General features: G+C 28.2%; 1 protein-coding gene and 1 long non-coding RNA gene across 13 annotated transcripts; one reads left to right on the top strand and one right to left on the bottom strand.

The window, feature by feature from the left end:
• Window positions 1-6483: 6483 nt before the first annotated feature.
• LOC127278997 (heterogeneous nuclear ribonucleoprotein R) lies at window positions 6484-40923 on the bottom strand. 12 transcript variants are annotated; one of them, XM_051301033.1, is made up of 13 exons: window positions 40367-40923; window positions 35246-35631; window positions 34155-34262; window positions 33863-34039; window positions 31070-31205; window positions 27351-27556; window positions 25991-26140; window positions 25645-25790; window positions 25147-25262; window positions 23388-23402; window positions 22317-22465; window positions 17708-17873; window positions 6484-11157 (listed from the first exon to the last, which is right to left on the bottom strand). In XM_051301033.1, exons 2-13 carry the CDS (start codon window positions 35627-35629, stop codon window positions 10958-10960), a joined length of 1953 nt encoding a protein of 650 aa, XP_051156990.1. In that variant the 5' UTR covers window positions 35630-35631; window positions 40367-40923; the 3' UTR covers window positions 6484-10957. The 12 variants fall into 12 exon arrangements, 11 of the variants coding, with proteins under 11 accessions (XP_051156990.1, XP_051156988.1, XP_051156991.1 ...); XM_051301031.1 differs by lacking the exons at window positions 31070-31205; window positions 40367-40923 and adding exons at window positions 30036-30171; window positions 39540-39703; XM_051301034.1 differs by lacking the exon at window positions 40367-40923 and adding an exon at window positions 39540-39703 and having other exon boundaries at window positions 17717-17873.
• LOC127278998 (uncharacterized) lies at window positions 38634-47136 on the top strand. Its single transcript, XR_007842579.1, has 3 exons — window positions 38634-38922; window positions 44458-44664; window positions 45591-47136. It is a non-coding gene; the product is annotated as an uncharacterized LOC127278998 (long non-coding RNA).
• The last annotated feature ends 13143 nt before the right edge of the window (window positions 47137-60279 follow it).

Genomic DNA, 60279 nt, shown 5'->3' on the forward strand with positions numbered 1-60279 from the left:
CTCACCTCTGTTTTGTCGCAGCTATATCCGTACAAATACATAATATTCTGTTAAGTATAAGTGCTTTTCTTGTATACTTACTAATTTCGTGAATCATTACACCAAATTTGTTTCAAATCAGGCAGACAAAACATCATTGGAGCTGAAAATCAATTTTTTCTCCGAATTATTGTTTTTCAAAGCTTTTTAGACAACACGTATTTTTTTGTTTGGCTGAAAATTTTTTTATTACAAACACTGCAAAAAGAAGTATCTTAATATAAGATGTTTTGGTAGTAACTTTTTAGTTATTTGAAATATCTTAGTTTAAGATGTTAATAGTATCTTCCCCAAAGTGCTTTACATATATTTGATGAAAAAAATTTTGAGGCTAACTATGGCCTCTTATGTAAGATGCTTAATGTATTTTATATTTTAGTAACTTCAAATTCTGACGTATCTTGAATTTACAAGCATCTTTTTTCTAAACATCTTATGACCCCACAAATATCTTAATTCAAGTTACTTATAGAAACTTACCGAAGTAACTTACAATTTAAGATGGAAGAAATATTTTCATTTTTGTTAAAACGCAAAAAGCATATTAAATATTAATAAGATACTTTACAAAATATCTTTTTTTAAGGTGGAAGATACTATTTTTCTATATTACATCTTATTGTAAGATACCAAATAAGTCACTTATTTTTGCAGTGAAGTTACAACGAATTTAATTTTTCAAGTCGGAATCTTAAAATTAAGAAAAAAATCTTTTAAGTGGTATAACTTTTTTTCTGATAGGGATATTTAATTTTTTCTTTTTTGGCCTGAAAGAGCTTTCACTCCTCTTTAAAAATCCAGTAGAAAAATTAGAAAATATTCAAAAATAACAAAATGTCGACCATTTTACTAAAAATCTTTTAATTCAAATTACTCAAAAACCCACCTTTTTTAGTTACAATTTTTTTTTGGTAATTGTCTTTATATTATAGTAAAAAATATTTTGCATAAGAATTTAATTTATAATTAAATATGAAACACGTGATTTTGTATGGATTTTTATATAGAAATCTATGTGGATCCTATAAGAATTTTCAATAGGGACGGACGGAAAAGACCTAAACGGGAGTAAGAGTTGAACCATTGGACAATCACATGATGGAAAGGGAAAACGTCTAACCCTATAAGGACCAATTTTTTTTTTAAATCACGATTTTTGATTTTTAAACAAGTTTTTCAGCGAAACTAATAATGCATTGGAAAATAAACTAACTAACTAACTTTTTAACTAAACTAAACTAAACTAATTTTTAATTGGAAATTTATTTGATTAAATGGAAAACATTACACTGAAAAAAATGTTTAGTCAGAGCAACCAAAATTTAGTTGGGCCAACAAAAAAATTTTGTTGGTATTTAAGGGGGGTGGGGGTATGGTATTTAATTTTTGTTTTGCATTTTTTCATTTTTTTAATTGAATGTATAATATTTCAAGAATATTGTGTGAAAATTTAAACCCGATCGAAGCAAAATTGACGAAGTTATGAGCATTTGAGCAGTCAAGTGTCGGTTGTTCCTCGGGCTGTGTTTTCGGATATTTTGAATTGAGTTTGTGTATGTATAAGTTTTGGGATCTCTGATTACGAATCTGAAGTCAGATTTCAAAAATTGTCAAAATTTAAAATTGCATTTTTCTTGAAATGACATTTTTGAAGTCCGTGTTCACGATATCTCAAAATCTAGTGAACCAATTGTTTTGAAATTTGGCTCAGTACTTCTTGACTTACTTTCACAGGTAACTACGAGAGCTTTTTTTTAATAATTATTAAGTATACAGTAAAAAATAAATCGATTTTTCAGCGAAAATCGGGTTTTTGAGTTTCAAGTGATGCGAAAAATAAAAAAAACACACTTTATATCACCGAAAAAAATTATTAAAAAAGTGCTTTTCTTACACCGAATTAACCATACCCCCCCCCCTTAAGCAACCAAACTATTTGTTTGAGTCTACCAAAAAATTTGGTTGAGTGATTTTTATTAGCATAACAAAAATGTTTGATTAGCTGAACAAAATTTTTTTGTTAGGTCAACTAAAATGTTTTGTTTATCAAACCAACAGTTTTTTTTGTAAAATTAAAAATTTTATTCCACCTTACCTATTTCTTTTCATTTTATCTTTTTTATTTATTATCAATTTAACGTTTAATTTATATTCATCCAATTAAAATATTTGTGAACATTGAAAAATTTCATCTCCGCCTGGGATCGAACCTCTGTTTTTAAACTGCGAATCGGGAGCTCTAACCACTGGACTTTGTGATAGACTTAAACTAATTGTTTTCTTAAGGTACGAGCTGAGAGCGAATTAAATTATTTGGTTATTGTAACCAACTTTTGGTTAGGTCAAACAAGGTGTCATCTTGTAATTTTATATATCAATTTTCCATTTCCACATAGAGAAAGAAAAATTTTCATTTTTTATTGAAAAAAGGCTGTTACAAATTAGTCAACCCACATAGCACGACTTCTTGCTGTGAGGTTCCTGTAAGGATATCTGTAGGGTTTGTAAGGTTACCGTGTAATCCTACAGTAAACTTGAGGTCAACTTAAAACTTTCGCCATTACAGTAAGCTTACACAGTAAGGTCGTGGTAAGTTTACATGGTAAGGTTGTTGTAAGCTTCCCGTAAGGTTACTGTAAACATAGATTGTTATTAATAAATAAATTTTATTAATATTTATGCGCAATAGTTTTCTATGGCACCTACAGCTGCGCAGTAAATTTTATTTGACGAACCTATTGGAGTTCATGAAGTACTTTACCAAATATATAATTTTTTATAAAAAAAAATTTATAATATAATATATATTATAATATAATTATTTTTAATATATTTTCATATTACTCTATGTTTACAGCAACCTTACGGGAAGCTTACAATAACCTTACCGTGTAAGCTTACCACAACCGTACCATGTAAACTTACCACGACCTTACTGTGTAAGCCTACCTTAGCTTTAATGTGTAAGCTTACTGTAATGGTGGAAGTTTTATAAGATGACCTTAAGTTTACTGTAGGCTTACACGGTAACCTTACAAACCCTACAGATATCCTTACAGTAACCTCACAGCAAGAAGTCGTGCTATGTGGGAATAATATTGCCTATATTTCACAACTTGATCATATTATTCTTAAAGATTTGAAAAATTAAATCATCAAACTTTCATCTCCAAATGAAAAAACGAAATTTCATTAATTTGTTTTCTTATGGTCAAGTATTCGAATGTAAACCTATGCTAAAAATCCGAAGTAATATACCCACACTTACCTAACATGGGTAATTCTTCAAAAATTGGTCATTTTTAAGGACGGAATTTTGTTTAAAAAAATAACTGGAAATTCGATTTTTTTTATGAATTTCTATTTATTGGCTACAAAATTATTTGAGAGGAAGACTTACTGATAAAGTACTTTCAGCTGTAAAAATAAAACGGGAAAGTAACCTCAATTAGTGATCCAGATATGTAATATCAAGGGCTACTGAAATATTTATCTTCTAATATATTTATTATATTAATTAAATTATTTGCTTTATCTTTATCGTCTTTTAAATTATATACATATATTGTAAAAAATTATTATTATGTATATATACCCAAACAGCACGTAAGCTTGCAGCAACTTTGCGACATGCTTGCCGCGCAATTTTGCCAACCTTGCACGGCAAACTTTCTGCAAGCTTCAAATGTCCCACCTGACCGAAAACTTGCATGGTAAGTTCACTGAAAAAATGCAGTGTAAGGTTACTGCAAGATTGCACAACACTCAGAAAAAAATTCGTTTGAAGCAACCAAATTTTGGTTAAATCAACAAAATAAATGCATTGATATACAGTTAACCAAACATTTGGTTGCATAAACCAAACTTTTATTTAGCTCAATCAAATTTTTTTTTGTTCAAAAAATTTATTAAAATAAACCAAACAGTTATTTAGATCAAATAAATATTTATTTGAATTAAACAAATTTTGTTTGAACTAACCAAAAAATTGGGTAAATATAAAAAAAAATGGTAAGATTTCTCAGTAAGCTTGCGGTAAGTTTGCCGTGCAAGGTTGGCAATATCTCGCGGCAAGCTTGCTGCAAGCTTACATGCTATCTAAGTATTAATTTAATTTAAAATTCCGACGATAAAAATTGTACATTTTGAGTGGAACTATAAGAATATTATTTGATTAACCCCTTGACAGTCGATGGCCCATATATGTCCAAAAAAAGTCGTGCCACACGGTGGGCTTGGACTAACTTTAATCCAAAAGTACTGGCCCATCTCGGCTCCCTTCAGATATTAATTCACCATTATTTTCTGAGTAATTTGAATCTAAGATGAAAAAAATCGGTAGAGGGATTTACGAATAAAGTTGATTTTTGTGTTTTTTTAACTTTGAAACAGTTGAATATTAATCAATTCGATTTCTAATCATGAATCAATTTTTTATGAAGTTGTCAAGTATTAAATTTAAAAGTGTCAAAAATAATACTCAATGTTTGTTAATAAAATTGTTTAATTTTATTACTGCATGCTCGCTCAAAAATGTCAAAAGCTAAAAGTCATGAAGAAAATCGTTACTGTGTTTGCCTTTCTTGTTTCGGAAAAACGTCTATAATGATTCCAATTAAAGGTGCAACAAATGATTTCTTATGACTAAATCATTTGTTGCACCTTTAATTAGAATTATTGTTGATGTTTTTCCAAAACAAAAAAGGCAAACACAGTACGGATTTTCTTCATGACTTCTAGCTTTTGATATTTTTGAGCGAGCAATAATGAATTTATGGGTAATTTTTCGCGTAGCGTTTAATTTAGTTATTGCTTTTATTCAAAATATATTTTTAAAATTTAACAAAAATTAAAACATAATATAAATCCCACTAAATAACATATGCGTTTTAATGAATAGAGCTACCCCATGACGCACAATTAATACTGACTTTTTAAACAATATATAAGCGATTTTCAGTCTGATTCGTATTCACGGCATTTATATGCAACTACACTATATTTAACAGAAAATATTGATAATTAGTGAATTTATTACATATGTGTGAGCTTTCCCATGAAGATTCTGTGATTCCCTATGTAAAATTGGAGCATTAAAGGTGTAAAAGCAAAAAATTTATTATGAAATTAGTTTCTACCATAATAAATCTACTTGGGGGAGTTAATTATTGCTTATGCAAAAGTATAACTAAATTTTGTTTTGATTTTTATGAAATAATTCAGTTTCATTAAAAAGCTTTCTCATGACGCACAAAACTGGGGACAAGAATTAACATCGAAAAAAAGATTAAAAAAATAATATTTTTTAACAACCAAGTTTTTCTGAATTTTGCAAACTTGGATTCATTACAATATGTACAATTTATTTCTTAAAAAACACAAGGAACATAGAATTGTACGCTTTGTGGAGAATCACTCTTATACAAGATTATTATAATGAACATGGAATTTTAATTTTGACACTTCTAAATTGAATAGTCGTCAACTTCATAAATTGATTCATGATAAGAAATCGGATTGATTAATATTTAACTGTTTCAAAGTAAAAAATATACTATATAAAGTTAAATATACACAAAAATCGACTTTATTCGTAAATCCCTTCACCGATTTTTTTCATCTAACGTTCAAATTACTCAGAAAATAATGTGGAATTAATATCTGAAGAGAGCCGAAATGGGCCAGTACATTTGGGTTAAAGTTAGTCAAAGCCCACTGTGGCCACCTTTGTGATTTTGGACAAGTATGTCCACATTAGAAAAAAAATACTAAACATAATTCGATTTGAGTGTCAATGGATATACTAAGATTTTCGGGGTCGCTGAATCCAAATTTGAGGTCAGATTTAAAAAATTTTAAATGACGGAAAAATTTAAAATTGATTCGATTCTTTAAAAATTCGGTACTCGGGGGTTTTTGAGGTAGCTGAATCCAAATTTGAGGTCAGATTTGGATTAAGCGACCCAAAAAACCCCTAAGTACCGAATTTTGAACGAATCGAATCAATTTTAAATTTTTTCCGCTATATTGGGTAGTCATATTGGGTCCGCTATTTGGAATTTTTTAAATCTGACATCAAATTTGGATTCAGCGACACCAAAAAACCCCGAGTGCCAAATTTTGAACAAATCGAATCAACTTTAAATTTTTTTTGACCGCCATCTTGGGTCCGCTATTTTGAATTTTTTAAATCTGATCTTAAATTTGGATTCAGCGACCCCAAAAACTTTTATTTTAATACGATGATATATTTTTTTGGACCGTTTTGGGCCCACAAACGATTTTTCTATTAGACTGCGAAGGAGTTAATTAATTATCAATTAATTAGTGATCATCGTTTTACTTCTAGACCGCGGCCATGATTTCTACAAATTTCTACACACGTCTTATCTAATTTGTTGACACAAGGAAGATTGGATATGGAATAAAAAACAATTACACTGATTAAGAAAGGTAATTCACATACAACTGTTTATTGAGACATGTAGAATACATCTGGTCATACACAAAAATCTTTGACACTTTAAATCAAGCTCCTAGCCCAAAAAAAAGGAACCATATTTGTAACATCATTTTTAATTCGAATTAAATCATTATCTTTAACTACGTCACACTAAAATTAGGGGCAACTTTTTAAATTGCGGGAAATTAAAAAAGCAAAGCAATCGGTAGCTGAATAGTAAGAATAATAAAGGAATTTTTTTTTCTTTTTTTTCATTAAACACAGTAATCGGGAAAAAATTTGAATATATGTATGTACGTGTGTGTGTGTGTTGGCGTGCAATAATAATAATAATAATAATCATAATAATTACTATATAATTAATAGTAATAATAATCGTAATCGTAATAAAAAAAATTTTTTTTTTTTTGATAATGGAGCTGATAGATGGAACGAAATCTTAATCCAAAGATACGTCTGCGTATTTTTGCTTTCTTTTTTTTCTTTTCTACTTTTTTTTATTTTTTCTTTTTGTGTAACTTGTCATCATGCCGTTTATTTTATTTTATGTTTTTTTTGTTGCTTTTCGTTTATACCGCGTGGCCGTAATTTTTTTTTTCTTTTTTTTTTTTAATTATTTCGTTTTCTCCCGCCTATCTCACTGCTAAATAACATCACGTCACAAAAAAATGCATATTCGCAGGAATATAATATATAATATATTTATATATAATTAAAAAACACGTTTTTGAGCCGTTATCAACGTGAATCATGTCGGCCCAAAAAATCACACAACATCCGCATGACACGGGTCAACCAAATATAAGAAGAGCCTATAGTTCTTTTTCCCGATAATAAAAGGATGTGTGCCGCGAAAAAGCGCGGGGCATTGACCGGGTAAAAGAGGGCGTATGGCTTATGGCGTCGCCAGCCACAGTGGTGCATTATCCTAAATGCAACCTAAAAACCCCCTCCCAAAAAAAAACCAGGCGTTCCAACTTGAATTTTTTTTTTTTTTTTTTTTTGAAAATATTCACCGTTTTTGTCGTAGAAAAAAAGTGTTACGGAAGATTATAGGTGATGGGTCATTCAAATTGGAACGCCCTTTTTAAAAACAGGGCGAGGGCCAAAATCGTAACGCTAGTACCTATAGATCAGTCTAAAGTCTCGTCACCGTGAACTGCCTTCGCCTTTGCCAGACATGCTCTTCCTTGCCCCCGCAAGCCGTACTCTTATATTATCTGCGCAATGTGTTTGTTATTTTACCATAATATATGTGTGTCGCGTGTATGTGGGTGTGTCCATTTGCTTTTTTTTCCTCTATATTCGGATTAACTGAACTTCGTCCGGCGATTCAAAGAGTTACAAAAGTCATTTCTTTTCATTTTAAAAGAAAAATTTTTTTCTTTTCAAAAAAATTAATCTTGTACTGTAGCGACAATAATTCCATTCATATTAAATAGAAAATTAGATTGTACAATTTTTTTTTTTAAAAACAGTATAAAATATTATTATTTTATATTATAGAAATTGTCAATATGTGTAAAAAAAGATACAGTTAAAAAGCTATAAAACAATTTGACTTTACTCTCACCATCGGACGAAGTTCGGTCTCATCCTCTTTAATAACCGATTACTCGGTTTGTTTTTTTTTTTTTAATTTTTTTTTTTTGCTTCTTCTACATGTATAACTTTTTTTTTAACCAATCCTCGCCGTTTATAATTATTACAATTTTTTTTTCGACAAAGACCAGAATTTTAATATGAAATATTATCATGTCACAAAAACCCACTCAGTATGATTAGCGATATTCATTCTTATCGTATTGTTAATATTAATTATTATATCCTCAATATTATGCTTTTATAAATAGAGTAGAGAGGGGGGGGGGGGGGGTACGTAGAATTAGAAGATAGGTATAAAGAGACAGATTCAATGACTAAATTAAAAGAATTTCGAGTAAATATTTTGATGAGAGGCTTTTCTCTGTGACGGTCCTGATTAATCACGAGTGGGCCTTATTGATACGAAAAAGTTTTTTTTTTTTTGTTTTTTTCTTTTTTTGCTTTTTTTTGTTTTTAGGATTAGGATTCAGATGGTTGTTTTTTTTGGAGTTTCAAGGGGGGGAGGAGGGTTTTGAGGGAGTAGGAATTTGGAGCTCAACATTATTACTAGGTGAAGAACATATTTTTTTTTTCATTTTTTTTTCTCATTTTGCAGCCAATACGGCGGCGATTTATAAAGAAGAAATCATTAGAATTACGTAAAACATGAATAAAGATTAACAAAATGCTCATAAATATAAAGAGGATTTGCGAGCAATTTATCTTCGTCCAGACTGATTCTGTTGCTTTCCCTTTATGATGTTTCTATTCTCTTTCGTTACTGGTGTCATATTACGCATATAATGAAAGCCTATAAGTGTTTTCGGATTCACGATTTGTTTTACCATTTTTTTTTCTTCTTTTAAATTCTTATTTATTTTAGTTTTTTTTTTTTATTTTTAATTTTCACAATTGCGGATCAATAATTGATTCGCAATTGAGAACAGTTTGTATGGCTCAATTGTTGAGGGGGAGTTAAATTTTCATGAAATTTTGAGAATCATTTGTGAAAATGAAAAAAATCTTCACGAATGATTTTTATAAATGAAAATTTAATACTTTCGAACAATTGATGCGATTCTTGGTCTTGAGCCGGATTTTTTTTTCAAATAAACGGAGGATCGGATATATGAGACTTCTTTATTTATGTGAAATCACATAAAAAAAGTCTTATATTTTCATTCCTGTTTATCGGTCTATATATATTTTTTTCAATCTTCGGGGGGTGCGTGTTTTACATCGAGTGGTGTCATTTTTCTTATACGTTTTTTTTTATTCTTTTTATTCCATTTTTCGTTAAAATAATCTCCAGAACAGGGGGTTGTCTGGGCTCCAGGGACAGGGACCAACTACAGCCCGCACTTACAACTCTTACTAATTAACTAACAGACTAACAATAACAATAAGTCAACACTCAAAAAAGTGTGTGCTGTATGTGTTATGAATGCATTTTGAATAAAAATTGCGCACTAGCGTTCTATTTCAATCTGTAAATTCTATCATTATCAATCCGGTAGCCAGTCATCGATTTTTCTTTGTTTTTTTTTTTCATTTTGTTTTTCATCATCTATTGCATGAATGTGTATGAGTGTGTACGTGTATATGAAGTGTATTTGTGTAAAAAGGATGTGTTTGACTTTTTAAAAAATTTTCCAATAATCGTGAAAAAAAATTTCGCGCTTTCTTTTTTCCAACTCTCTCGCGTTTTCCTATCCTTTTAAAGGTGGACAACATCAAACTTTTCTCAGTTCTCGTTTTTTTTTTTCAATGCGCTCCTATATAGCGAATAAATATATAGTTTACAATTTAGAAACGAGTGTTCTCGCTTAATATTTTTTTTTTGGGTTCTGAAAATTTACTGTACAAGTGGGTTTTTTCTCATTCATGAGCAATATTTCTTTCTTTTCGAACCAATCGGTCGTTCGTCTCACTCCTTCTCCCGCTCTCTGTTCTTCTGACGATTGGACAAACCATGGGAGACACAATCGCATCGCAGAAACTTTCACACAAGTTGCGGCTAGCAAATTTTCTTACTCTCCATTTTTTCTTTTATCTCGTTAAAACTTTCCTGACTCTTAATAATAATAATAGTTTCACTGACTGTACACATTATAGACCAACAATAGAAGGTCTAATCGCGCTTGGCGCGCTTCACGCACACATACACACACAGACACTCCACTTGGCATTTATTTCTTTCATTCATACATTTGCTGAAAAATTGAACTTTCTTACAAACCTTTCTCTCTTACTTTCTTGCTTACATTGTTTCATTCTCTCATGAAAATTAGTCAACTATATCGCTTAATACAATCATTCAAAAAAGTTCTCTTAATTAATACGTGCCATCACAATCCGGATGTCAGCATCGCCGATTTTCTTCATCTTCTTCTTCATCTTCTTCACTTGGCAGTAAACAATGTGACAATGCAGTTAGCGATTACTTAGAGTAGTAGTATTGTAATAGTAGTACGGGGTGGGTGGTCACTCCGATAAAAATAATACAGTCCCAGTGGCACATCACTGTACATAATCACAACACAGCAGGCGATGGTGGCGGCGCAGAGCGCGGTGCTGCATTTCATCAAAAAACATTTACAATTCACATTTTATCGGAACAATAATATTTAATATACTTTTACAAACAGTTTGTATCTCTCTTTCTCTCTCTCTCTCTTTCTCTCTCTCCGGATCTCTCTTTTTCTTCTTTCTCACTGTTTCTCTCTCATTCTCCATTTTTTCTCTCTCGCATAGTCACACGCACGCTTTTCTCAATTTTATTATTGAACTTTCTTGTCCCCCAACCCCGAAATCACACGATGGATCGTTTATTATACGAATAACGCTCGTTCATTTGCAAGCTGGCAGAAGTTAGCTCCACGATTGATAGCTGTCTTGGTACCATTTCGGTTCGTCACCAGACCCAGCGCCACCACTACCGCCACCGTTTACACTCGCCAATCCATATCCCAATGGCTGTTGGGCAAGGGGCTGGTTTCCCCAGCTGCTCTGGAAGCGACGTTTAGATTCCCCCTGGTTCTGGTGACCCCCGTCAAATTTTCGTTTACCTGCTGTAGAAACATATTTAAAAAAAACGTCAAAAAGGCAAATCATCATTTTCATTTTATTTCTCTATTATACGCCTACTATATCGTAATAATCAACGAATTTTTTTTTTTTTTTTTGTTTATTAGCTATTTATTATTCTACTCGATTTTTTTTTCTTTATTATTCACAACTTCTGATGTTACAACTTTTTTTTATAGGGAACTTTAGTAGGAATGGAAATCGAAATCCTTTTGGACCTAATTTTTTTTTAGTAAAAACTTTTCAATCTCCGGAAATTTGAGGTCGGTATTTTGATGTTCCAATACATGAGTTTTTTTTTAATCACTTTTCGGAGTAACCTCACTAAATTAAATGAAACACTTTTTTTTTAGCGATAGCAGACGTTTCACAGTAAATAAAATACAAAAAAGAAAACAAAAATTGTGAGATAACCATTTCGAAGAAACTTATTTTTCTTGTGCGGTACTATAGCTTGAAAAATAAGGAAAATTTTGATCTTTAAACCAATTCATTTGGTGCAACAGAAAAAAGTGATTTTTTTTTATTATTTATCGTTGTATCTTTTAAATAAACAACTGTTTTTACTTAAAAAGTGGTTATTTTGAACCTTTATATTAATAAATATTATAAAAAAAAGTGTTTCATTTAATTTAGTGAGGTTACTCCGAAAAGTGATAAAAATACTCATGGAATAGCACTGACATAAAATTATTATGGTAACAATTTTGTTATAATGTACAATCGGTGATAATGTTATTCTGTACAATTATTATATTTTGAATTTTAATCGTTGTACAAAACAATATTATCACCGGTTTTACAATATAACAATTTTTACGAAAAATTTTGTATCAAAATAATACTGACTCGAATTTTGAATAATTAATTTATTTTTAAAAAAGTGAATAAAAAAATTTTAATGCGGTTTAAAATCTTTTTAAAACAATTTTTCATTTTTATAAACTGGTTTTAAATTATTTTAATTATGAAAAAAAAACATCATCATAATTTTTCTTCATAAAAATAAACATTGAGACAGGAATGATTTAAAAATTATTACAATTTCAATTTCCATCCCTGTTTTCTATTTTGCAACTAAAGTCAAACAATTATTTTATATCATTTCAAAGTTATTAAAATGAAAACAAAATACGTATTTTTTACTTAGCAAGTAATATCAGTTTACGAGGTAAATTTATTTTGCAAAATTATAATTATATTTTTTATTAATTTTTAAGATGGAAGATTTTGATATTTTATGTAAGAATTCTTTTAATAAGAGTCGATATCAAAACTGCACAAAATTTTTTCAAAAACATGTTAGATTGAAAAAAATATAAATATTGTTGTTTTTACATTAAATGATTTTAGTTTTTAACTGTACAAATCTTGTAAAATATTGAAAAACAAATTCAAAACTTTTTGTCACAGTTATTTTACACCCTGAACATTTTCAAAATGTAAAGAATATTTGTGATTTATCAGTCATAGAACGCCCATTATTTATTATATAAAACTAAATTTATTTAAAATAAAAGTCGAAAAAATTATATAATACCATTTTGAATCAAAAAATTTTGTTCTAGGTCAATAAGAATTAAGTCCGATGTCGAGTATCAAATTTCAAGTTTTTTTTAGCACAAATACTTTAAAAAAATTATGCGTAAAATAATTTTAAATTAAAATTTAATTTCTTTTTATCATAACGTAAATATTACCTCGTAAATGATAAAACTTTTCTAAAAACCTTACTAGCTATTTCAACTATTTTATTAGTAATATGGACAATAAATGATGAAATTGTAAATCTTTATTAATAAATTTTGTTATTGAATGTTTTCGACAAATAATTTGCAGCAATTAATAAATGATTGAATTTTTAAAGATTTTAAAAATTTTAGTATGTTTACTATATATATATTTTTTGTTTTTGAAAAAAAAGGTTAATAAAATACAGACAGCAGTCAAGACTGCGTTCTAAACGATCTTTTAATTAGTGCATGAAAGTTACTATATCTGAAATACAGTACAACTCCTTTTATAGAATAAAAAAATGTTTAATTATTATGCTTTGAAAAAAAAAAGAAAATTTTAATTATATAAGTGCAAGAGTTTGAATAATATTGAAGTTCTACTGTATTGTAGAGATCTTAATAAAAAATAGTTTTTTTTTAAATAGGATTTATCTAATTCATACACCATGTTAGTAGAGAGTTATTAAAAAATCATTTAGAACAAATGAAAAGTTGTAACTTCAGGATTAATTTAACATACATTATTATTTGAGCTGAGTCTGCAATGAGCTATTATTATAAATATAAAAAGTTATGTTATTGTAAAACTGTTAAAATGAAATATTCTACATAAAAGTTTTGAAGAGGCAAAAAAATAAAAGCTTTTGACTTCTCACATCAACTCATTCTAGAATCAGCGGTTATGCTCCATTATTATTATTATTATTATTATTATTATTATTATTATTATTATCTAAATAATCTACTAATCGCATGTTATTAGTATTGCTTGGATACGTCACAAATACCTTGGAGGAAGATGGGTGGGAAAAGACAATTGTTGTAATGCATAGAAATACACTAGCCACTTGGTGAATCTGAATTTAATCTCGTTCAAAAAAGATATACTAATAAACTGCTTTTACTTTTTATTTTTCAAAAAATGTTCAATATTTCCTTATATTAATTTTCTTTTTTTTGTAACTTTTTGTTTACCTTTACATAAATATTATTTAATTTTAATTATTGTAAGCCAGATAATTGACTCAGTATTTAAATTGGAAAATATGCTTTTAATGAATTGTTTAATTGGAAAAATAATGTATTTGACAAGTGATATAGCATGAAATATGGAAAAAATTGTAAACTCATTTTTTGGAATCATTAATATAGAATATGGAATTTACTAAGTAAAAAACTTTTCTTTCTTGTTTTTTTTATATTTCTACATTGAAATTCTATAAATGTATTTTATGATTTATGAAAATATGCTGAAAAGTGCAATTTTCAAATAAATATTTTAAACTTTAAAAAATCTCAGATGCACTTATATTAAAATTTAGAAAAAAATTTTTAAGGCATTACTAAATTATTCTAAACTTCATTATAGTAAAATTTTTAAAAAATATCGCTTTTTATGATATTTTTCCTAAATCATAAAATATTTTCTTTACTTTTTAAACAACATTTTAGTTGGTTTTTTTCGCTGAATTAAAATTTAACACAAACAATTTTAATTACAATGACAGAATTAATTTTTAAAGAAGAAATTAAAAATATAAAAATAAAATAATAACAATAAATTAATTCATAAAATTTTATGTCTATTATTTAGTGTTCCTTAAACTATTTTCTCTGAATAATAAGCTCAGTTTCGATTATTATTGTTCGATTTCAATGGGAAATTTGATAACTTTTAATTTTCATTACTTTTTCTTACTAGTGAGATTTTTTTTTTAAATGTTGCAATTTTAATTAATTGTGGCTTATTTTAAAAAAAAAAAAAGTTTTCCACAACTTTACCGTGTTGAATTTTTAAAAAAGTTTACTATTTTTAAAATATAGATATTTGTTTAGAAAAAAAAATTTTCTTTTAAACAACTATCTATATTTAAAAAACAGTAAACTTTTTTTAGAAAATTCAACACGGTAAAATTGTAGAGAATCTTTTTCTTAAAAAAAAATAAGGCATTCTTTATTAAAATTGCAACATTTAAAAAAAACTCACGAGCGAGTGTTAAAAAAGTAATAAAAATTAAATGTTATTAAATTTCCCATTAAAATCGAACTTCTTGACTATACTTTAATAAAAAGAATAGCTTGTCTCTAAATTTGAATTAGTGTAAAGACGTCCATTAAAAAATTTCACAAATTGAGGGTGCAATAGTGCAGTAGGCGCTCAGACTGTCTGTCCCAACGGCAATATCTACTTCGATTTACCTGTAGGGGGACTAGCTGAATCCACTTATTTCATGGGAACCATCAATTTTTAGAAAAATATTTATCAATTCAAATTTTTTTTTCTACTAAAAAAAATAAATCAAAATTAATACGAATTTTCACTAATTTGAATTGTTAAATGAGTTTTCACTAATTCAAATTTAAAGATCTGATTACTATAATAAAATGTCATTTCACTAAAATACAAGAAAGAAAAATTTTTCAATGTGTATCAGTAAAATTCCATAAATTCGCAAATTTAGAATATGTAAAGATTCAAACTATATGTATAGTATAATTTAAACAATAAAACCAAGTAATTAGAGTGCACTGCTGCGCATACACATTATTGTTATAACGATTGACATCCTTATCAAACTGCGTTTACAAAAATTCGCATTCATTCGTTATTATAAAAATATATTCGTTAAAAGGTAACGCGAAAAGAAACATGAAAACAATTGAAAGCAAGCTCGCTCAGCAAGATATGTATTAAAGTATATGTACATATGTATATGATGTCTATATAGTAATATATACACTAAATTTGAATTGATAAAAATTTCAACTATAATTTAAATTAGAGACTTTTTGATATACAAATTAGTTACATTTTACTAATAAGTAAAAAACAGAATTTTTTTCACTAATTCATTGGTAAAATTTAATTAATTCATTTAAAAAAAAAGTTGGTGCTCTATTCCCTAAATTTGAATCAACGAGATTTTGATGATTTATATTTAGAGAGTAGAACCAATAACAGGTATGACAAAAATTAGTGTAAATATTTAAATATGAGTTATATTTCTCACTATTTATATAGGTTAGAAATTCTTTTGAATTAAAATCATATTTCCTTCCTTTCTTTTATGTGAATTATCCATGTATAATTTATAGTTGTATCAAAATTTGTATAAAATTGCCATATTTAATAAGGTTATGTTCAACTTTTAAATATATCAAATTTACAAATATTGATACAACTACAAATTATAATATACATGGATTATTTGCATAAAGATTTCTTACAGTCTACGAGTTATTTTACAGCCTTAGGTAATGAGGTTATGCTCATGACAATAAAATCAATTAAGAGTGTGTCGAACGGTCTCTGAAATTCTTTGGCATTTAATTATCGCCCTATATAAAAACGACACGGAACGTGAAAATGATAAAAATTGATTTTAAAATACTTTTTTCTCGAAACGCGGATACTTTTTACAAAATCGACCAAAGCATCAAGGATCCTTATCTTATAAATTTCCTAAATCCGAAAGATTGTGCGAATCCATACAAAAACGCCACTGTAAAACGAAAAGTAATATGACAGTTGCGACATTGTGCTCCCTGCATGCTTCTGCCACCTAACGGCTGCAGGACGTAATAAAGCTGTCATTATATTACTTTCCTACTTTTCGTTTTACAATCGCGTTTTTGTATAGATTTTCACAATCTTTCGGATTTAGGAAATTTATGAGATAAGGATCCTTGGTGTGTTTTGGCCGATTTTGTAAAAATTGTCCGTATTTCGAGAAAAAAGTATTTTAAAATCAATGTTTATCATTTTCACGTTTAGTGTCGTTTCTATAGGGCGATAATTAAATGACAAAAAATCTCAGAGACTGTTCGACAATCTTAATCTTTAAACTTTTTTCAAAATTAAATAATTTTAATCAACATCTAATTTTACACAAACTAATATCTCGAGGGAAAAGGAAATGTTATGATTTTGTTTCAAACGGATTTCTAACCTATAAATAATTTTACACCAATTTTTATTATACCTGTTATACTGCTTGTAGAGCATCGCGACAAAACCAAATTATAGTTAAAAATTCTACTAAATTCAGATTTAGAGTTTAATATATATGCATATCTATTACAAGCTCGGCTCTCGTTAAATGTCAAAACGAAAGATGCGAGTCAAAATCGTGCAAGCGATGTAAATTGTATGAGCTTGTAACAAATATATATATATATGCACATATACGTATACAAGGTACTTCCAAAATGAATCGTACATGTGACACTCCACGAGAAAAGGGACTTTTAACGCAAAAAAATTTAGGTTATGTTTCTTTATAGTTTTAGCCTTAATATTTCTATTGAATATTTTATGGATCTAATGAAGACTATTTTCAATCCAAAAATCACAAACATAACCTAAAATTTTTCACCTTTGAGGTCCCTTTTCTCATGGAGCGTCACAAATATTAAGCTCTTATTTAAAATTGAGCAAAAAAAACATCTTTCATTTTCTATAAGAGAACTTCAAACCCAAATGACTTTGAAAATACGCAACCGTTTAAAAAATGAAAGATGTATATAAATTTCAAATTATAATGTTCGATTTATTCCGGAATAACCCTATACATACATTTCATACAAGCTCTCTCCAAAAGGCAGGTGCGACTAGCCATATATGTAAGTGTCAAGAAAAAAGTTAAGGTGCGATTATGTAGACTAAGTTAGACGAATTTCTTTTCTATATTTATCATTTTTTTTCTTTTCTTTTTTAAATAAATAGAAAATAAATAAATGAATAAATAAATGAATAAATAAATAAGATAAAAAGATGAATCGTTGTGGAGATACAGACCATCCTCACCTGGTAAACTTCCCTTGGCGCGGACCCCCCCACGAACGGTTGGCCGCAGGGCCCCACGGGCCCCTGAGGTTACGGGGTTGTGTCCCCGCCTGGCTGGTAAACGGGCTTGGGGGCCACCGACCCGGCCACGCGCCACCACTCCACGCCCACGACCAGCCTGACCAAACAACACACACCCAATCGTTACCCCATGTGCTTTTTAAATTTCAATTATTTTTTTATATATACTATTTAGAGACAACATATTAAATTCATTTTTTATCAACCAATATTATAAACTCATTTATTTAATTTTGTAGTGCTCCCCACTTGCATATACATCATAAAGTTATATTAGAAATATATATAATAATGTATCAATATATAATAAATATCAAGGACTTTAAAAAAAACATCAACAATAATAAAGTTTTATATATAAATTAATATAACATTTATATGTAAAGATACACACATATATATATAAATATATAAAATGCCAACATTTTATTGACATTGTTAAATGCAATGGTAACCCTGTGACATAAATATTATAATAGATATTTATATTTGAATAATATATATATGTTGAAAGACAGAGGGGTAACGTGAGGTCGATCAGTATTTATTAACCAATCGGCCTGTTTAGAAAAAAAGTGAAACGAATTTTTTTTTTTTGTTTTTTTTGCGAAAGATGGTCAAGAAATATATTGTATAGAAGTAGATGTATAATAGAAAAAAGTTATGAAAAAAATTTGCCTAGAGCCAAATTTTACTAATCAAAATCTTTTACAATACAGCAGCAGCAGAATTATAGCAGAGTTATTTTCAAAAATATGAAGGAAAAGTGTATGGATAAGCGAATAATTCGTATTGCATTTATTTGTTGGGCGAATTTTTAAGCGAAACACAATCTATAAAATAATGCATTGGCTATTTAAAAAAAATAAAATGAAACAATCGCGAAATATAAGCAAAAGCGGTTTTTTTTAGCAGCAATTTCAAGAAATAATAAAAAAAAAAATTTTTTAAAGCATAAGCAAATAGTATTGGCCGAAGCGAAAAAGCAGTAGCTGTGAGCTGTGAAACGTGTCACTGATGCTGTATCAGCTGAAATCGTGTAAATATGTTTTCATCTCATTCCCCTTTTTTTTTTATCTATCTATTTAAAAGTCACACCTGCACGCATTTCACATAATATAAAAAATATTTAAGCACGTTACTTATTTTTTTTATGACTTATTATCTCCATCGGTCTTGATTTCATTTCGAGGTGTGTGTGTGTGTGTGCATAACTTCTATAATCTACAATCCATTTTAATTTCTATACCCGTATATTATATATATGGGGAAAAAATTCCCGCGAGTAAAAATATTTTCTCTTCATAACAATGAAAAAAATGTCCATCTCTGAAACCTATTTTTCCTTTCTTGATTCTCATTTAAGATATTAAAATGCACGGAAGCTTTATATATTTTCCATCCTGCAAGAAACTCTTTTTATTAAAATCGTCACATTATATATCAAGTAGAGAAAGAATTTAGTGTAAAAGAGAATAAATTTTTTTTTCGTTTCTTTTCACGAGATAGTGTAAAGGAAAAGAGTAATAGATATAAAAATATTTTTTTTTTTGTCAAGTTAAGAATATTTGTAAAACAGGACCACACCATAGATGTGGATTATGTACATAGCGTGTATGTACAAGATTTGGAAAAAAAATGTTGATTGCAGATGAAATGAATTAGAAAATGTTGGCACAGTTGCGGTGTTCACAGGGTGCCCAATGCTCCCAAAAAAAATTATCGATAAAACCCTGTAACTTGACATAATACATAGAGAAGAGTGTATCATATCCGAGCCACGAGCCATCGGAAATCTTCCTCAACAAGTGGTTAAACGAAAAAAAATAAAAATTTAAAAATAAATTAAACACATGTGTGAAACAAAACAAAAAATAAAAATGTAAACCATTATCAGTAACATTGTGAATGAGAAAACATGATAAACTCCTGGATTCTCCTGGAAATGAAGATCAATGTTTCGTGGATAGTGTTAGGGAGTCCTGTATGATAATAAAATACGAATCTTCTCCATATAAATATATATCTCTTTCTCTCTCGTGAAACACCTCCAAAAAATTGTAGCCACCCTGATTCCTGTCTTTTTTTTCTCATATAACTCTTTTCTCTTATTCATTTGCCGTTTTTTCGTTTTACGCACTCAACACTCAAGACTTGATCTATTTTTCATAATGAATCCTTTTGTTTCTCTGATTGCTTTTCCCGGCTTGAATTTTGGCTGAAATTTAGAATGGGTCTACTATGGCTCAGATATGATCTACAAGCAATTTGAAAGTGGCAATGTGTTCGGGTTAGGAAAAGTTAGTCAAAGTTAAAAAGGGGAATTAATCAATTAATAATTGGTATGCACTTTCATATGTATATAGTTGGATGAGAGGAAGGGAAAATGTTACAGGTATTAGGAATTTTTAGGAGAAAAAAACAGAAAGGAAATAGTGAGATGAAAGTAAGAAAAAGAGAGAATGCATACCAATCAAAGGGACTCGTTTGCATATATTTATGACGTTCACACAGGAAAGTTATGTACAAAGACTACGCGGAGAAAAATGGAGTGATAGCTCAACTATTTAGAGGGTAAAGCAAATTTTAATATATTATAGAATAGCCCTTTCAACATTTCATCCATAATTATTCAAAATTTACAGTCAATATAAAAATTGCAGAGAGAAATTTTTAAAATCAATCAAGCGCATTATTATCTCATAAAATTCATTAGTTAAAATTTCCATTTAAAATAATTTTATTGGATAGAATTATATTTTAGACGAATTTTCATTTTTCGAATTAATATTTAATAGAATTTATTTTTAAACCAAGTTTTATTTAACAGAATTTTAGGTTGATGAAATTTACTACGTTTATGATTAACAATATTAAAGAAATATATTTTTCATCTGGAAAATACAATTTTTGCCTACAATTGTTCATCTTAAACGTTGTGAACTTCTGCGAAGTAATTTTTAGGAACCAAAATTTTCATTTCACAAAACATTTAATTTTACTAAATTTCTTTTTGCTTATTTTTTTTATTTAAAAGAATTTGAATTTAATCGAATTTTATTTTAGCAGAATTCTCATTTTTCATTCAACAGAATAATTTTAATTGATTCGAATTTTTAAATGCTCAAATTTCCATTTCACACAATTTTTATTTGCACACTGATAAAAATATTTATTTACTTAAAATAATCGGTTACTTGACTATTATCAAATAAATATTTATTTGTATCAAATAATTATTAAAAGTCAATTAAATAGTATTTATTTTAAAATACAGTTTAATTGCTTAATTTTTAAATTCGCGCCAAATCCATTCAATCGATTGTTTGTTTGGACATTTGAAATTTCGACCAAAAGAAAAATAGAAATTTAAGCATTTAAAAATTCGAATCACTTGAAACTATTCTGTTGAATGAGAATTCTGCTAAAATGAAATTCGGTTAAATTAGAATTCTTTTAAATAAATAGTTGAGTAAAGAGGGATTTTTTTGAATGAATATTCTGTCAAATAAAAATGACCTAAAACTTACGTCGGTAAAGTTCACAATGTTTATAATCATCGATTTATAAGAAAAAAATCAGTTTTTGTTCAAATCCTAATTTTTTGTCTAAAAAAAAATTTATAACATTTCTCGATCAACATATTCCTAAAAGAAAATAATTTGTAATCAAAAAATTATATTATTTTCCAAGTGAAAAATATAATTTTTTTCAATCGTTGATCATAAACATTGTTACGTAAAAATTACGTAAAATGTTGATAAAAATTAGTTTTAAAAAAATTCTCTTAAATGCTATTTTGAAAGATAAAAATTGGTCTAAATAAAAATTCTATCTAATATAAAATTCTTTCAAATAAAAATCCGAACTAACGAATTTTATGGTATAATCATGCGCCTGGAATGAATATTGTAAAAATTTTTGTAAAATTGTTTCCTCAATCTTTTTGCAGTTTCGTTTAATTTTCTTTCTGATTTTTAAATTTATTGTTCAGAGGAACATTGAAAAAAAAAATGTTTAATAATGTGAGCACGGCTTTTTCGAAATACTTCTTAAAAATCATTAATGATCAAATCTAAATTTGAAGCCTCTAAATTTTTAACTCCAGTTTTCTCCATGTAGAGACTCCTAGCAAAGAACTGTAAATCCCGAACAGTGACACGGAACTATTTTTATTTCTGTGCTGTGGATGCAGTGCAATAAAAAAAAATGATTAGTGCGACTATGGGCGTAACCTTGCATTCCTGCGTTTGATTAATAGCGATTAATCCAAGCTGGCACAAAACAATTATAGCCAAAGAAGTTAATGACACGCACAGGCTTTTCTTTTTTCTTTCTTTTTTTAGTGTACAGGTTAAAGGACATTTTTGTGGAGGCAGTATAAGTACAAAGTTAGAATTGTTGAAAAGAAAAAAAAAAAATTGGGGTATCCGCGAACACTGTGCCACAATCAAACTACTGCTAATTATCATCAAAAAAAGTAATATACGTTTCAAAGAACGAAAACGACTTTTTAAAACCATTAAAAAAGGCGACCCACCGGTTGAGGCTGCCTGCCTCTCCCTCTGGCAGGTGGCGGAGGCGGCGCGTAATCGAAATAGTAATCTTCGTATCGATAATAGTCATCGTAATATGGATCACTGTAGCCACCTCGATAATCCCCATAACCGTAATAGTCGTAATCATAATCTATAAAAACACACATTACAAATAGACCCAAATTTAGCCACAATATTATCCAATTGAAAAAAAACTTACTGCAATAATAATGAAAAAGAAACAAATTTTTTTTTTTTTTTCTATAGAAAATGAAAAAGGCATGCCGGGAAAAGAGAACAAAATTTTGAACTCGATTTTTTTTTTCTTTGAAAAACTCCAATAAATAAACTAAAAAAAAAATTCCAATTATTTTAAGTAATTAAACAAAAATAAAATAAAAAAACATTGCAAGACAACGCGATTTTCTTGAGCAAAATAACCAATAAACTTAAACTCGTTATTTGTAAATAAAAATAGATCCAATAAAAATTCGCAAAGATTACCCTACCACCATCACGTTTCATAAAAAAATGGACTCTGTATGGATTGTGGAAAGTCATCTTTCCGTTTGGTGTTAATTTTTTTGTCCCTTAATTCTTCAAAAAGTTTAAAATTTCTTTTTTTTAATTTCGCTTTGTAATTTTTAAGTTAACTATTTTAATGAATTTATTAAAGCACCGAATTGGCCAAAAATTCGAAATGTTAGTTTGAATCACATTTGCTTAAAGTTTAAAAAATACTATAACGAAATTTTTGTTTGATTAAAATTTTTTATAAAAGTTTAAATTATTTTTGAATTCAAAATATTAAATTTAATTTTCAGTTATTAAATAAAATAAAAATTCTATCCAAAAAAGATTAATGATTGTATTTCATAACTTCTGAAATTTGGAAAAATTAAAAATAAATGAAAATATTTTTGTTTCTGTTTTGAAAAAATAAAAATTTTCCACAATTCCATAAAGTGTACATTTTTGAAGGGAGTGCTGAGAGTTTCAACTAAAAAAAGGGTAAACTACCAACATAAGTATATAAAGTGACGCAATTATCATTTATAATTGTCGCGGCTTACCTATTTCCTTGAGAGCTGTAAACAGACAGTTTATTGATAATACATACCGATTTTGGAAATATAATATTATAATTAAAAAACACGCTCACATTAATAAAATATATAGAAAAAAAAAGAATACAACTCTCCCTGACAAAAAAAAAATAGTGCACAAATATATACTGCCACTTATAATAAATAACAAAATAACCGCTCGGACACCAAAAAAATGAGTATACAATCAAATAAACAAACAATACACATGCAACAATTTTGTGACAAAAAGAAAAAAAACAGATGAAACAGGAAGTGGTAGTGGTAAGGTAATAAGGTGCGCCTTTAATGATTGCTTGCAGTGTTATTTGGAAATATTACTGGCTTTTTGTTATTAATTGCATTATTTAACTAATTATAAATTCTAACAATTTTGTAAATTATTAACAATTATTAATTTTGAAATCATTGATTATTAATTAATAAATAATTGTATTTGGTTATTTTTATAAAAAAAAAAAGTTAAACGATTTAAGAAATAGTAAATTCGACTCTATTGCTCATTTGAATTAATAAATTATGAGCACTCTCTCACTACAACCTTTTTCCAAATAATTATAATTTAATTTTTTTTTTATTTCACAAATTCTATAGTGGAAATTGTAAATTCATTTTTTATGAGTAAAGTATTAAATTTTTAAAAAAAAATTGACATTTCTTTGAATTCAAAAAACAATTTTTAGAACAAAACAAAAAGAGTTTATAACAAAATAAAATGAAATAAGGAATAACAGGATGTTGGATTGATAAGACAAAGGATTTTTATCTCACTCGTTAATTAAAAAAGAAAAAACAAAAAAATGTTAAAAATTCTTCACTCTTTTCAAAAGTTTTCTATCATGCGCGTAAGCTAAGGTATGTAGTGAGATAGTGAAAAAATTCCCATAAGCATGCGGGACGTTTGTGTTATGTCAATTTCACCTAAAGTTTTTCATATAAAGTTTTTTAAATTGCAGTTCGTCTGAAATCACAGAAATAATTTAGAAAAAAGCTTCAATTATTAATACTCTTATTTCGAAACCATGAATATATTGTCTTTCTTATTCATATATTAAAATTCATAGAAAAATTTTTATCAAAGTAAATTTTAACTCAACTTTTAATATTTTTAAATACTTATAAATTAATTTTTCTGTTTTTTTATATATATATTTTTTTTAACACATTTCAATCTTAATAAATACTTTTGATAATCTAGTCAGGCTTTGTCACATGTAATTAAAATAAAAAAAAAAGTGAATTTAAACAAAATTGATAATTAAAATAAATACATTAACAATTAAATCAAATGGGACATAAAAAGCATAACTGTTTAGATCAAAATTAATTAAAAACGTTTATATAATCCTCTGATTCGCAAATATTGGAAACATTAATGTGAACATTAATTATAAAAAAAAACTGTTATAAAATAAAGTAACGAATTGTTAATAGTAGTTGTAAAAAGTTAATAATAATTTTACATTAAAAATTATAATTAAATAAAATTAATATCTTTTTATGGAATTTTTCTGAAAATTTTACGAAAATGGGAAAAAATTGGATATTGACAATAATATTAAATGCTTTATTCGGAAAGAATATTATTAAAATTTTTGAAAAAAATTCTGAACGATATTTAAAATTTATTTATAATCAGAGAATTATATAACTTGAAAAAAAATTTGGTTAGCTTTTTGCACGACTATATTTGATTTATATTGAAATATTGATATGAAAAACTTACCATAGTCGCCACGTCCCATAGGTCCTCGCATACCCGCACTAGTACCACGAGGTCCTTGACCAGGTCCCCGTGGTACCATTGGGCCGCCCATCATACTAGGATGTGACGGAGAACTTCTGAAAAATGAAAACAATTTATTAATATTATTTCGATGTATTAAGAACAATTTTTTATTTAAATAAAATTATTCATTAACATTTAGTGTCAAATTATCTTCATTATTTTATTCTATCAAATACAAAGACAATGAAAGAGTTACATTTCAAGTATTAAATTATAAAATATTGAAAAACTTTGAATTTGTTTACAAATTTTTTTAGAAAATAACAAATTTTGTTTGAAAATTCAAAATTGACGATACCAAAAGAAGAAATTTAAAAAAAATATGAAAGACTTCAGGCCTACATATTTAATGTATAAGATATAATTTGACTTTTGCAGTCAATTTATTGACTACTTTATTATTAATATAAAAAAATAAATAAATAAAGAACTCACCCGCCACGTCCTTGCAACACTTGATACATTCTACGTTCCCTGGCCCGCAAAACTTCTTCTTTTTTCTTTTTGTCGGATGGTGGTTTCGCGAGGGAGACTTCTATATGGGACCCACTCATTTCCTTACCGTTTACTTCACGCATCGCCTGAAAGCAAAAATAATTATTCTCAAAGAAACCAAACAATTTAACTGTCGACTTTCTAACCTAAGTCTACATCGTTAATGACAAATGAATAATCTTTACTTTTAATATTAAAAAGATAAATTTTTTATAAGTTGAAAATGAGAATTATTCTAAATCTACATTATATATATATTAAATAATAAAGAAAATTATTTTCTTACCTTCATGGCATTTTCTCTATCTTCAAAATGTATAAAAGCATAATCCTTGATTTTCTTTACCCTTTCAATTTTTCCATACTGTTCGAAACATTCCTTAAGTTTCTCTTCTGTGCAGTCTTGAGTCAAATTTCTAACATACAAAACACGAACCTAAACAGAAAAGAAAACGTTTAAGTATTACAGTACATAATTGAAAAATTTTCAATTTTTATGTAAGAATTGTTATATGAAATTTTTTTTACTTTTTTAGCATATTTTCCACGTCTTAAAAATATACTTTAATATAAAATTTTATATTTATTTTCTTTCCGTGTAATTTAGTTAATTAGAATCTATAAATCGAATAGAATTAGAAATTTAACTTTTTTAACAATAAACTTCAATTATTTTTTGAATTCAATTATATCAAATTTCAACTGATTAAAAATATTCGATTTAAACAATTTATTCGAATTTGAAATTTTAACACAGTTTTCAGTTTTAATTGTTAAAATAATTTCGGATATTAATTAAATTTTACAGATTTTTAAATTCTGATTTTTTTTAAATAATTGAATTGCAGAAGATTTTAAATTTGAAATAAATTTTCTGCAAATTTAAACAGCTGTAATTTTATTTAAAATTTTTTTTAAATAATTGAATTTTAAAAAATATATTTTTAATTTAAATTTTTGGTGATTTCTGTTGATGAAGAATTTATTAGAAATTACAGACAAAAATTGAATTTCAAACGTTTTTAATTGAAAATACTTTCAGATAACTGAATTTTTAAAGAATATTATAGAAATAATTAAACATAATTTAATTTTGGGAGAGTTATAGTTAAAATTATTAAATTTCAGAAAGTTTTAGATGGAAAATTTTAAAAGATTTTTAAATTAAAATTTTTGAAAATAATTGAATTTCAAGTGAGTTTAAATTGAAATTTCTAGTAATTTTATTTGCTGATTTATTTTTAATTTTAAACAATTATTAAATTTCATAAAATTTTTAATTAAAAAATAGTTTAAGATAATTGAATTTGTGAAAAATATCAATATCAAATTCAGTTATTTTTAGATTCTATTATTTAAGTCTATAAAAATTTTAATTATCTCAAAAAATTCAATTCTTTACAAATTCAATAATTTGATGATTAATCGATGTTTAAATTCAATTTTTTGCTAAAATTTCATTATATTAAAATATATTAAAATTACTGTTTCAAATAATTGATTCTTAAGAAATTCAATTATTAAGTGAGTGAATTATTTTTAAATGTAATTCGCAAATTCGTTAAATCGTCTCTAAAAAACTTAGTGTAAAAAACCTTGAGGTTTGTTTATTTGATATTTTATTTTGAATAAATTTTGTAACTTACTTTGGACATTGTTTGCTCATCGGGCTCCTCTTGAGGATCAGCCCAGTCAACGATAATATCACACCCCCATACTTTCATGCGACCCGTACCAAGTCTGCGTTTAGCCAAGGACGCCGCTTTGTGTGACTCGTACTCCAAAAAACAGAAACCCCTATTCTTCTTTTTGTCGTCCGGAGAACTGTAGATGATCACCTCGGTTAAGCCGGCTGTGTAAAGTAAAATCGTAAAAAATATTGGTGAGACTCACGTCAATAAACAAAAATCAGCGAAAAATTAAAGAAAAGTAAATTATTCATTGAAAAATAAAGAAAATTGGCAACTAAAAAAAAAGACAGGGAAGTTTAAAATTTGTGTTGTGAAAATTAAAAACAAAATTCATATTTTATTGAAATCTTCCCTGCCAATGGTAACATTGAAAAAAAAATTTTTAATTTAATTTCATAAACTTTTGATTGTGACAAAAATATATCATTAAAGAAATAGAATTACAGTTTCAGTTTTGATTTAATAAAATACTATAAATAATTTGATTCATCTGAAGATAAAAGTAAACACTACATAAAAAAACAGTTTAAAAAACATGCAAATTTCTAAAGTTTTTGCTTAATGTAGAAAGTGACAAAAATTTGTCCTCAGTAAAAACAAACTTTTCGTGTAAAAAAAAAAACAAATCTTGCCTCTTAAAAAATTATATAGTGTCAGTTAAATTAAGAAAATGCGTATAATAATTTTTTTTTAATTCTGTTTTGTCAACCCTTAAACATAAAATATTTTCAAATCGAAATAAAATCTATGTAACTTTTTCACAAGACGATTTAAACTTGTATATAAAAAATAAATAAATAAAAATATTTTTGTGTCTTTTGGTCAAAATCCTATATATCGCAAATAAAAAGAAATTTTTTTTTAAAATTAATATTATAATAAAAATAAGTTAAATAAATTTTCAAACTAAAATCCCAATTTAGGAATTTAAAAAAAAAAAACTAAATAATAAAAATAAATAAAATAAATTCTTCGAATGATGACCTGGTATCTGTAATTACAAAAAAATTTTAGCAAAATTTTAAATCTCTTTTGCCTAATATTTTTAAATTTCATTTTATAAAAAAAAATTATTTTCCAAACAAAAAGTATGAAAAAAAATGTTTAAACATTGAAGACACAAAACCCATCAAGATCTTTGATTAGATGTTAGAATTAATAAATTTAACGACGCTTTTTTTTAAATAAATATAGAGGAGAGTATTACTTATTTACTGCCTAATTTTATTTTTGTACTGGTGCTTTCTGGTACACGGTTTACTTCTCCTTCCTCTCAGTTTAAAAGCACAAAACTGGCATTCGGATAGCATGGTACCTACCATTTTTTTACTGACAAATTTCTAATCGTACGTATATAAAAATCCCTTATACCTTATTTAATATAAAAAAATAAAAATAAAAATGAAAAACCCAAAACCATGTAACATTCTATAAAGTAGAAAAGACAAAACAGTTTCAAAATCGTTTCCAGTATAATTTAAATGTTCTATATATAATAAATGAAATGAAAAAATTCAACAAGATTCAAAGCAACTGATAGTATAATAAAAAACTATAGTGAAAAAAGTAGCATGCACACCCAGTGAAAGAAAATGTATGTGAAATTAATGCAAAGAAAAACAAACAAAAAAAAAGTAAATAACCTGAAACATCTAATTTTGTTTTCAAGTATAATAACGTGTTCTTTTTTTTTTTTTTTTTTTTTGAAAAAAACCAATACAAAATCGATCATCCTGTGCCTTATTGATTTCAAAAAAGGCACTTGCCTCCGGGATGAATTTTTTCTCATTCTCATTGGTCTCCTCTCTGTGTCCAGATTCTGAGATTTTCATGCAAGAATATTCTAATTGTTAAACACGCACTCGCGACTTCATCATTCGATTATAAGAAACGCATTCAAGCTATTTTTCATTCCATTAATATAATAGTCATGTCAAACAGATACAATGATAAAGCGTCATTAGCTGAATCATGTGTATCATTATTTTGTTTTAGGTGGAATTTCAAGAAAAAAAATTATTCACAATTCGATTATTTAAAAATCTCTTAATAAATTATTTTTTAATATCCGAAAATTCAAAGTGTCGTGTTATTATCTATAAAAGATCTTGATTATTTGGTTTTACAGGAAAAAAATAACTGCTGTTAGTTGAAGTTTTCTTTTTTATTCGAAGGATTAGGTGGATGTTAAAGGTCAGACACTTGTGAATTTTCAATTTTTTGTCAGTTTCTTTTAGAAATGTTTTTTTTTAAATATCAAGATCGAAAAAATTAAATTTTCGTTTGTTATTAAAAAAAGATGACTAAAATTGAAATTTCATCAGTGTCTTATTTTTTTTATTAATTGACGGTTTCATGACACCATGTGTTAATAATATAAAAATAATATAAAAAATGCCATCTATAAGTAGAATTAGAGAGAAAAAAAAAGAATAAAATAAATTAAATGAAATGAAATAGTTGCGGTTAAAAAAAAAAAGTAATATCTCCCCCAGAATCGTTTTTGCGACCAATTAATTTGACAAATTAGGAAAAAGAAATTTTATTCGTCTCGTTTTTTTTCAAATTTTTTTTTTTTTTTTTTTTTTGTTCCCAGAAAAATGCCTGCCTTCTGATTTTAAAGGGCAATTGTCAACTTACGTGCGTGCTTTGTAAACTCTTCGAACAAGTCATCTCGGTCTCGATTCTTTGGAATATTTCCCACAAACAAGCGATGATTGTTATAAGATACGGTAACACCAATCTTTTTGCCTTTCCGAATCTCATAATCATTCAGCTGTAAGAATAATGTGGAAGGAAATTTGCCAATTAAGCTTGCCTTTAGATATTTTCTTCTGCTTAATGGCTGACTGACCGTGGGTTTTTTGTTTTTTTTTTTGTTTTGTAATGAACATGACCTGAGAGGAATTATTATTGACCAAATGAGGGAAACAATTTGAAAGGATTCAAAAAAGAAGGGAAATTTGGATACGATGGAAAAATATCGGGATTGAGAAAAAAAGTTGATATGATGAAGAATAAGAGGATTTTTTTCACAAGTGCTTGCGGGTGGGTGGGAGTGCCTGTCCGTTTTTTAGCGAGCTACACGCCCCAGCGGTCCACGCAGGTCTCCCAAACCCGAGGTTTAGTCATGAATTCAATTTTTCCGCGAATGAAATCATTGTTGGTGTTATTATAAATTTTCTTTTCCCGTCATCGCTCATGTTTTTGAAAAAAAAGAAAAAAAAGAAAAAACGTTGATGCAAAGACGCATAAATGAGGAAAATTTGGAAATACGTCGATGGAAGTGCAGGAGGTAAAGAGAGAGAGAGATAGAGGTAAAGAGAAAAAGAAAAAATAAGATAGGTTTGATATCCGCAATGTTTTGGAGACAGATATAAAAAAAAACTCATAACTCAACCTAAATATATATGAGAGGAAAAGAAGACTTGGACCAGAGAGGTGTTATTGTTCACTAATAAACCGAGAGGCAAGGAGAGACTGACCAGAATTGAAGGTGTCGAAGGTTTTTTTTCTTTTTTCATATCACGCTATGACAGGGTGATCTGGATGCTCCATACTTCCATACCATGTACAACCACTACTTAAAAACTACCACTCTTATGTTACGATACAGGTATAGACAGGTAGGTGAAGGTAGGTAGGTAGGTACACACGCCTCGAATTCACTTTACCTGTTAATTTACCAAATTCCTCCAAGATCTCCTCTTTGCCTTTTGACTTTGGTATGTTCCCCACGAAAAGTCGTAGATTAGGAACGCTAATGTTTACTTTCAGACTCTTGCCGGGTTTTATTTCGTGATTATCGAGCTGTGGGATGAAGAAAAACACACACATGCCTAATTTTGTTTCAATGAAATTAATTCCACATAAGTTTTTTTTTTTTTTTTTAATAATAATCATAATAATAATAGTGAATAATTAAAATTTAGGAAAGAAAATTTTGATTAAATTTAGATCCAGATGTAAGCGAGAAAGTGGCATGCCCTTTTATCGCTCGAGTCTTCACAATATAGGAAACCGGCATACGCGTATCATGTGTTCCTGTAAACAAATTTTTAGCCTAACCAATTTTTTTTTTTGTTTTTAAATTTTGTTATCAAAATTGTCACTGTCCAATTAAATTGCCAACCAATTAAGTAAATATACCCCTAACCAATTTTAAAAAAGCACACAAGATACTTTTCGACTTTTTTTTTGTTCTTTCGATTTTTCCAGGAAGGTTCTCCACTCCCAATTTTGCCCACTGAGCAAAGAGGAGAGCTGGAAAAGAAACTCATCCGTAGAATACCATTAATATCACTTTTTCCACTGTCATATGTTTGGGATAAGTTGGATAAGTCAGTATATGCTTAAACAATGAATAAATGGTCAGGGACATATAAATATAAAAGACTATCATTTATGTGGATTGTTCTTATTATAATATTATATAGATAAAAATAAATAAAAATTGACAAAATTTCATTTCAAAAATTAAATGACAAAAAAGAGGTTTTACTAAAACAAAAATTATTACACTACTGCTACTAAAATATATAAAAAAAATTACGGTCGCTGAACAAGCCACATATAGAGGAATCGTGACACTTTTTCGAAACGCTCAACAAATATACATACATACCTATCGTATATGTACAAATAAGTTTCTCGTGCATTTACAAACAACTTTTTTTATATTAAAAATAGCAGTGATAATTTTCAAATTCTCCGGTATTTAATTATTTCACTAATTTAACGTCCTATTTGAAAATTATGAATCAACAGTATATATTTTCACGTATTATTGCCTTGAATTTTTTTAATTTGTTAATAAAAAAAATGGTGATTACTATAACTGGCAATATTTTGATTTTTTACATTTAATTTTACTCTATAATAGATTTTTCTAATTTACATTCTTATCATAAAAGAAGGTATTATTTTTTGTATTCAGTACTTATATATAAAATATAAGAACAACTGCATACGAGATTGAGGAATCAATTTATTTTCATAAAGCATTAAAAATATTCATGCAACTTTTCTTCAATTAACACAATTTTTAATTTAGAAATAAGTTCAAAAATCACAGTACTCTTTTTTCTTAAATAAAAAAAAATAGTTGAGAAAGTAAACAATTTTCTGAAAATAGATGACAAAAAGATGGCAAAAATTTTTATACAAAAATTGGACCTATTGAAATTTTTTACACCATTAAAATAGGAATGATTTAAATTTACATCAAATTAATTGGAAAATAAATCAATTATTTACAACGTTTAAAAAATTAAATGAATTTGAATAAATTAAAATTTGATTAAACTAAAATTTGGATGAATTAGGTTAACTAAAAATTTAATGAATTGAAATTGAAAAAAAATGAAACTAGGACCGACTGACATAAAAAGAAATTTAGGGGATGAAAATATAAGTCTGTGAACCATGAATGTAGTCTAAAAGTTTTTTAAACAAAAATTTAAAATTTAAATTTTAAAAAATTTATTTGTAAAATAAAATTAATAATTTTTTTAACTTTCAACTAAATAGATAACAAATTCAAAATTTAAACTTCTGCTATAAAAAAAAATTTAACATTTTTTGTGTAAAAAAACATAATTTTTTCTTTGATTTAAAATTAAAAAGTTGAGTTAATGAAAATCAGGAATTTTTTTTTATTCAATTTATTTTACGGATTTAAAACTAAGAAATAAATTTTCATTTATTTCAATTTTAATTAATGTTACCGATTCAATTGTATTTCGTATTTATTTTTAAATCGGTTTTAATTGAATATATTAATTAAATTGCAAGAATATTGTAAAAGTACTGAAATCAAATAAAAATACTTAATATAAAAAAACATTCCGTAAAAAAAATTATTTTTATAAAACTTGCTTTTAGGACAATTTTATTGTTTGAATAATTCAATTTTTATTATAATTATATCTATTAGATAAGTAAAAAATTGTTAATTTCTTTTTATCAATTAAAGACCAATTTTTTAAATTCATTCTCAAAGTGTAAGAAAAACTTCACAACTGTTTAAATCATAATTTTCATTTCACCAAAAAAAGAGAAAACTTTTTTTCACTTCAGTCTGTGTGTGTGGGTGCATCAAACTTATTTGTACATTTAAATGAATGATATATAGGTTCTACGACTAAGCAAAATAAATAATGTTGTTTGTTTAATAAACCAAAAAAAAAGGAATATGTAAATGTTTCTCATCTAAAAAAAAACCATGATATGGAAATATTTTGCAATTGTTTGGAAAAAGTGCCGACTTTGGTAGCAATAACAATTTTGTAACATTTCCAAATAATTTTGTAAATAATAAATAAATAAAAAATATCCAATCAGTCCGTAGCGGCATGGTGTTAACTAAGGGGGACAACAAAAAAATAAGATTGTACACTGTACAATAATAGTAATAACAATGATAATAGTAAAAAGATGAAATTAATGAAACAAAGTTAATTACATACCTCTCTAACCGCCTGTTGTGCAGCATCTCGATTCGTGAAAGTGATAAAAGCATATCCCCTGTTGGTACCTGACATTGGGTCCATCATCAGCCTCAAATCCCAGATTTTGCCACATTTTTCAAATAATGGAATTAATTCATCCTCGTACATATCTTTTGGTATTTTACCACAAAACACCTTTGCAGAAAGAAAGAGAGAACGATAAACGAGAGAATTTTTTTTTTTTATAATTTTACTGTATTTAGCTCTTAGGTTGAGAAACCTGTTTTTGCGATATTTAAAACAAACTTACCTCACAACCAGTTCCTGGAGTAGGACCCTCCCAATTTGGAGGAGGGCCGCCGTACTTCCTTTGTCCTGTAGTCACATCTAAGGGATATCCTGTTCTTTCTAGAATCATCTGCAAGAACCAAATCGCTTGTACTTTCTCACGAAGGATCAACAATAACGGATGAACCAAAAAATAACAGTTATTTACATAATTTTCATATCAATTTTAAATATCAAATAATGCATTACTTTGGTATTTAATGGAGAATCAAATGAAAAAATAAAATTATTCACAGTAATTTTTTTACATTTACTATTTTAAATTAAGAACATTTTTGTAAACTTTTTTTGAAATTTTATTTTAGAAGGCTTATTTTTTAGAATAAAAATTTAATAAAATTTTTAATAATTCAATTATTGTATGCATGTTTTTCAAAATCTGTTAAATATAATTTTTTTTGGTCCATAATTTTTGGTCGCGAAAAACGAAACTTATGTAACATAACAGTCTTTTTAAAAAAATTTTCATACAAGAATTTTCATACTAATAGATTATCATACTATATAATAATAATTTTAGATACATGTATATTATGCCTCTATGCCTTTTTATTTAAAAATTATGCACATTTCAAAAAGACTGTTACGTTACATCCTCCGCGACTTTGCCCATACCTATATAATCTTTAATTTATCGAATTTAAAAAATTCATGTGCGCATGAAGTTCATTTTTTTGTCTATAAATTATTGAAAAATTACTACAGCAATGAAAATTAAAAAAGAACATTAAACATTTAATAAATTATAATTATAAATTTAATTTTAAATAAAGAAAGCAATATTTTATAATAAAATTTGAAATTAAAAAATTAGTAAACAAATTTTTTGTTCATTTGAACGTTCAAAATGTCAGACATAAAAATTCGGAATTCTCATAAAAAGAAGGGAAAAACTATAAAAAAAATATCATCTTTAAATAATGTCAGAATTTAAGATCCCAATTAATCTAATTTTCAAATAAATTAAATAATAAACATTTATCAATTTTGTGTTGAAATATTTGTAGAAATTGTATGTCAGAATTCTTTTTTTGTTTGTCATTATAAAATTACCTTAATTTTATCTTCATCGGGTGCTTTTGGGGTTGTGGCTGCTCCGGTGCCCTGTCCAGCTCTACTTTTTTGCCTGTAAGTTTTCATAACACCACAAAGATACGCCGACTTATTTGATACATGTTCTAGATTAGATTCGAGAAATTGCGTGAGCACATTTAATGCGCCATCCACCGGAAATTCTTTTAAAGCGTCTAACGCTCTTTCATCTAAATCCACATGGGCTAGTTTGCCGGTCTTGTAAATTTCATCGAGTTTAGCAGCCACTTTTTCGTCGAGTCCATATTGGATTAGCTTTGCGTAATCTTCCGTCCTCTCGACACATTCCATATCCTCTTTGGACTGCTTCTCCTCCATTTTTATTTCCCCATTCCCCTCTGCCATAGCTATAAACAAATAACAAATTTTTTTATATTTATTGTTATTTCAAAAATTATATGGTATTTTTTCATTTTTTTAATGGAGTTCTACAAAAACTCGAATTCGAACTCATTCCATGTTGATTCTTATGGAAAGAATCGAATTTCGAAAATTTGCACACCTCTACACTAAAGTAAAAAGATACGTCCGTGCATTTGAAATATAAAGCACGGACGTATCTTTTTACTATAATAATATTGCAAGTTAATTATGTTTTCAACATTTAATGAGAAGCAGAAAAAACAGGAACCGAGGAAAATCAATTTATAACCGTTTGTATTATAATCAAGAAGCACTGTTGCTCTTACGATAATTTATCTGCATTATGAACAATAATAAACACACAGTTTACTACATAGATGCACAGCGATGCAAAACACATTCAGATTTTCAAACGCTTCTAAGAAATAAAAACGCGAAAATAAATAGTTGAAAAGTTGAGTAAAAGCATAATTTACCTATATTTGCGATAATATTTTTTCAAGTTTCAAAACTTTTAAATCACTTATTTACGTATGAAATATTCAATATCATAATCGCATAATTGCATTCAGCTTGAGGAAAACAATTGACGATGTTCAGCTTTGTTTTTAATTTATTACATTAAAGACGTACATTTCTCAAAAATCTTTGGTTTTTATTAAATTTGATAAACAAATTTTTAAAGTACGCTAAATAAAAAGGTCAAAAACCAAAATTGATTTTTTGATTTTTCAGAACAGAGGGAAATCAAAAATCTGTTTTTCCAGAAATCATAACAATTATAACTTTCTCCACATAATTTAAACTCCAGAGACAAAGGTGAAATATAAAAAATTGCTTTTAAAAATTTTAAACAATGAAAAAATACATTTAAAAAAAAAAAATTATTAAATAAATGTTAAGTAGAAGAAAAAAAAATTAGTTTTTATATTCTGCTGATCCAGGAAAAAAAATGTATTTTAAATTCATAAATGTTGCCAGTTTCTATAAAACTTCATTCAGATAATTAATTTTTAAAAATTGATTTTAATTTGTTTTAAAATTCTTTCATAAAATGTAAAATTTAATACAAATTTCATGAAAATGAATTTATGTGATTTTTACATATTAAAAGTTTAGATATGTTTCAAAGTTAAATCTGACTCTTTCTCTCTTTAGAATTTATTCTAAAAATAGACAACATTTCATATCTTTACAAAAATAATATCTGAAAAAAATTTTTAGATGTAATTTAATTTTAGAATATTGAAAATTAATTAAAACAAAATTTTATCTAAGAATAATTCATTTTGAAAAAAAGTATTAAATTTTCAAATAAACCAAAATAACTATTTATAAAAGAAAACTTTAAAAATATTTATAAGTTTTCATGAATATAAAAAAGTATATTTGTAAAACACAAAAATTTATCATTTTTTCAATAGATAAAAACATATTGATTGCAGAAATAAAAATAGATTTTATCTCTCTTTTTTTAAAGTTTCGTTGCAATATAACTCCAATAGTAAATTATTTATTCAAATAAATTTGTTATAATTTTTAAAACAACATAACTTATGAATTTTTATTTCTTGAAACAAGTAAGTTTTTTAAGTTAACACAAATAAAAAAATTAAATTACCATTCAAATAAAACTACCCCCACTACATATAACATCCAATCAAAAGAAATTAATTTCCATTTTTTTTTAGTAAATTTCCTCTCACTTTAATACAACTTTTAATTTTGAAAACACTATTAAAAGAATTCTTCTTTTAATTAAGAGAATGTTAATATAATACGTATTAGAACATAACCAGTACTGTCTCATTATTTACTAATGAGGAAAATTTGAGATTTTCTGAAATGCGGAAAATAGAACCTCAACCTCCGACATAAATCCTCCTACTTTCAATATTCAAGGAAACATCTTAATCAAAGAGGAGAACACTAAAGTACTCATTTTGCAATACTTTGTTTAAAAAAAAGAATAAAATCTTGTTTTATAATTTAAAAAAATAAAAGAGTAAAACATTCTTATTTTGAGAGAATAAAGTTTTCTCTTTGTATGAGATTTTTTTTTATGCAGAAATATATATCAGTTTCAAAAATGTTTAAGTTAAAGAACTATCTTTAAAATTCTTTTCTTACATATGAACATAATTATTTAAGAGAAAGAAATTACTTTTTAGGATAGTTTTCTATAATTATAACTTAATGTTATTTTATTTATCCAATTAATTTTGTTTTTAAATACCTATAAAAGATTTTTTAAACATGTTTAGAGTATTATTATTATTTTATATAGATAGAATAACAAATGAAAAACAATGTGTATTGACTTATAAACAGAAAAAAGAAAACAAATTACAATATATTATTTTCCAATTATTTAAATATTTCTTTTGTAAGTAAGTTTATCTCTTTTTTGTCAATATTTTTTTCAATTGTTTCAACTATAAATTCTTTTCAACTCTTTCTATGATGTTAGAGTTAATTTTGTTTTTTATTATAGATAATTATTTATTATTTCTTTAATTTAAAATTGTTGATATTAGAAAAAAATTTCTTGAGTTTAATAATTATATTAAATAAATTTGCGACTAACACAGCATAGTGCTGCCATCTTTCAGAGATAAACTCACGTCAGTGCTCTCCATTCACTTTTTACATTAGTGTACAATTCCCACACAATTATGACTTTTGAAGTTACACCTGTGCAATAAATTTTTATTTCATCTTATTTTTTTAACAGTGAGAAAAGTACTATCGTTTTTTTTTTAAATTGTTCATAAAACAAAATAAAAATAATAAAAGTGCTTATCATTTTACAAACCAATAGTGTATCTTTGTTTTTATTACATGCGGTTTTGTGTAAATAAATAAATTTATTAAATTCAACAATTTAATTAGTGATTATCGTAAAGTGATATTTGGTATTTGTTTACTTTTATATACTCAAAAAATGTTTTTTTGAATTTTATTCTAAATAACGCAATTCTAAAATTAAAATGTGAGGTTATGTATAAACTTTGTGTAAAATTAGTTTGATCTTTAAAAGTGTTATCGGCATAATTTATTTTATTCAAATTACAAAATATAAAAGTGTAACTTAAAAAATTTGTGAACATTCTGGTAAATTAGAGTCTGCGGTAAAAATAGAAAAAAATTCACGAGTTTTGACGTGCATTCTATAACAATAATAGATAAAAGAAAAATAATCACTTGCAGTTAGTTTTTTTCTTTAAACATTTAAAAAAATTTTTCTAAAAATTCAATAGTCAAAAACACCTGTTGTAAGTACTAAAACTCATAAATATAAAATTTTTTAACGTTTGTTATAAACGAAATAGTCTTTCATGAATGAGAATTAAATATCCATAATATTGTAAATTTATCGCGAGACTTTAAAAAAAATGAACAAACAATACGAATGATAAGATTGAACAAGAAAAAAAAACACTAGTCTCTCGTCATTCACTGGTGCATTAACAAGTCCAAAGCAAAGATATTCGACTTGTCCCGATGACACTCGAGAGGAGGCGAATGTCTCCTTGTCTCGTTTCTTAAGTAGAAAAAGACCAGAATGACCAGAGAGCCAGCCAGCTCATTCCGTTTTTTTTGACAAAGAAAGTCAACACTGGACCAGTAAAATGCGTTTTCTACTTATTTTCAAAGGCTCGTGGGTGAACTTTAAATTTGATTTCTATATAATACACGATTTGGAGAAAGTCGGTCGCCGGCTCCAAGATGCACTTGTGCATTTTTTAGCGAAACGTGGCGCGCGATCTTTACCACACAAAAATCACACATCACACACACGCGAAATTTTCAATCATTTGACAATGAAATCCATCAAATTGATTTGCCAATTTCATATTCTCGCGAATTCACGAAATTATCCATTTATTACCTTAAAAAATAATCGAGCGAAATCCTCCTGTTGAGGAAATGGCGACAGACGTCAACGTGATCGCGAACTACGGGGTTCACTAAGCGACGCGCAAAGACCCAGCGTCACAAGTTTGCCATTTTCTTTGGAGCGCCCTCGCGAATTCTGATTGGCCCGTGCAAAAACCGGAGAATAAAAAGTTCGCTATGCAATATGCACTCGGCGAACAACGAACTGCCTTCGCCAGGCGTTAACCCGTTCTCAATCTAAGAGCGTCATCCAAGTTTTGCAAAAAAAAAGTTTTTTTTGCAAAAATTTAAATTTCATATATTTTTAAAAATGGAATTTTTTATTATTATTTTGAAAGATAAAAAAAGGTGGAGGAAATAATGTTTTGATTTTTTGCAAAAATTATATATTCTCGCCTACTGAAAATATTCTTTTTGAAAAAAAAATGATTCACGTTTGCTATATAGTCTCGACGAGAAACAAGTCCTTGAATTCACAAAATTATTTTATCCTCTGGCTTCTTGGTTTTTGCACACTTGTGATATATATATATATATAGTTTTATATATGTATATATATATATATATATCTGTTGTCATAACCTTGCGCGGAATCTACCGCCAACGGCCAACCAACCGGCCGACCGGTGCACACTCACACTCACACGGTACACACTACTTATCTTTTATATAGATGTAAGACGAATGCATGCACTAAGAATCGTGAGCGCGCGCGCGCAAGCAAATTTTTATTTTTTTCCCCATTTTTTTTTTTTTTTTTTTTTGAATTCTTTTTCGTTGGAAATAATGAGTATAAAAATACGTATTTACGAATGGTACCTGAACCGAATTGTTATTGTTGAAGGCTTCAATTTTCCAGGAATGAATTTTTGATCACCAGTAACAACACACAAAAAAGTCACGACCTTTTTCTTGAGAATGTGCAATTCATATTATCGACACTGGAACACGACGGTCGTTTTTATCAGTAGACGCGTATTCGAAAAAACAGCACACGCGGATCATAGATGATATTCCTTGCCTGATGATCACGTATCCCTGTTTATCTTCTTGTAATTTTCATAAATGAATGTTTCTTCTATGTGTAAAATGCAACAAAAAAACACCGCGAATTTTGTAACAATAACAAAAAAAAACAGAAAAACAACAAAAAAAACCGAAACTTAAACAATTTCCCGCGGATTCTTTTTTTTTTTGTTACCGATATGAATTTCGAGTTTTGTTTTTGTAGGCACTTGATAAAAATTGTATAACTATTGCAATGAATAAAATGATGATGCCGAATGGTGTAAAAGTCCGGGCACAGAGTTTTTGATAGCGTATAGTGCCTACATAGCCGTAATGCATAAATTGGACTGTCTCGGTGTCTCGCCGAAAGAGCGGTGCAGTGGTGCAAGCCCTACAAAACCAAACCAGTTTGCTTGCTTGCTTGCGAGTTGCGCCCCAACCCAATCCAATCCGATTCAACCGCTTGCCTCTCTTCGCGGTTCGCAATATATGCGAGCCCCGCCTTAGACAGGACCGTATTCTTGCCAATCAAGACGGTTTTCGCGAATATAGCGCCCCACCGTGAGCCCAAACACTATATACATATGTGCATTTTTCAACACACAACTCTTCCAATTTTTCTCTTGTATATATATATTATATACCGGCATTTTCCTCCAAGCTTCTTCAACAGCCACTAGCCACGTGTCTTTCTAAACTATATCACAATAGTCACCACACATTACTGGTCTCTATTAAACGACCTCTTTTCTTTTTAATCGCACTTTTGTCATTTCTCATCGAAATAGCTTAATCTTATTAAATATACCAGTTTCATTCAAATTACACCCAGAAAAAAGATTGCTTTGACAAATTTTTTTTTATATCTGTTTTTAAAAAAAATTATTTTTGATTCAAAAAAAAATATCTTCGTTTCAAAGAAATTTTTTATTTAACTCTTATAAATGTTTCTTTGACCCTATATATCAATGCTAGAATTTCTTTGATTTAATGCACAACTTTTTTTGAAACTACTCTCTTAATTTTAATCAGTGAATTTCACTGATTCAAATTAAGTGAGTAAAAAGTTTTTTTTGTTTCAAAGAAAATTTTATTTTGAATGAAAGAAAACAAGTTATAGGTCTTTATTAACCGTCTAGTTTCTAATTGCTAGGAAAGATTACTCTGTGTATAAGCTTGCGATTAAAGATTATTATTGTAATAAGATTGAAATGGAAGATTGCTGTAAGCTTGTAATGAAAGATTGATGATAACCTACAATGGAAGATTGATGCAAGATTAAACTCAGAAAAAAATTTTGGTTGAATCACACAGAAAAAACTTGGACTCATTTTTGTTGCAACTCATTTTCTTTTGGGTATCGAAATGAGTATGGGACAAACTTCATGTTATTCAAAATGATATTGGCTGGAATTTCAGATTTCTAAGTTGGCATCATAAGCAGAGTAATTTTGTATTTCAATTATTGTTTCTAATATTTCAACAACACCAGAAAGATTATTTTGACCAGTACGAATATTTAGAAGTTTTTAAATAAAAATTATTTATTATTATTTACGTAGATAATAATTAATTTCATAAGTTTTTAAATTTACCGCTATTATTTAAGTTGGCAGTACCGTTCCTGTTGTCAAAACACATGTTTTCATTTTTCTAACCTAAAAACATATTTCCTTTATTATTTTATTACGCGATTACAAGCAATTTTTAATCAAATATATTAAGTCTAGCGTGTTATTTACTTCTTTGTAATTATTATATTTCATGTTTTTGTGCAAAATTATTCGTTATTTCACAATATTTTTCCATTTTTCTTTTTCTCAAAATGAAACTTGCCTGTTTCATTTTGATACTTTTACCTTAGAACTCGAAATGAAACAACCAGTTTCATTTTTGTTGCGAATCAAATTGAGTATAGAATCTATACTCAATTTGAATTCAGGTTTTTTCTGTGCAACCAAATATATCTATTGTTATATATATACAATTAACGCAAATTTGGTTAAATCAACATAAAATTTATTTGGCTCAATCAAATTCTTTCTTCGTTCGACGAAATTGTTATATACAATCAAATTTAAGGTTATAACGATGGATATATACTACTCGTTACCCATTTTGCCTCAATATTTATTTATTTATTTTTTTATACCAATTATTTAAATCAAATACTCTCTAAATCTGAATTAGTCACTTTTTACTAATGCAACTGCACCGATTCGTTTATTGAATAAATTACCTAGTAACCGTTTTTATTCATTTTTAGTCATAAATTACTAATTCATTTGTTAAAATTTGTACTAATTGAAGTAGTAGCTTTACTAAGTGAATTATTTGTTTTCTACTATCAATTAGTTATTTTTGACTGAGAATTATATAGTCAAAACGGTTACTAATTCGTTTAATGAACGAATAAGCGCAGTTGAATTAGTCAAGAGTGACTAATTCAGATTTGGAGAGTAAATTTTTTTAGCGTATACTTAATTGAAATATAAAAATAATTATGAATAATATTTTTTACTTTAACACACAGTGTGTAAGTTTAATTTTGAGATATAAGAAATGTCTACTCTCTAAATCTGAATTACTTAAAAATAACTAATTTTTAGTGGAACAATAACTAAAAAATTATAGTTTTAATTATTTTAACATAACCTAAAAGTAAATTTAAATACATGGAGAAAAATAGTTAACTATCTCAACTAAAATTTAGTTACCTTAGCTAACCCCAATTGCTATTATAAGGATAGCAATTATTATTAGCTAATTCCTTTGGCATCTAAATATTAACTACCAGAGCTAAAACATTGCTATCCTCTTATTTCATTTTGCTGCAATTTACACAGAAAATTAAAAGGCATTAAAATAAGCTGCAACGCTTATTATTTTAATCGAATTTTGCTTATTTTAATACCAAAATGGATTAAAATAATAAGCGTTGCAGCTTATTTTAATGCCTTTTAATTTTCTGCGTAGAGAGTATGATACTTTTATAATTTAAAACTATTATTTCTTTAAATAATATATTTAATTCAAAAGCATATTATACTAAATATAATATAAAATAGTATAAAAATATTATACTAAAAATTAGTAAAAATGCTGACTAATGTGAATTAGTAGTTTACTTTTCACCAATTTAAATTTAAAGAATATGTTTAATTCTAACATAAAAGCAAACATGTATACTCTCTAAATCTGAATTAGTGAAAATGTTTACTACTTTAAATTAGTGACTCACTTTTTGCTTTAGAATTAGTTAAATTTTACTAATTCAGAAGCAAGAAGTGAGTCACTAATTCAAATTAGTAAACTTTTTTACTAATTCAGATTTAGAGAGTAACTAAAATCAACCAAAATTTGTGTTTAAATTAAATATACTCTATAAATTTGAATTAATAAGAATTCGTTCACTAATTTAAATTATTGAAAATTCCTAATAATTTTTAGTCATTTTTCACTAAAACTTTAGTAAAACCATATTATTAAATCAAATAGCAATATTTTACTAAAAATAAGTGAAAATTTCTACTAGTTTCAATTAGTAAACAAATTCTCACTAATTCAAATTTATTTACATCATAAATTTAATTGAAATAAAAATTATTTGGTTCAAGTAAATATTTATTTGATAATATTCGAGTAACCGATTATTATATAAAGAAATAAATTTTTTAATGTAAGGAATGTAAACTTTTAATATTTTCACAAAAATTTAAATTTTATAAAAATAATAAATAATAAAATTTTATCAAAATGTGTAAAATAAGCTGAATTTTTTTTTATTATTGTTATAATGAATTTGAAAAAATGACGTTTTATAATAGTTATTTTTCTATCGCCAACTATATATAGAGAGAGAGGAAGGATGAATTGTGATTTTGTATTTATTTTTATTGCAGAGAAAATGATCTTTGATACAAGGAGATAATGGTAAGTTACGCGAATGTGTATTTGGACGAGATGGCACCGACTCCTACGGCATCGACACCGGCACCAGGCAAATCAGTAGATTCGGTGTTCTATAACTAGACGCGACTAGGCGACTAGCAGTCAGACCCGTCAGCTCAGTCGCATAGTTGATGGATATATCTACTAATGTATGGTTGGTGCGTCTACTTATTTCCCTAACTTATCCTGCTACACAACTGTCATTAATCAGTCTAAATAGTGTTTGACAAGTTCATTTACATTACCATTCTAGTTATAAGTTTTCACAAAATCAATTCTTCTATATAAAATTAACATATCAAAAGATTTAAGAATATTAACATTTTTAACAACTCTCCAAATCTGAATTAGTAACAATTTTAACTAATTTCAATTAGTGACTCACTTTTTGCTTTTGAATTGGCATTTAACTAATTAATGGTAAAAAAACTAATTCAAAAGCAAAAAGTGAGCCATTCATTCAACTTAGTTTAAATGTTTATTAATTCAAATTTAGAGAGAACCACCGATAAAATTTATTATCAATATGAAAAAAAAATTTGCCAATTCAGTATTATTAGACTATTATCAAATATATTTGACTTTATTAATTTGGAATATACACTGAAAAAATTATATTCTGAATTTAAGAACACGGAAAATAGATTTACCTGAAACAGCGAAAGGTTTCACTAGAATAGCGAAAGATTTAATTGAAACAAGTAAAACTTTTCGCTGTTCCAGGTAAATTTTATTTCCGTGAATATTTTCCATGCATTGTATTCATACTGTTAGAATATAATATTCTTAAAATAAGAAACACTTATCTTAAATTAAAAAATATTCTACAGACAAAAGAAAAGATTCTTAATTTAAGAATATTATATTCTATAACTGTAAGAATACAATTGATGGATTAAATTTATTCCGATTTTCAAACGGAAGTCCACATATAAAGAATGAATGAATAATAAAGCGATAAATGCACCGAAAAATAAATTCTTTTTTTAAAGAAACAAAAGATTAATTTGTTGAATTCATAATGAAGATATTTAGGCAGATGAGATAGCAGAATGTGCATCGAATTTATTTCTTTGTTAAATAGGCCCCAACTGAAAGCACTAAGAGAATAAGAGTGAAATGTACGAAATGCAGACTTGAAGAAATTGCAAGTATATTCTATATTTCGTGGAAGGTCTCAACAACGATGGAGTTCGGGAACTCGAGAAAATCGATGGCGTGTCACTGACCTCGGGCGCATGAATGCAAATACCGCGAAAAGAGCGAGAGAGAAAATAAAGGCAAATCGGCTTAGAGGGGAAAAAAGAGAAAGAGAGAGAGGGAAAGTATAGGAGAGAGCATTTTGTATTCTGACTGGAAAAATCGCTCAGATATTAAGTTGAAAGAGTTTGTAGCCGCAGGTATTAAGACAGGGAATTCCAGGGCCCGAGTGCAGTTTGATACGACCCTGACCTCAACCGTAGTTCGCTTCGTCTGGTCAAGCGTGCACCAGCGTCTCCTCGAGAAGGAGAATGTGAGGAGAAGGAAAGGAAGAGGAGAGAGAGAGAGAGAAACACGTGAAAAAAAGAAGGGAAAGAAGAGCGACTGGGGTGAAGAAGAGGAAGGGGAAGAAAGAGGGAGAGAGTGAGTGTGCATAAAACAGAATCATAGTGAGAGTCACAGAGAAGAACGATGCTCATATATACTCGCGCTTACAGAAACCTGTTCCCTTCGAATTTTTCTACTTTCTGATGATCATTTTTATCTGTTAAAATGCAGTCCGTATGGTCCTATACACCAAATCAAGTATAAATCTGAATCTGAACCCTGTGTGTGAGGAAGAAATCGTTATTAGGGTGACTATATATCGTGCGGTTTGCGCTTTAAGTCCCAGTTTATACACCACTTTATCCCTACAGGATTTCATCATCTAAGATTTCGATCTGTAAAATTTCGCTACCAAGCTAATGTAATGTTCATGTCCAAATAGCACAGGATTTTTGAAGCAAGTTTCTCAAGTATAAAATGTAATACGGCCCTAAACTGGCCCAGTATTGCCAAAACTGGCGCAGATCAAAAAAGTTACATATATTAATTTGTATCACTGCAAAAGTTGTATCAAATTATTTCATTGTAGTTTAAAAAAAATCTAAGACCACCAATTATCCTCATTGGTTCACTACTTTTCTTCAGTTTAGTATCCCTTATTTCTTCCAACATAACCTAATATTCAACGCTTATTTCAAAGGGTAAACAATTCCCCAGATAGAAATATTTTTCACTTGGTGAAAATAAACGTTTCTACACTGAAAGAAATTTTTCGTAATTACTGACATAATTCTTGCTGTTTTTATCATATCGTATAACTATATGAATTAACATGGAACTGTTACTGCCATACAGTTTGGGTAATCCAACCAAACGAATAGTACTTCCAAAGAGAAAGATGTCTGAATCAGACTTCACATGGCTAATATAACCTAACTTACCTGTCAATTTGACAGACTGTATAACTAATTCAACGATAAGTTTATGGCAGAAATTTCGATAGCATTTCTTTCCGTCTAACTTTGTGTTTTGAAAGTTTGTAATTTATATCTTTGGATGGATTATTTTAATCTTCGATGGATTAAAGCTTTGCATCTCATTTCAATCCATATTTTGGTATTAAAATAATAGGATTCCACAATTTACTGTATTGAATTATTTTGAAATATTTTGAAAAAACATGAATTATTTTGACGTATTTTAATTATTTTAAATTATTCAAATGTATCCTCATTTATCTGAAGTAACGCGAATTATTTGTAGTATCGTAAAATATATCTTAAACTACCTCAAAATACTGTGAATTATCTTGAAGTAATGAGAATTATTTGAAATATCGTTGAATATCCTAATCAAAATGTAATTTTAATACCAAAATCGATTAAAATAACATGCAACGCTTTTATCCATCGAAGAGTAAAATAATCCGTCCAAAGATATAAATTACAAACTTTCAATACCCAGTAGGCAAAAAATCATATGTTCTTTTTAAAAACGTTTTAAGAACCTTTTAGAACGTTTCATGTCCGGTAAATAATGTTCTGAAACATTTTAAGAACGTAGATGTTCAATATTTGAACTTTTTTGAATTATATCTAAAGTATTCTGAATTATCTGAAGTATCGTGTTGTTTAACAAAGTATTTTGAAGTATAATTGCATTAGTTGTACGCTTTAATTTTGAATTTTTTACCCCTCCGCTCATTTGATGCCAAAAATTAAAATTATTTTATTTCGAATAAAAAATAATTTTTTTACACTGAATCAGAAGAACCAAAGATTTACTGCACATTTCTAAATATTTAAGTGCAAACTTCGAAATGTTGAGTTTCGAGTTTTAGTAAAGGTTTTATAAGTATTGAATTGGTCGTCCTGATGTGGTGTGAAAATACACTGTAAAAATTTAGGGAGTTATTAGCACTAGAAGTTGGGAGTTCGATTTTTCTAGTTAAAAATCAACCCGAAAAAGGAGTTAACCAAGAGTGGAAGGGAGTTCAGGTTAGGGAGTTCAGTATCAACTCCCTTTTGAGTTATTTTATAATGGAGGATCATATTCTCCAACTCGTGTAAGGAGTTAAAGTTGAACTCCCTTTGCTTTAACTCCCCAATGGGTGGAACTTTTATAACATTCCCTGGGAAATTGAAATTCAACTCCTTTATTTATAGTGTACACTGAACATTTAAATTAACACGGAGAGAAATAGATAGTACGGGGTACTATTCCGTGTAGAAATTTATCGTGGCCTTCCTAGAAATAGACTAATGCTGGACAGTATTTGTCGTGGAAATTTATTCTGAAAAAACTGTCCTGGCCCCGAGAAGTAAATTTACAGTTTTCCCTTTACTTTTCTTTGATATGAATGCTTGTCTAAAATCTGGATAAAATTTGTCTAGGACACTGATTTTAAAATTCAGTACAAGTTCGTATAGTAGGTTGTCTAGGAATTAGCCAGGCCCTGTCTAGGATCCTGACTGAAGAATTTAGTACAATATGTCGTATAGAGAAGGTGGCACTGCGAATCTGTTAATCTAGCAGACGAAATCAGTTCTTGACATAGTGCACGGTAAAAGCAAACCAAAGGTTTATTATTGTATTTTATTTTGTTGTGAAGAAAAAATCTTTATAAATCTAGTGTTCCATATTTTTGCATTTTTGAACAGTGTCAGTGTGCATGTTAAAATATACAACATAAAACAAACATTTATTAGAAAAAGAACATGCGATATGTGTCATTCATAGTCTCAGAGGTTGTCTCTCAAAATATACAATCTTTATATAATAAATAATAAAACTTAACAATTTTGAGTGAATTTTTTGTAATTGCAAGAATATATATAATTAGTTATCAATAAACAAGTACGATTTTTGTAGTGAATGTGTTTCTGTTTTAAAGAAAAAATCCAATTTAACAAAAATGTATTACAATTAATTTTAAAAATAATTGTAAGAGGAATTGTGTTATTAAAAAATACTTTTGTAATATAATTTATGTTAAACAAACGAAAAAGTAAAATTGAAAAATATTCTTTTATATTTATAAATATCAATTATTCTATGTAGGTAGAAACTGCTTTTTTTATTATCGTGGAACTGGCTAGAATCTCTTTATTTTACTAGACAAGGACTAGACAGAAGACCTGTACAAAATCTTGACGTTGTTAGCGTTACATCCCACGTTCAAGCCTGTCCAGTTTTCCCATCTAGATGCTAGGTTGAATCTAGCACAACTGGACAGTTTCTCATACACTTCCACGATAAATTTCGACACGGGATATACCTTTACTAAACCTTGCAACTCAACATTCCGAAGTTTGCACTTACAGATTTATAAATGTCCAGTAAATATTTCGGTGCTGTGTGGGAAGAAATTTCGGTTAAACTAAATACGTTTTTAGGTTAAGTATTGAGCAGGTATGCCTACGCATTTATTTAAAGAAAAATGAAAATTGTACAAAATAAGCGTAGATATACATAAAGTTGCATGATTTTTAATTTAACCTATACAATTCACCTGCGCAATTCTCGCAACATGTATATAGACACAGAGAGACTCTGTATGAATAACATACACTTTTATATACGTACTGAAAATAAAATTATTCTATTATTAAGACAAAGATATAGGTACAGACACATATCTTTCTCTTATTACTAATGAAAATTTGTATAGTTAGATGGATGGATTAGACATAGATAATTTATTTTGGGTGTGGGACATTATCCGTGAAATCTACTATTATATGTATCTTACATATATACTTACAGTATATGTATATGTATAAATGAGAGTGGGGTAAAACCGGGTAGGCGGGTCAAACCCGGTACCCCTGGTTTTCTATGACAGGTGTTGGCATATGTGTTCAGCTTCATATATTACGTGCATATAATGAAAAATAATTTCAAAAGTTAAATTAATACTGAATTTTCGAAATCTTAAAGTTCGAAAGTTTAGTGAACCGAAAATTTGTTAATTGAAAAATAATAAAATTATCCAGAAGGAATTTAGTAGTCGCAATTTTGTTTCTAATTGACTTTAGATAATATGACGAGTTTGCAATGAGTATTATTAATTTAATTTATAAATTTTGAAGCAAGAATTATTTGCAGAGTTTAAAACTACAGACAGATGGCACCAAAAGTTGTGTGCATTGTTTTTTTTATTATACTGTATAAAAAGTGAATTCAAGTTGAAGATAAACTTTGATTGTCTTTATAATTATCGATATACGAAAGTGTTCCAGTTATTAGTACGACTGCGTATCTATAGTAGAAGGTGAAAACTACCCTGAATCTCGAATGAGACCCATTCATGTACGACCTCAAAATTCAATTATTCATGCTTCCACTTTATCGCACAGGCTGACTGGCCTGGCCGTCTGCGCCGCTCAGACACAATGCAATGTTGTTTTTTCTCTCGTTTGCACGCACTGACACATACACACATATACTTGCTCATTCCGGCACTCGGCAGTCGCATTGTCGTGGGAGGTTGAAATCCGAACGGCATGGCATCAAGCACTGAGAGCCACATTATAGGACTTTGTTTTAAATAAAAGGAAAAAATCCTTCGTCTAGCCTACTTCCTTCCTCTTTTCTTCTTTCTTATTTCTTTTCATCACGTGACATTTAGACACTTTCGATTGCTTCGCTTGGGAATAATCTCTATAATACTAATTGCAAAGAATAGACTGCATCGCTTGCATCGTTACCCGTTGTCGTTATAAACATCCGGCATGCGAATATATGACTTCGGGAACATCGCAAGGGGTTTTAATCACTCGATTCAATTCGAGTGTTATAACGCTTCGCAGACACTGCGAAAAAATTCTCTTAATATATTAAATCATATATCTTTAACCAAACAAATTTTTCTTTCAAAAATATGTGAAAAATATATTTGTCAAAGTTAAATAAATATTTACTTGTTTCGAATAAGTTTTATTTGTGCCAGACAAAACTTTCATTGAAACAAATATAAATACACCAACTCTAAATTTAAGAATAATATTTTCTTGTCACCTATTTAAGAATATTTACCATAGAATTTAATATTCTTAAAATAAAAAAGAATTTTTAAATTAAAAATCATTTCTTAATTTAAGAATTCTTTTTTATTTTAAGAGTATTAATTTCTAACTTTAGGAATAAAATGCATATGATAAATATTCTTAAATAGGCTCCAAGAAGATTTTTTTAAATTTAGAATTATATTTTTTCGGTGTAGTTATTTAGTTTTAAAAAAAGTGAATTTTTATATTTCAGTGAAATAAATTATATTTGTTTCAAATAAAAAATTTTTCTGAGTTAATTTAGTCATATCAAAATGGTGTATATATAAGTGGATAAAAATGATAATATAGTTCACTTCCTAAATATTGAGTTAATATTATGTTATTTATTTCAAAAAAAATTTCTTTTAAAGAAATTTTTTTAACCACAAAAATTTGTTTTAAAAAAGAATTTTAATTTAAATATTTTTTGTATGTATAAGAAATATCTCAAAGTTTTTTTTACAACTGATAACGCGTATCCTATTGGTTAAAGTCTGATTCGTCATCTTCGTCACTGTAAGTACGTTAAACAGTCGGTATAATAGGATTTACCGACAGAAAGAAAATGAGTTTTATGCCAAGTAAAATTTATATCAAATGAAATTTATAAAGTTTTAGTCCGATTTTTTTATGTCTTTAATTTTAATAAAAAATTATATTTAAAGAAAGAAATTTTTCTTTGAATCATACAGTAAAAAACTGAACTCAGAATGAGTCGTGTAGGCGGCTCATTTTGATGTGCAACAAAAATGAACCAGGTTGGTGGCGCCACTTCCTATGTCGTTTAGCATTGACTCATTTTGAGTTGCAACAAAAATGAGACTAGAAGAATGAAATTATAATAGTTATTCAATAATCTTGAAAAGTTTGAATGCTTGCATTTCATAAATTTCAAATAAATTAGATTTCAGATTTATAATTAAAAACTTGAAAAACATATTATTTTTTGCTTACTGAGAAATTGAATGTACAATAAATTTTTCAATCAAATTTGACACTCGTTAAACATTCTTCTTTGGTGTCATTTTGCTGCAATATATGTATAGCGTGTTTTATAACGAACAGAATTTTATACGAACACCCCCTTCCCCTGTTGATAACTCCACATCTTAAAGAAGTTCCTCCTAACGGCCCTTATTTTGGTTGACAATAATTTTAAAAAAATTTCAAGAACTGAGTTCAAGATGTTGCGTGTTATGTGAGAATTTTAAAAAATATTCTTTAAAATGTATGTGACTACATTTTTTCTATTTCCTTTATTACATATATTAAAAGGATTTAAGAATCTAAAGGGAGGGTCAAAATGTGGTCCAAGCCTCTTTTCAAATAAAAGAAATTGTCAAGGTAAAAAAGGGGTACATGGTGAGAGATGACCCCTTCTTTATAATTTTCATATCATCTGTCCCTTCCTTTAAATAATTTCTCGTATTTATTTCTCCAAACCAATTAATTTACTTGACAATTACCAACCAGTGTATAAGTAAATTATTTCAATCATTATTTACACTGTAAAAAGTAGGCATCTTATATTGGTATAGTCACTTTTAACATGTTTCTAAAAAGTTATGAAAATTATCTTAAAATGCATTAGGTTTTTAATATGTAAGACGGTCACAAAATATGTTTTAAAAGTGACTATACAATGTATTTTAAGATATGTACATCTTTTTGTAGTGTATATTAAGAATATTAATAGTTTGTATATTATTATATTATTTTCAGTTTCTAAAAAAATTTCGTCATATTGGATCTGCTATTTTGAATTTTGAAAAACTGACATGAAATTCATAATTACTGCACGCATAGAAAAAGTTTGCTGTGGCAGCAAACTATTTGCTGTCACATCAAATTACCCCCCATAGCACCAAAACTTTCCTAAAGATTTTCTAAAGATTTATTTGAAATGTTCGGAATATTTAATTGCAATGTTTAGTGGAAATTGTGTAAAGATTTAAATGTCCCACTTAAATAAATGTTTAGTGTGAAACTTTCCTGACCATTTATTGAAATTAGGCGAAAATTTCATTTAAATGTTCAGGAAAGTTACACACTAAACATTTATTCAAGTGGGACATTTAAATCTTTACACAATTTCCACTAAACATTGCAATTAAATATTCCGAACATTTCAAATAAATCTTTAGGAAAGTTTTGGTGCTGTGGGGGACGTTAGCTAATATAGGGACACCTAACAAATTTGCTGTGGGGTCAAAAAAGTTTGCTGTGACAGTAATTTTTTAAAAATTAATACTGATATTTTTTATCACAGCAAACTTTTTCGTTGTCGTAGCAAAAAATTTAGCTGTGGCAACAAATTTTGATAGATTCAATAGCAAACATTAGTTAGCATCTGTAAGCAATTCCTTTTTTCTTTGTGACCTCAAACACCCCCGACCTAGTGGGCAAAAAACATGTTTCAGAACATTATTTGGCGTTTAGTGCCCACTGGGGAGTAATGAGTTTTAAGCAAATACCATACAGCAAATAAACTTGTAGCAATATTGGCAATATTGAAGAAATCTTGGAAATTTGTGGGCAATGTTGCACACGAAAAAAAAGTAGAATTTTTACCCCAAAATCGGTATAAAAATTACCTGCAACAAATTTTATCCTAGTTGAGGGCGCCACCGTCTATGTGAATTAGCATTGGTGAAAATTACCCGCAACAAAATTTACCCAGCGTTTTTTCTGTGTGGCAGAGTATTGCTATAAATTAACTCCCTTAGTATCAAACTTTTCTTCAATTGCTTCAACTCCAAAAAGGTGGGACTTTTATAGAGTCCCGTTGGGAGTTAAAATCTAACCCTCTTTTTTTACAGTTTAAAAAATCTAATTCCTTCATAATTATCAACAAAACATTCAAAATTTCATTTACAGGATAAGTTGAACAATACACTGTAAAAAGTAAATCTTATTTTAAGATGAGTTTTAAATTCAGCAGTACAAGCCATAATGTATTTAAATTCAAATTGCATGTAAATCCATTGCTTAGATTCAGCAAGGGCTGTCTTAAAAATGTTGCCTCTTAAAATAAGACAAATTTTCTGTCTTAAAATAAAATTTTCTTTTTACTGTGAAAGTTGGTACTTATACCCAATATATTTGTGTGTATGAGTATCAGATTATACTGTTATGAAAAACTGCATGAGTTATTCCTTCGTACAGAAGTATAATATTTAATTTCACGTGAATTTCATCATCTTAAAATTACCTATATAGGACCTACAGAGGAAACGTTTTCGGTATATATATATATATGCATGGATATATTCAAAGGAGTAAGAATCTAAACGATTAACATTTGTACTGTAATCAGTTATAAAGAAAAAGGTATAAGAGATGATAAATAAAGATGAAACAAAACCTAAATTTTAAAAATAATTTTCTTTGGATGTGTCTTGAGGAATGATGAATTACATCCGATCTGATGCACAAGCATAATATCTTAATATCCATCTGGCCCTTGTTTCCCACGTAAATATCGAGATATAGTCGAGGGCAGACGGCATCACGAGGGAGTTTTTCTCAGGAGCCAGTGTAGCAGCAGCAGCATAAACAGGAGCATTAGCAGCAGACCCCCAGCGAATAGTGGTTACCTCTCCCCAAAAACCTGTCTGGCTATGAGAAAATTTTTTTCACAGGTAAACAGGGGTGAACCTGTGTGGCGACAGTAATAATGCATCTTCTTTTGCAAATGTGTGAGTACACTATATATACTTTGGCAGGGTACGAGTGCTCACACACACCGATGGACGCGGAAGATCCAAGCTTTGAGGCCGCAGGGGGTCGATGGACTGGGGCGCTATCTAAATTACCATGATAAAGCTTGCCTCAATGTTATGTCCTATTAAGTCACAGCTTTGTTTTCCTCTTTTGCGCCTCGCTGAAAACAGGACATACGCTCATGCGACAGGCAATATCTCTCAGACAACTACCCCAACTGCGAGTGCGAATGCGAATGTCCAAGTATACGCCTATCAAAGATGAGAAATGTGAGACGAATTCACTAAATTTTTCATTCGACCTTGAGCTTTCTAATTCGACATCTGCTGAACCTTATACACATACAATTTATGTAATGTGATAATTTTTTTTTTCATTTTATTATTTTCAAACTACACTTTTCATTCTTTTAAATGATTATTACATATTGTCTGATAAAATTGACAAATTTTTATAATTTTTTTTAGTCCACAGAAAATTAAAAGGTATTAAAATAAGCTGCAACGCTTCTTATTTTAATCCATTTTTGCTTATTTTAATCCATTTTGGTATTAAAATAAGCAAAATTGGATTAAAATAATAAGCGTTGCAGCTTATTTTAATGCCTTTTAATTTTCTGTGTCATTTTATTGAAATCAAGTAAATTGTATCACATAGAATATGTTTCGAAGTACTTGCAACGAGCAAAAATGTTAATAATTGTAAAAACTATGGTTATTACTTCAAAACACTGTATCTATCGATCTGGAATTTTTAGACTTTGTTTATATATACTTATAATACTTCGTTAGTGAACGAAGGAATTTCAAATTAAACGAAAATTTATATTCAACATTATGATATTGCGATACAATATAATTTATATATGTAATTTATGTATAAATACTATAAATTTATATAATTTATATTTATTTATGTAATTGCGGACTTATAAGTTCGCAATTACGTGGTAAGGTTATTGTAGGGGAGCGAGGGGTAAGAAGTAACAGTCAGTTTTTTTTGGTGCATTTGATTATTTTAAATTAAAAGATTTTTTAGGTAATTCGTCAATTCTGAAAAATCATTTTCGCAAAGTTTGGTTTTTTGGTACGTAATATCATTATCTTTTTTTTTTGCATAAAGCTTCTAAATATATCTATATACAGTAAACCCCGACTTACGCTACCCCGTTTTACGCGAATTCGGAGATACGCGGTTTTTTTTATGGCCGCGCGAATTAACTCGTAATTAATTAATAAATAAATTATTATTGTTTTTTACGTTGTTTTTATTCATAAAAATGTAAATAGTTTTCTTACTTGATATTTTATTAAACATATTTCTTCTAAATTCTAAATTATTGTATTTATTTTATATGAAAACTTAAACCCCGATTTACCCGAATTCGACTTACACGGTTGTCGCTCGGTCCCACCTATCGCGTAAGTCCGGGGTATTACTGTACAGTAATAATAAGTAAGAAAACTATTTACATTTTTATGAATAAAAACAACGTAAAAAACAATAATAAATTATTTATTAATTAATTACGAGTTAATTCGCGCGGCCATAAAAAAAACCGCGTATCTCCGAATTCGCGTAAAACGGGGTAGCGTAAGTCGGTGTTTTTCTGTACTCACTAAACTTTGTTAAATACTGATAATGCTGCAGTAAACGATTTATCGTACATCCATCATATCAATTTTGAAGGTTAAAATGGTAAAGTGTTAAGGGCCATTCATTAATTACGTAAGGACGATTTTGGCTAATTTTGACCCCCTCTACCCTATGTAAGGATACACACTGAGTAAAATATGCTATTGAATCAACAGCATTTCTGCCAAAGGTATAAAAATTATTGATTCAAAAGCATATGCTATAGAATCTACACTGAAAAAAATTCCTAACCTCCGTATACCAGGAATTGACTAATTTGCCTGGTTACGAGAGAAACCCACTAGGCAATCTTGGTCAAAGTTGATTTCGACAATTAGTCGGAATGACTACACAGAAAATTAAAAGGCATTAAAATAAGCTGCAACGGTTATTATTTTAATCCAATTTTGCTTATTTTAATCCATTTTGGTATTAAAATAAGCAAAATTGAATTAAAATAATAAGCGTTGCAGCTTATTTTAATGCCTTATAATTTTCTGTGTAGGGAAGCTTATCAGAATAACCAGGTATCTTAGTTACATTGGCTAGAATCACTTTGACTAATTAAACTTTAGCAAAATTGACTATAGATACATGCGATATTAACCAAACACCTTAGTTACTATAACTAGGAAACAAGGGGTCAATTCTACTAAATCGACTTTGACAATATTAACCAAGCTACATAACTGAATTGACTAGAATGCTTGGTTAAGCTGACTAGATTTAAAGTTGCTATGGTTAATAGTCATTAATGCGAAGCAAATTTTTTTCAGTGTATATAATATTTTACAAATTCTATAGCATATGCTTTAGAATCAATCATTTTTATACCCTTGGCAGAAATGCTGTTCATGCAATAGCATATTTTTCTCAGTACTTTTAAATATTTATTTTGCTCTTATATATCATGTAAATATAATAATATAATTTATCGATAAAATTATTAATTTTGTTATAAAATATTCTATATAGTCCACGATATATAAAATTGTTACAATCAAAGCAACCCCTCGCTCCCCTAAGCTTACTGTAAGCTTAGAAAACTATTAATAAATAAATTTTATTAACATTTATGCGAAGTAGTTTTCTATAGCGCTCACGGCTGCGCAATAAATTTTATTTAACAAACCCTACTGGGGTCCACATACTACCCCGTGTAGAAATTTTCACATTTTGTCCAAGTTACCTATCAGGTCCTGATAAGGTTTTCCTAATCCGGCCCCTACTAATGAAATATTCTGGCCCTGAACAGGGCCTGAAGTGGTGGGGCGAACCAGGAGCTTCATCACCCCAGGGTTTATGTACATTTGTTAATATACGTATTATGTTGAATGCATAATTTAATTATAATTAAAATATGCCGAAAAAGAACAGTACTCAGTGTGTTAAGTTGCATCGTGCATTTAAAAAATTGAAAATATTCCAGATCCTGTTCAAAGTAAGTAAAATTCAATATGTATAATTATTTGCAACTGTATTATATACTTCAAAAAGAGGTTATGTTAACTAGTAGATGTGGTACAATTTTATTGATATGTCGATTTTACGAAGCTTTTTAATAATGAAAAAACATTAAATTTTGACTGGTAATAGAGCATTCGTCCGAGCGAGACGTCAAGTTATTTGATCCGGGTATTCAATTGTAAAATTTATGAGTAAATATTACTATTTCTGAAAGTAAAAATTACTAATAGTAATTATTATACAGTAGTGTTTTTAAAAATTGCTTTAGGATTTCTAAATTTTATAACGCCATAGTATACTTTATTAAATTTTGTATTACTTTTTACATTTTTTTACATTACTGCGAAATATAAAAATTGCTACTGCAAGAAACAACTTTACTATTACAGATAAAACTTTTCACTCGAAAAATAGTAATCCGTATTAATTGGAGAAAAATTTTTTGAACCCATTGATTATTTTATTTTAATTTATTAAAATAAAACAAGAAAATGTATTATAGTTCTTTTTATAAACGTTTTCAGTGACAAACGCGCAGGCGCGCAGCTGCACTCGCGTCGGCATTCCCACCACCCGTCGGTGTGAGGCGCATCGTTATAGTGGTACGGATTACTACTTTTAATAGTAAAAATCCTTAAAAAATAGTAATAATTGCTCCGCTTCATAATAAAAATTGCTTAGCTACTAGTATTAATTGCTCGGGATATTTTAAATATTACTCAGATTTTAATAAAAGTTATTATTTTTTGAGCAGTTCTTAAATTACTTTTTGAAAGTAGTAATTTTTGATAGAAAATGTTACAATTATTACTCTTTTTTTCTCCGTGTGCGCAGCCGTAGGAGCTTCCGTTTACAACTGCGCATCGTATTAAGTTTTGCAAACATGCAGCAAGCTTGCGCTAACGTTGTTCTGCAAGCTTAAATTGCTACATGTTTGCACTGCAATCTTGCATATCTTGCACGACAACCTTCCTGCAAGTTTGCTGCAAGTTTTCGTGCTGATTCGGCAGATTCTGCGCAGACGCAGGATATGTCTACTGCCTCTTGGAAGATTAAATGTATCCACACGGTGAAAACGGACTAAGATTATTCACTGCAGAAATTTTTACGTTCGTTCTCGATTATACTGACTTAGCCCCGAGTTAGTAAATTTCGGAGGCCCCAATCAGAGAGAGGCAGGGTTGCCCCAAGAAGATATTACAGCGCCACGTGTTGTTACTTCGCACAAGTTTCTTAATTAGCAAACTTTTGTCAATTTATTAAAATAATTTCATCCCAATTATGTAAAAATGACGAAATTGAATATTACAAAATCGATAATCGATAAACGCTGCGTTTTGCGTTGAACAATGAGTGTAACAAGGACATTTTGAGTTATAATGAATTTCATATATATAGTCTCTTCAAATCGCGGATATCGCTCATCTATAATTGTTTTTTTTTAATTTAGCATTTTTTTGTGAAACTTCTTGTATCATTGTAATAGCTACTACAATTTTTAAGCCATAATAAATTAAATGACATATTAAAAAAGTAATTTTTTATTATTTTTATTTATTTTATTTTTTGAATTAAAAGAAATTTTCGATTTCGAAGCAAATGCCATCATTAGATCAATATTATGAGCTTTAGTGGTTAATGATTATTTGGAAGGGGTAAGGTAGAGGGTAAGAAGGAGAGAAACGAGTTTTTGTAATTTTAATCCAGGTAAGTGTGAAAATCGAGAAGCTTACGGTTCACCAATCAGAACTAAAACATTTGGGGCAATATTTTAAAACAATTTCACTTAGAAATGGACGTGGAACTTAATTATTAAATTAAATAAAACCTTGTACCAAAGCAGCACTTCATATACCCTGGATATTCCTCTAATGTGGAATATTTCAATAATCTTCTAGCAAAAAACATTGAGATGATATTTCGGTGCACTCTGTTTTGTATTAACCCAAATAGCACGTAAGCTTGCAACAACTTTGCGGCAAGCTGCAAATGTCCCACCTGACCGAAAGCTTGCACAATAAGATTATCGCAAGATTGATCAATAAGCTTGTAGTAAGGTTGGTGCAAGATTAACAAATAACCTTTCTCTAAACCTAAAAATTGTTTTTAAAATGTTTCGTCTAATTTATATAATTTTATCATATAACTTAGACAAAACATTTAAAAAAGCAATGTTACTTGGTAACCTTGCACCAACCTTGCTACAAGTTTACCGCGCACACTTACAGAGCAATTTTGCGATAATCTTATTGTGCAACCTTGCAGTAACCTTACACTGCAATCTTTCGATAAGCTTACCATTCAAGCTTTTGGTCAGGTGGGACATTTGAAGCTTGCAGTAAGTTTGCGGCAAGTTTGAGTTGCAAGGTT

Source organism: Leptopilina boulardi, unplaced genomic scaffold (assembly GCF_019393585.1).
Source record: "Leptopilina boulardi isolate dan_hultmark-lab unplaced genomic scaffold, ZJU_Lbou_2.1 LbouV2_213, whole genome shotgun sequence".
Classification (NCBI taxonomy): domain Eukaryota; kingdom Metazoa; phylum Arthropoda; class Insecta; order Hymenoptera; family Figitidae; genus Leptopilina; species Leptopilina boulardi.

Bases quoted from the DNA above. Each gene is read 5' to 3' on its own strand.
- LOC127278997 (XM_051301033.1), bottom strand. From the start codon at position 35,629: ATGGCAGAGGGGAATGGGGAAATAAAAATGGAGGAGAAGCAGTCCAAA. The intron at 34,040-34,154 runs GTAAGTTTGTTT...CTTTCTGCAAAG, and splicing joins CTCCAGGAACTGGTTGTGAG to GTGTTTTGTGGTAAAATACC. The intron at 27,557-31,069 runs GTAAAGTGAATT...TACTTTACACAG, and splicing joins GGAATTTGGTAAATTAACAG to CCGGCTTAACCGAGGTGATC.